The following is a 72,089-nucleotide window of genomic DNA, read 5'->3' on the forward strand; positions in this document are numbered from 1 at the left end:
CTCAGGTAATATACTCTAGGTTGTACATAGCACATCCTGAGTATTGATATGGCGGAAACGTTCCAAAGGTGTATCTATCACTTTCGCATGTGCTACATCTGCGATGCCAATTCTACAGAATATACATTTAATTTCCTGATAATTATTAATAATTCTTGAAAATCACCTTTCAAGTAGTTATATGTTTTATGCTTTTCTATATTTAAACTTAATTCAGTTATATGAGATTGTGTGACATCTAGATTCGAACGTCAACGAAGTATTTAGCAGGGAAATCACACACAGCCTAATGTAAGCGATTGAGGTATCATTTCTGCACTGTGGTGAATACCATAACGGAGAACAAAACTCATTTTGGTACTGATGAAATCGAGAAATATTTGGTATTTTGGTTATTGTGCCTAATGTAAGCGTCAGCTGTAATGTACAGATTGTATAAATACACAACAATGGTGATTACACACTTCTTACACACGATCATGTTACGAATCTTCTTTCATCATTTTACTGCTGTAGCATATTTTTACATTTGTTCTTTTAAGTGCCAATTTGCCCTGAAATATGTTCTGGAAAAAATTGCTACCTTCATTGCTGGTGTTTTATGATGCCCAAATGCACCGATAGTAATTACTCAATTTTTTAATGTATATTTAAAGAGAAAAAGAAACAAGGTATGTTTGTTTTCCCTATCATCAGTGGATGTCTCCATGTAGACCTACGAAACATTGTGGAAAGTTGCATATGAATGACTCAATATCGATTATATTCTTAGCTAGACGTACATAAGTCCCTTGTAATTTACCAGTATATATATAGAAAAATTAATCCAGGAAGGCATTATGTATTTTCTCGATACAAAATAATAGTTAATTAGTTATTACCTCACATAATGCAGCTTCTATGAAAACAAACGTAACGGATAGATTGTATTATATAGACATACGTGTACTATACTTGAAATAAGCCGTCATGGTCATAAGAAGAGTACATTGAGAATTAAGTAAAATCGACCAGAGTTGACCAGAAGCAACTATTTAAAATATATGCAAAGCCCAAGAGATGATTTTGTGCCTGACTTTTCTACATTTGTTATAGATCGGATATACTGATATGTTTGAATAATATTTTATTGCATTACATTTAGCATGCCATTCTAGAAGTTATTCAACGTAATTATATGCATAATAGTTATCTGTTTGATTTGATTGAAAATCTAATTAGATTAGATCCTATATAAAGTTATTATAAGCATTAGAATTTCAAACGCACGAGTGTCCACAAATTGAGTAGAATATATGGGAATTGACATGCATCGTATTTCTTTCATGTTGCATTGTAAGTGAAGTGTCACTTATGAAATATATGAGAATACCAAACGGGAATATTTACACTCGTCTTCACGCTTCAGCTAATTCTCTATGATTGCATCTGTGATGTTTAATTACATATGATTTATACTTAAATTAGGAATAATTATATTTCGGAATATATTACAGAAATTCACAATCCTGGTTGCAGAGATAAAAGGAAAGCGAATATGCCGAATATAACACAAAGGCAATCAGAAAAGTTATATAAATCTACCTATTAAATGTTTGGTGTAATGTTTCCGTGCATAAACCATCAATGAGTTAACAACTGTTCATTTTAACCCCTTTTATGTTCATAAATAACAAAATTAAAACTATTAATTTTATAGTTCAATTTAATCCAAAATTACAATTTTGTGTGATATCAATCAATTTAGTTGGAACGTATGGTGGAACTTTTTATTTTTTAATGCCTGAATTTAATTTAGTACTATACACAGTTTTGAATTTCACAAATGAAATAGCAATTTCATTCCAGTTGTTGGGGAGGAACGCGTATTCATATCGTGTAATACTACTCGATGTGTCTTGAACTCAGAATATTGAGATTTGAAGCTTAACGTTTTAATGAATTATGGGCTGTACTGTTTCAAATAATTTAATATCGATAAATATATCAAATAATCATTTTTGATAAATACATCGGGTTGCAAGTTTTTACAAACGATAAATCAACTCTATCGTTTGAAGTTCATAAATGATATTTTATTTTCCGATCCTTGAAGGATGACAACAATTTTGAATTCCTCAAAATTTGAATACAAGACTTAATGAAGTATAGCTAAGTACCGCCTGACATTTTGTCTGAAACTAGCAATCCCTACAATCCACGAAGTTGAATTTTAAAATAACTATACACTAATATCAATCAGTGGATATCTAATTAGCATTAATTAGATGTTTATTGATATAAAAAAATTAATCTTGTTCATCATCATGTAGTGATTTATAGTTAACATATATTATATACATGTTTACAGTTAGTAATAATTTATTAAGCATACCATGGCATATCTTCCTCCAAACTCAAATTGGTTTTCACTTCATTGGAGGCATTACAAATATTCTTGCAAAGTTATCATTTATATTGATATTCAGGAACTGCAGCTGTAATAGCTCTTACAGAGAGTCTTTTGAGAAATACACATGAGATGATCAATCTGCACGGGGAATTATACAAGGAACCGACTAAAGTTAGCAGCTTATTAGAGTGCGTGGCGGTGTTTAATTTCCACAATATCCGAACGAGCATTTTCGCCTACCAGATGTATTATACCGACGTTCAATAATGAAATATTTATGCATCACTCTTCACTGTGTGAAATAGCAATTCAGTTGTTCACTGATTATATTTACAATGTTCAGAAGTTTCAAACTGGTTTATATAACAACTAATATAATTTCATTATGTTAATCTAACTATATAAACTCTGATCTTTTCTCATTTGATCATATAATAATTATACAAGCAATCATTGTTTCGTGACCTTTATGAAGAACGACGCGATTTCGGCATTGCGGCTCATCAAATTAATTTAGCGGTAAGCTAAGGTTATAACGTTTACTAGTTAAAGTATTCATTCAGTGATATTAGTTAATGTGCAATATGTCAAAATTACAGCTACAAATAATGAGAAGAGACAGATCACACTTCCACAGCTGTTTTCGGATTGTATGTTTAGCATTAAAGAACGCTCTTGAATATAAACTAATACACTGAAATTTAGAAGACACATACACGTACATTGACAGTTGATAGATAACTGTACAACGACACGGACTTTCATTCGTACAGAAATCACAGTACATATTTCTTATTTGAATATTATGAAAACATCCCTAAAGATAACTTAATTAGCTGTTTGTTAAGTTTATTAATACCATACTGAAATTATTTGACGTTCTTATATCAGTTCAGAAACAAATTGCAGGCACTGTGATTGAGTAAATAAATATATGTTTTGGACACGCAATACATTATAAACGTAGAAAATTTTCAGGAACAGACAATATTCGTATACATAAATTTGTGTGTGCGTGTGTGTAGTACAATAATTGATCAAAAGAACGAAGACTTTGAACAGCCAAAATTTTATGTTTAATTATAGTTGATTTCTTCGTAATAGTTGTCCGCTACGTGTCGGACAATTGTCTCTCTATATATAAAGATCTTTGTCTCCCCGTCTATCTGGGTGTCTGTTTCCTATGCATTCTCAAGCGGGTCGACCAAATCAATTCAAATTTTACATGGTAATAGCATTATACCCCACTCGTGTCAACACGTAATTTTTATTTTCATTTGGATTAAAACAACAGAACCTTCAAACTACGAAATCTTTCTATAGTCAACAATAATAAAGGATATTTTATACCTAGACGACGACGACATCACATTTTTTATATGTGCGTATATTTGTCTGTGAATGTGTGTGTGTGTGTGTGTGTGTGTGTGTGTGTGTGTGTGTGTGTGTGTGTGTGTGTGTGTTTGCGTGTTTGTTACGTACGACACACCAAAAACATTCTATATCACCACCACAACGACACATTTTGTATATATGTGGGGGGGGGGGTCTGTGAGTACGAGTAATGGACAAATATGCAATTCTACCTGCTAGATGGCCCTTTCGTTTGTGAGAGATTGTAAAATTCAATTCGTCGATCTCGTTGCCGTGGCGTGCAGGTTTGTTCCAAGGATTATCATATGTGTAATTTTGAGGAAGTGGGTAATTGTGATTACCCCGAGGAAAACCGATGCTGCATTTTACTTGTGTACACCAGCAATACACTTTTTAACATACTAATGCCCTTAAAGATTTTATAATCCAATGCCAATTATATAAAAATGCAGGAGAAAAATTAACGGAAAATTTGCTCACATCGATAAAAGCAATATTGATTACCTTAAACAAATTTCAAAAAGAAGCATGACATTTCCTATAATTAATAATGAAGAAATATAAGGCAAAACATTGGAACGGATAAAAAGGGAAAATTGAATAACGATAACTTTCTATGCTTTCTTCAATAAAAGGGTATAGCAACGGAAATGTGCATCTGGTTAAGCTTTTCGTATTTAGATAGGTAAAAATATAGCTTTATACATTTTAGGTGAAAATATATATAGAAACAATTCTGTGCATTTTAGCCTTTTAACTACTCCTGCTGACAGAATAATGCATACATACAAGAAAATTCACCTATACACAGATATAGAAACGCACGCTTTAAAATATATACATATATACTTTCATGTGCATCGTTATAGAGACAGTTGGATGAACATATAATCTATATACTATCGTATACGTTTATACTCCGAAATGCCCCTGCAATATATATATATATATATATATATATATATATATATATATATATATATATATATACATATATATATATATATATATATATATATATATATATATATATATATATATATATATATATATGTGTGTGTGTGTGTGTGTGTGTATGTATGTGTGTGTGTGTGTGTGTATAAAACATGTATATACATTGTACCATATATTTTAGTAAAGATATATATACGCCTACATATTCATACATATATACATATATACATATATTGATATATATGCTTACATATGTATAGCGTGTATACACGAAGGTTTATGTATGTGAACATTCATATATATATATATATATATATACATATACATATATATGTGTGTGTATATATATATTACTGTGTATGTGTATTTTTGTATATAATGTAGTAAAAGCAACAGAAGTAACTGTAGAGTAAACAGTTATATAACTATTTGTGGCAACTAAATATGTCTTTCCATAAAATGTGAATACATATTTATTTAAGACATTTTCCTTTGCACGATTTTTATTTACTTGTTATTTCGAAATTTAAAATGTCTTAAAAGCACGCACAGAATACAAAATAAAGAAAATAGAAGAAGTGTAACATATAAGAAAAGAAGAAATCAAAGAATAATCTGTCATTTCACAGACATTAAGTTACGACCATTCTCTCTGGTGCCGTTTTGACGTAATTCTAGAAATCTTGTCGGAGTTCTTCACTTCAAGCCTAAGAAATTTGTCTCCGTTTCTAAGACAAATGCATCTTGCTTTAATAATTCTAAGTGATAAGGAAAAGGGAAAACATAATAAACATCTAAGTATAGCATAGATCAATGATTCTTTCTCTCATGTGAAGGATTTTTTTTTATTCTTAATGTACTGTATTTATAAACTTTTGATTTTTGATTGATTATGTATTTTCAATATTTTTAGATATACTCATAGGTGGTGAGTAACAAAAATTATTTTGTGACATTCAGTTTACTTTATTTTAGATCTTGAGTTCCAATTTCTCTTGAGCTTCAGTTTTCTTTTTGTATCAATCTAAAGTTGATATATGTAGTCACAGTAATATACTAGTGTCGATTTCATGGAGTGTACATCTGCAATTGCCTGGACTTCGTGTATGTCAAATAATTATATCAAATATGATTTTGTTTTGTTTTAATTCCTGTCTCACCGTTGAACAAAATTCAATATGGAATCCTGTTAGCAAGACGGCTTAGTACGCGCCTGCACTTACTTTTAAAACACAATACCGAAATGAATATGTCATCACATCTCAAGGTGGTATTATTTCATTTGAATGAGATTTCACTGCACTACCTAACTAGTGTATGCTGTCAAGTAAAAGCATCTTATTCCATTTTAATAATAATGTGTGACACTACCTTACATGTATACGAATTTACTCAGTAAGCTACTATAGAAATGTGCGTTATTCACGTTTGACGGATATGCCCTCATCTTGTTTGTTCTTAACACAACATTTCGGCTGATATACCCTCCAGCCTTCATCATTGTCTGATCAATAAGTATACAGACCGTCGGCATATTAACGAAGCTAATGCACGCAGAGTGAGGCCGCTTGGCACGGATTGATCTTGAACTCTGGTGTGCATGCGCACTAAGTGTTTCAACATTCTAGCTCAGTTACTTTGTTTACAGCAGTGCTTGGAATGAAGGTGAGTAACGTGTGATTGTCGCATTGACTATGACAGAGAAGGCTGAGCAGATAAACTGCATTAAATTTTGCCAAAAGCCTGGTGATACTTGCTCAGCAGCCTACGAAAGTTTTCAAAACGTTTTCATCGTTCCCGACACAATTGAGGAGGTCTTGGACAACTGAAACACAAGTGCTTTTTGGTCAACTGAATGCAGTTTTGGCACAAACTTGGTAGACACGCGTCTTATACCTATACCCAAATCGTCAGTGATAATGGACTGAACCGTAACTAATCTGTACCCTCTCATAACTCACAGATGGGAATTCTACGATTTCCCCTCACAGATGCACGCACATCTACGATGTTTTTCTCTCAGTTCTGTTCGTTGCATATCTCCCAGAACGTTCGTCAATATCGACATTTTGTCGACCATCTTAGAAACGTCTGAACCATTCGTACATTTGTGTACGACTCATACACCCATTTCCATACACTTCCTCAAGTAGGCGTAAGTTTCTGAAAAGATAACGTCAAGATAGCTTTCTCTGTCATGGTCAATGCGACAACCACATGCTACACATCTTCCTTCACAGCACTGTTGTAAACAGCAAAAACGAGCTAGAAAGTTAAATCTTATTGAGCATATACATCACAGTTCATGGTCAATCAATGCCTAGCGGCTTTACTGTGCGTGTTTTGGTTCGTTACTATGGCAACTTTCCGGATACTTATTGAACAGACATCGTATATACATATAAAACATGACGTTGATCAATATATTCAATTGAGTCGTTGCCCTAATGCGTTTCTGAGTTTATCACCAACACCAGGCTCTTCTTTGGTGTTAACACTATCCAACTTGTTAATATCATTCGGTATGCAGTTGTTTAATGAATAGTTCGTCGCATTCGTCAGCTGAAAATTTAATTAAATGCAAAAACGCACGTGTGTAAGTATGAATTATTAATATCTTTCAAATATAATATATAAATTTATGGCAAGCTCAACAAAGTATATACATTGCTATTATTGATTTAAACAAGTCATTCCTCTAACCAAATCACGATTACTTCAATATATTAGACACTGAAAGGTTCATTGTCCAATCTTTATCAATGTATTAAATGCTTTTCATTTTAAAACCGGAGCGAGTAGGAAGTGACTACAATTCTTCATGTGTATCACATTTTCAGTTTGTCCTTCACTTTAAAATATCATTACGTATGCAATTAATCTACATTATGTTTTTAATTTGTCTTCATTTAGCAAAAGATTGCTGTTATTTCAGTGAGATTTAATTTTAAATTGATTTGCGTTATTCCATAAATTCAGGTGATTGATTTTCCTAATGAAGTACTTTCGATAACTATAAATATTCATAAATATCCATTCATTTTGCTTCCTCATTCAGTCAGAATATTTTTAGAAATAAATCACAGTTGGTGATAACCAATTGATTCTATAAAATCGCGAAACTAATTATATTCATAATTAGGTAACGGCCGTTGTCATCTTGATGATACAATCCTAACAGACATGCAGAATTGTGTAGAAAGCTGTTTGTATTCGATGTAACGTCAAAAACGAAACAAAAATGGTTCTATTCACTACTTATTAAGTATTTCTGAGCAAGAAATTTGATGCATTATATAAAACGTAATAAAATTCAAGAATGCATAGGGATTTGGAGTTTAGTTAACATAAGATATGCGAAACTATTGCAGAAGAACCGAAAATGAATATTTCACGAAGATGCTATAACCCTAAATTTATACATTTTTTTTATCGTTCCGGGGAATGAAAAAATGCAAACTTGACATCAGCGGGATTTGAAGCGCAAAGAACTTGGTACAAATAACGTATGTTGTTATATTTGACTGGCAAACTATGCTGACAATTCCCCCTCTGTGACCCCATAAGACACATACCAATATGAGTGTATGATTCAGTAAGAGTTTTACAGTTCAATATTAGAGTGTTTTACGCTAAAGGCCAAGATCTATTCAAATTTGATAAATGTTAATCAAACTAACTATGAATAAATAGGAAAATATATAATATCATGAATGAGCAATGGAAATAACAGTATACAATATCCATTATGGCAATTAGAATATGCCATAACATGTATACTCCGGACACATGAAATACTTGTAATTAAGATTCAATCTTGTTACAGAGATTTCAAACTTCATACTATAGGAAGTCATTTTTTTTTTGTTTGTTTGTTTATTTACCAGCAAATGTTATCTCATACCAGCGCCGCCGAACATTTATAATTTAACTTTCACTCAATGTAGGCCAACTGTCATATATTTAAGAATTAATGGACAGTGCAAATGAAAGCCATTGCACCCACTTCTTTAAACTACACTCACACATACACAGACACACATGCACGCACACTCATACGCCCACACATATACACACACACATATTATTAACTACATATATTTAATGTTTATGTTTGTCCATGAGTCCGAGGTGCTTTAACATTCGGCGCTCTGAGAGTGTATATACTCCACCATGCTAGCGGAAAATACACGCAGTATATATATTAACTATATATAATGGGCCGTCCATTTGCCTTTAGCACACGATGTAATATACAAAAGGTGAATGACATATGTTGCTGCTACATATTGGAACTTTACAAGTATCTTTGGTGCTCTATGAGAATTCTATTTCGGAATGAAAAATGATTTTTTTTTCTTTAATTCTGTCTATTCTGACTTGTTACATTATGCCTTGAGACACATAAAAATAAATATCTAAACCAACCTTCCAACAGATAAGCAAGTAGACGTTTATGTCTAATTCACCCTTGCCAAAAATATTCTGATATAAAGCATCTCCAGGTTCTCTCTTCTACTACGATTGATGTTTCTTATTTCTGAAACTTGAAATCATTTTAATTCCATTCGAATTTAAACTCATAAATGCGAATTTGTTTAAGGATCTTGCTTTTTAATCACATGGTTTGGGGTTCATTTCCACAGAGTTGCAACCTAACCAAGTGTCTTCTGCCATAGCGCCAAATAATTTTATGTCTAAACGATTAGGCATCGGTGGAGGTGTTGAAAAGTAGCTTATCAGATTGCCAGGACGTCTGAATATTTTCCTTACACCAAAGACTCAACATATAAAATGGTTGTCACATTAAACATTAACGAAATGTACTCAGCCTAACGACGTGATCATATTCCGTCAATCCAATTGTATGCTGAATAGATACTAATGTGAGCCATATTCTCTACATGAAATCAAGTGAATTTTCGAACACCAAGCAGAAGCAAAACAGTTGCTGAATAGCACCCACGTCTTTCTATTCCACGAAACGCTTGAAAATTCCCCATTGCATTTTCACCTTCTATTCTCTATGTTTCTATCCGTATAGAATAACATAAATTTACTTCCTATTTAAGTGCGTGTATATATATATAGAGAGAGAGAGAGAGAGAGAACATCATTAATCATACATCATATATTATAATTAGAAAATGCTCCACAGAGATCAATCACAAGACAAATAGATGATATGAGATGTTTTATCCATTGGGATGAACTCACAAAGCTCACGGTTTACTCCCCTGAACGCCACCGTAAGCGCTATATCATCTGTAGGATGTAGAAAATATTCCATCAACATCGCCAAATGATATAGGCATCATCTTTAAAATTCACCCGAGGCTTCTGTCCATTACAGAAATGATGTTCGTGTTGTACGACAACACTACGATGGAACTATTTCACCTCAACTGGCCCTGCTCTCTTCAACATTATGCATGACTATATAACGGAGGAAATTGATTTCACAGCATTCAAACGGTCCCTAGATGTTTACCCCCAACAAATACCAGACAAACCACTCACTACCGGATATGTCTCTGAAAGCAATAATTCTTTGCTCGAATGGGCTATGGTGCCCAACAGCTCACTGTGTATCCCTTCCAGGTGGTGCTATTAAATTAGACATGGCGTGGGACAACTTCGACCGAAACTTAACTAAGTAATGTAAGTAATCTCAATATATTCTGATTTCCTTTAAATCAGACTTGTAATGCATAATACTTTGTATGATGTCACACTCAACTTGTGTAGGATTTGTTTGCAGGTATCTTAGCGTCATTTACTTCTTTTGACAGGATGATTAGCCACTACCACAGCATTGCATATGATATATTTTATAAGAAATTATTTATTCTTGTTTAGAGGATACATCAGCTACGTTGGACAGTTGTCTACAAATATTAACTCAATAATTTAGTGTGCCAATGTGAGTTTGTATATGCGTTTATTATTGCTCATTTTTGTGAATTCTGGTCTTGATTGTGCTTATATTCACAATGTGAAGAAAATTATGATAGGAAATATATTCCAAACGTTTCACTTCTTAATGAACTGATAATAATGTTAATGTGATTATCTTACTGATTAACTCGGCTCATGTTCGTTATGTTCCAAAGGATTTCAAATTATGTTTTATAGCATGTTAAATTGCGTACAAGGTCCATCTCATAAAATACAACCAATTTGTCTGTTGGATAGCCAAAATGTCGGACAGACTAAAATATAGCAAAATATTGGTTGGAAATGTTGTTAAAGTTAACTGTCCATGCAAGTAATACGATAATTTCTGCAGACCACAATATTTAGAATGGCATATTGATTTATTTTTCACATACTTGATTTGAGTTATATTTCTGTTGTCCATGTGACAAATAACATCGTCTAGATTTGGAATTACTTTCAAGTCAGTAGGAAATTTATCCTCCCGCGGGACACCTTTAGCATTTTTATAAAGAAATTATAGTCTTTCCATATTTGTAGTGAGCTGCATTTAAATGAGAGAGACCATATCTCGTAAATACCTTCATTGTATTAAGTCAACGATATATAACATGTTTGAACAGCCGTATAATCATCCTTGAGAGGTAAAGCGTAGTAAAATTTATTGTACATAAGGTTAGAGAATATAACAGAGTTATCATTGCAAATTCTTTCTCATTAATAAATCTTACAGAATTGTTTATCCTATCCAATCATAAATCGTTATAAAAATTAAGGTGTATGGATTGAATACATCGCTCCACTGTAAACTTGCAGATATAGAATAACGTTCTGCGTATTCGAGATACCATGAACCAATGATAGCATACATTCAAATAAAAATAATAATAATAATGTATAATTAATGTAACAAATACACGCAATACGCCACCTTCAAATGTCGAATAATGCGCAATATACTTTATATACCTACATACATGAATATATGTGTGTGTGTGTCGATAGCCACCTGGAAAAGATGTTTTCCTAGGGCTACAAGAATGGTAACATCGTCTTTTATAGGACGTAAACGCATGGAAATTATTATTGTCAAGATGAGCTGCGCAGCTTTCGACATATATAATTTAGTAAGAAGCTTTCGAAACACCTCGAAACCTAACTATTCCAACAGCTCGTTTGTTTCACATATGTTTAAATAATATCACTTTCTATAATCTATAGAGATGCAACGTACTAAACAATATCCAAGCATTATAAGATTTGTCAAAGAAATCTTTGGTGATAGTAAGTTATTGCCAGGTGTATCATCATAATTTCTTTTTGCAGAATCTTTTTTAAATGGTCAGTTATGAATTTCTCACACGACCTGGTATGAAAAAGACCTTGCCAAGTACATGTGGCATACGCAGTGAGGAGACTCTTTCTGAATAATCATGCCTAACTTCATTTCATTTAAATGATGTAACAAAAACTATGGTATTTCGCACTGTGCTGCTCATCACTCACTGAATACGTATATTTGATTCTGGTTAGTCATGTACGAGCATCTATTCAGAGTAGGGGAATAGCTGATATTCACAGTATGTCTAATAAGTTATCTTTGTGATAACAGTGTAACGAGAACAGGGAAAATCACACGGAGATGATAATTTTCTCCAAATGAAAATATCGACCCAAACAAATACAGTATTTCAAAACGAATAGAATTGTCAATATATTGGTAACATGACTTAATCGACTTAATCAATAGGATATTCTTAATGAAATAACACTTAGCGGAGGTGATTGTGAAATGTCAAGGTTGCTAGCTTTATATAAATTTAAACTTGTGTCAGAATGCACTGAATGCGATCATAAAGGTTGGTATTTAACAGAATAAGAAACAGAAGTTTTAAAGAAATATCCTAAAAATAATGATAAAGTCTGTATAACATTTTAAGGACGCAGAGTCTAACCTGTGGGGTTAGTCAAATGAGACATAGGAACAATAGGAAAACAGTGAAACTCAATTAAATGCTCAATTATGATTTTATCATATTTTATGTTTGATTCTCTTATTATAAAAAGAGATGTTGCTGCAAAATGTATCGATGCCACAGCAAAAGTTATGGTTATGTCATGAACTTTATCAGCTTACTACTGTTTCTGGGGTTGAGGTACTCAACTGTGATTTCACTGCATTTTACAACAGAAACAATTGTAAGGTAATGAAATTTATAAGATATCCATCGTTTTTCTTGTGTCAGCTCTTTTTCATATTACCCCTCTATACTCGTTTAACACTTTGTTCTGAAACGTATATTGTGTTCTACACCAGTTTATTAGTATCACAATGCGTAAGTGAAATCTAACACACACACACACACACACACACACACACACACACACACACACACACACACACACACATGCATGTATGTCTTGTTGAGAATATACTTGTGTATTATGGCAACAGTATACAGCATTTCACAAGTAAATTTTCAGAGATATTCACTTATAATGAAAAAAATATGCATGTAATCTGTTTCACACCGTATAGAAAAAGTAAATATATCGAAAGGTAACTCAATATGAAAGCAATGAATTTTACATAAACGTAATATAGAAATCTAAAATTCAAGTGAAATTTAATTTCTACTTTTATATTGAACAAAAAGAGAAACACATACAAACATTCACACAAAACAACTTTCCAATTTGTAATTTGTTTTTATCCTAAAATATATTTTAGCAACGTAATATATTTAATATTTTTCTAGCAACAATTGTATAAAGCCTATTTTTGCATGTATCTCCTGTATGTAACACGTTCTTATATTAACATAGAAAAATATTTCTTCCCTGATCGAAAGATATCTTCAGACTTTATTTCTATAAAGCCTCACATGAATTATATTATCGCGTACACGTTGAAATATAAATTGTAATGAAAACATAGAAATGAGTATATTGAAAAAGCATTATCTCATAAGAAATTGAAAAGGGCTAAATGTAGGATCAATAAAGGATATTATGATTCGAGCAAACACCGATAATAGCGTTCTTTAATTCGTCAAGCGTCCTCAATACATGCCTTTTTATGTTTATGTTATATGAAGAGTGGAATATCTAACGATTCAGAGAGGGTATTTCTTCGGAATAATGTTGAAAGGAAAAAAAAACATAAGAGTTTTATATCCCTTACAACTGCAAAGCTGTCTAATGAGAAACTCAGACTAAATCAGCTGAAGACGTAGTCAGGCAGGAGTTGCGGAGCGAAACATGGTAATAAATATAACTATAACTTCAAGGGTAGAAATATTGACTGAAAATTGTGCAGGTTATTCCTAAACTGGTTTATATAAGCGAATCTGCCTAAACTGTAAAAAGGTGCAGCAAAACGTTAAGCTACTGAAAGTACTTCATGAGCAACAGAAATGTTGATATTTTCGTCCATTCAGCAATTACATTTATAATCCTTTCGATGATATTACGAATAAAGAATTCTGTACGTGACTAAGTATTATTAGATATATAACCAATACTTTAACTGTTATGGAGAAACTATTATAGACTAACTCTTTCTTGATTTGTAATTATTTAATTGAGTCCGTGAAGTTGTAAAAGAAAAAGAAAATTGCTGAATAGAAATTGAAATTTGAAGAAAAAAAATGCATGTGAAGAGAGATAAATAAATGTACTACAAATACTGGAAGGAAACAGCTTCTTCCACAGTTAATCTAATAAACAACATAACATGATTTGTTCATGTAATTTTACACGTAGTGTTCAAACAAAAACCATTAGATATATTTTGAATATATTCGGTAATATTGACTCTACATAGCGTTTAAATGTATCTGTTGCAGTTACAGAGGAATAGCTTTAAGCAAATATTTCAGTATATTCGTGATAAAGATATTGAATTATGTACAAACAGCAGATACATATTAACTTGTTTAATTGCTGATCATTCACAATGATATACATAAACTTGGTATGTTTCCAAGCAATTGTAGTATAACATATATAAATATATATGATGTAATAGGGAATATAGTATTTATTTGGTAGCGTTCCCATTTTACGATTGAAATATGGAATCTTTGGGATTAAACATGACAGGTGCATTGTCGCATGATAACAGTTCAAACAAGTGTAATTAATTAATTTTCATAATTATTCAAGCCATATCATTACCCATGGGAGATACGAGGCAGCATATGTAATTATTATTTTCAAGTACATATACAAAGCGTAGATAACGCACACGCCCCAATACAAATGCAACAATGTCATAAACACTTATGTCTGCGTATATTTGCATTTATTCCTCCACAAATATTGAAACATTTTGACTCACAAAAAATTATGGAAAAAGTGTTTTGTTTGGAGTTACTTATGATGAAGATGAACGTGATAACCACGTGGATGTTACGATGATGATGATATGTTTGCTTCGATGAGGATATGTATTAGGTTGTCAAGAAAGTTCTCGCACATATCTCGGCTCAAACAAAACTTTATTAATCGAAATAAACACCATCAGAATCAACACACTTTTGCTAACGCGAAACAAGTTTATTTATGCCACTAGCGTAAAAATCCTACGTTTGGTGGCGATGAAATCGTTAAAGGCGTGTTTAGCATCGTCTTAGTTTTTGAAGCATTTCTAACGCAAAATGTTGTCGAGATGCTTCAAAAAGTGGTAGTCGGTAGGCGAGAGGTCTGGTGAGTATGGCAAATGAGGTAGAATTTCGTAGCCCAATTTGTTCAACTTCTGCAGTCTCAATTGTGCAACGTGCGGCCGAGCGTTGCCGTGGAGAAGAATTAGTCCTTTTCAATTGACGAATGCTGGCTTTTGTTGTCGGAGTTTCTTATGCATTTCATCCATTTGCTAACAGTACTTCTCCGCTGTAATGGTTTCACCTCGATCCAAAAAGCTGTGATGGATGAGACCGGCCACAGACCACCAAACAGTCACCATGACCTTTTGGTGCAACTTTGGTTTCGGGAAGTGCCGTGGAGCTTCGTCGGCCTCCAACCACTGAGCTGAGTGTGGCCTGTTATCGTAAAGAATCCATTTTTCATCGCAAGTCACAGAGCTAAAAAATCTGTTTTATGGATTTTCGATCCGGCTTTCGCTGCCTTGCTGCGTTTGCCTACAATGAGGAGTTTTTGATGCAACACCGATACTGATGAAATTCCTTCACTCGATATAACTTTTTATGGCACCTAGTATATCTATTGATTCATTTGGTTCATGGTCCTGAATGAGCTGGGACTCTGTTGTGCCTTTTTAAGTCGTGGAAATGCAGGGCTGCTTCGTCTTGAGGTCGTATCTGTAGACACGACTCTCGTCACCGTTGATCATCCTCGACTTAAAGAAGAGATCATCAGCTGCAGGCTGACGGAAATCTAGACAGGCTTCGACTGGATATTTATTCTGTCTAGTTGCCAAAAATGGAGGACGATCTTTTCAGAGAGACGCCACATAATCAATTCAAATTATCTATACGAACTTATACGACAGACCAACGACATCAGAAATGTCCATTGATGTCCACCAACGATCATCATGCACACGCTGATGAATTTTCTCCACATTTCCAAGCATGATGTTCGTGGTAGGTTTTCCAGATCGCTCATTGTCATCTAGGGGAGTTCTTCCACATTTCAAGGGACTGTGCTGCTCGAAACATTGCGTACGAGCCATTGCCGCATTGTTGTAAGCTTACCGAAACACGCTAAATGTATGTGTAGACTTCCCAAGTGTAAAGCAAAAGTTCACGTAAGATCTTTGGTCCACCTTCTTGTCGGTGACCATATCGCAAACTACAAAATATGTGCGATCACAATATACACAAATTTCACAACTTGCTAATTAAACACAGCAATGCCACTTGGTACATTGCTGCATAAATGTCACCGCTAGGTCTCACTGTGCATGCAACTGTGTGCTGCCATCTGTTGGCGCACTACAGAACAACTCCGGAAAACTTCCGGAAATAAAAGAAAACTGCAAACTCCTAACACGAAATGAATTGTGCAATACATTTACATTTTGTCTGCTTAATCTTGAATCTTGTGGTGTGGAAAAGACAACGGAAAGCTTTAAATGTTCATTGCAGCACTACAAACGTTTTCTTTTTTATTTAAGATAAAAGGAGTGAATTAAATTTGGAGATTGGACCACTGAATTACAGGAAATGATATCTCTCTACGTTCTTAAATTATTTTGTCTACCTCTGCAATATTTTATTGCGTTGGTACGTAATTATTGCGGCTTTTTTTTAACAAATTTTATGCAACAAAAACATGTAACAAAAACATCTTTAAATGATTATTACATAGCATATTCACCATCTACTTCCATTACTACTTCCCTGTTGCTTGGTAGACGGTCAGACCGTAATTTACGGAAGTTTTTGTTAAATAATGTTATTGTCTTTGTTGAATAAAATTTGTTGAACGAAAAGCCGCAATAATTATGCACCAACCCAATACTATTGATGTTCATAAGGAAATGTGATTCAATAAACAGAGACATAATCAATTGAATCATCTTTATTTAGACATTTGTTTCATTTGTGATAGAGAGGACGTTTCAGGCAACATTATCAGAGGGCGTAAAGTAATATTGTTAGCATCAAATGGGTCCTATTGAGTATGTAACGTGATAAGATTAATTATTGTGCTATTAATTTAGAGAAATATATTAAATATTAAAACAATGAAGAACAGAAAGAAAAAGAAGCATTAGTTATAGAACAAACATTAAATTTGGGTCAACGACTTTACACACAACACCACTGAGGGGTGGTGCTGTGCGTAAAGTCGTTGACCCAAATTTAAATATAGATATATCTGTGTGCAATTGTGTGTATGTGTGTGCGTCCATGTGTGTGTGTGCGTCTTTCAACGTCTTGCTAGCCTGGACGAGGCTCACGTTGTTACGAAATACAATAATATGTATTTTAGTACACGATTTCAAATCAGGAATGTGGTAAGCAAATGCATAAAAGGAAATATGTATTTTTGAATTACATTCAGTGTGTTTTCTGAGAAAACACACTGGGAAAACACACTGGGAAAACACACTGGGAAATCACGTTTGTTTTTGAGAAACTTTATCACTTTTAAATCGAAAATAAAATAAAACAGTGGTTTTCCATTTCATTTTTCGAAAATATAACAGAAAAGTTAAAATAGCAAAAAAATGGGTAATGTTTCTTCGACCGCATCTTCATTCGATAAAATGTACCTGTGGGGAGAAGAAAATTGGCAATTATAAATGTACGTCGAAGTGACAAAGAAATTAAGAAAGAATCAGTTGGTCATGGGATGCCCTAGAAATAACAGCTCCTTTAAGTCACACACATTTTCGTTTGAAAATAATTTTGAAATTATTAACGGAAACAATATTCGCACTATCTATTTAAATTGTATGATTTACAAAAAAAAAAAAAAAATTGGAAGACCAATTTTAGGATTTATTGTTTTTAAATTACACTTCCTTTTCCTTTCTTTTTTAATAAACTAGAGGTTGTAATGATGTTCTCCAATTTCCATTTTTCTTTTAATCTTGTGGGCTTCTTTCTTTGTTTAGTTTGATATGTTGACGAAATGCAAGGCCTATTTAATTTTCGCACTTAGCCTTCCTTCGAAAGATGACTTTCTTAGAAATCACTTTATATTTTTCATTACAATGAGAAACACTTGTGAATTCTCAAATATTCTTATTGAGCAAAGAGAAATCTGTGAAGTTTCTAATTCAATATGCAATGATTTTCAATATTTCTCTCTTTCTATAATTCTTCTGGATGGTGTGCATGTTCTTTAATTTCAGAATATCAAACATCAAATTTACGTGATAATTCCAAGTTTTTTTGTTTTTTTTTTCGGAAACAAAAACAGAGAGGGAATAGAAAAAGAGAAAAGTATAAAGTATTACAAAAAGTGCTGTATCTCAACGATTTTAATGTAACTTTCTGACTGAACTGTGTAGTCAAACTCTTCAATAATAGAAGGAAATTTTAAATCACATTGAGATCGGAAACATGTATTCAACCTGGATATTCTAAGACTTTGTTTCATATTTTAGACATTCATAATTGTATTATTTTAATAAAATATACGTACTAGTTAAGTAACAGAGTGCAGATGGCAATTGCCATGAATGCCAGCATCGGAGACTTTTTTGGTATCGCACCTGAAAATACAGCGGAACAGTAACATTTTAAGTAAATAATTATAGAAATGCATTATATTTCAAACTGAAAATGAGTATTGTTTACTTATCTATAACATAATATTTCATATAAAATTGTTGAAGGGTAAGTAATTGAAAATGGAATTATCTTCATTGAAATAATAATATTTATACAATTCAATGACAACTCCTGCGTTTAATGCTGTGACCAAGCACAATGGTTGGATTTGTGTTTATATCCTGTGTAATACAACGTATAGTAACGAGGCATTTAACAATGTGTATTTCAATTTATTGTACGTATATTATGAAGAAAGATTTCATTTCATAACTCTCTATGTCGATAATATTGGATAACACAATGTACACATATTATAACATAATTTATTTGAACAAATTTATTGATTGTTACATTTATCATTGTTTGCACAGGTCGAGGAATTTGTTAAACAAGTTCGTATTTAAAGTGTTAACAAAATGTCAAGAGGTATTTTGTGAGAGTTCCAGCCAAAATTTAAAATCACGAAAACCTTGCACTTTTGGAATATGACATAGAGCCATATGACAGAATAGATAAGTAAATAAGAATGTATATTCTGTCGCCTTTTACAAGTTTAATATATAAAGATTTTAATTTAGGAATCAAAAATATGTTTCCGTTGTGCCTGCAGTCGAAGTAATTACGAATTTGCTTAGCAAAAACATGATTTTACCGGGGTACCAAATAACAATTAAATGTACGCTTATAAAATAAAATTGAACAACATAATATAGTTCGCCTCCATTTTATGAATTGGGTTATTTTCTATCCACATGAAAAAAAATGCAAAAATGAAAATGTAATCAAAATTGCCGTGCCTCACAAATACATGATTTTTTGCGATATCACTTATAAAAATTACCAACTTATATACGCTCGGAAAAAATGGTTTCACACAAATGCAACTAACCATCATTGGGTTTTTTTTCAAGATCATCCTCGTCGAAACTCTGAGATTTTATGTTACAGAACCTGAAAAAGAAAAATCATGAACATATATATATATATGTGTGTCTGTGTGTGTGTGTGTCTGTCTCTGGTTATTCCAAATAAAAACACAGAGATTTAAACTGTTCTTTCATAATTGTTTACGTTTGTTTCTTTACCAACACCAGTTCACGCAAAAGTTCTACGTGGGAATGTATATAATATTTGAACAAGACATTTTATTTCACGTTGTTCCATTTCATTCAGCTGTAGAAATGAGTTGCGGCGTCACTGGGGCCAAGCTTCATCGGCCTTTGTGTTTCCCTTGGATCTCATCGGTGGCGTGGAGAGGGGGTGCTGATACGTATGGGCGACTGCTGGTCTTCCATAAACAACCTTGCCCGGACTTGTGCCTCGGAGGGTAACTTTCTATGAGCAATACCATGGTCATTCGTGGTCTCCACATACATGTATATATATATATATATATATATATATATATATATATATATATATGCATGAGGGTACAGGACATCACCAACATTAAGTATACAGTAGGTAATACGAAAACCAATGTACAAAATACGCAAATAACGAGACAGAAAAAGGGACATCGATATGTGTGTGTGTTTGTGTGCGTGTGCGTGTGTGCACATACATCAGTTCCTCCATAGAATTTGATGAACATGGAAGCATCTCTTTAGCAAATACTATAAATATGTAAATCCATTTACATATTAGTGTATTAATGTTACACTAATAAGGAACAATTATTTTGCATTTTGATAATTCAAATATGAAATAAATAGTTAAACTCACTTGTGCTCGTCAGCGGTCATTTTCTTATCTTTGTCCAAACATTTCAGCACATGTTGCTGGAAATCTTCAATCACAATCTTGAAAGATCTCAAACTTGCATAAGAAACAAGAACCGAAGGAAACAATATTTCATATAATCACGAGAGAAAAAATGTTAGGATTTATGTTTCAAAACTTTAGATAAACATTTTATAAGCACAAAAATAAGGCACAGATGGGGCAACAACATTTATTGTAATGTAACGTTTTAAAAATATTTAATGCGGTTTCATTCTTTTCGATATATTCTATGTTTTATTTCATTTTTCTTTTCGCACAGATTTTAAAGTATAATTTCTGTGTCTATTGAACATAATATAACCTTACTTCTGAATTTGAAGATTACTTTTCACTTCTGCTCTCTGGAAGGTTCTGCCGAGCCGCTCAACGTTTTATAATCTGCATGCTAATGTAAGGCTGTGATCTTGCAGAAATGTAACCATGTCGGGCGAAATGCTTAGCAGTATTTCGTCTGTCTTTACGTTCTGAGTTCAAATTCCTCCGAGGTCGAACTTACCTTTTATAATTTGCAGTGTCCAATGTGAATTTGCGTGTTCACAGAAATGCAATTATTATATAATCACTTTATTTACATACGATAGATCAAATCTGTTGAAATTCACACATGAGTACAGAATATTAAATGATATAGAAGTGTTTAGCGAAAATACTTTGTCAACAAGGAAGCGACACGTTATGAGAGTGTCAGTTACGTAACGACAGCTCTGTTTTTGAAGCATCAAAATTTAGTAGACACTGGGAAGTCGTTATACGGAAATACATAGTTATGAATACTGGCAATCTATATATGGAGGGAACGAGAATGTAGGCAAAGGTACTACATGTTAAAATACCGGATAAGCAAAGTTCAATGTGATAGTTGACATGGTTTGAATTTGGAGAGCAATCTGTTCCTTGATTGTCATGCTCAGTTTATGGATTTGATTAATTCGAAGAAACATTTGCATCAGTAGAATTCATTAGATGTAATGTTTATAGACATATGGTTTAAGAGTAAATTTGATTATCAAAAGACAAGACAAATTTGAACGTGTTTTGTTTTTCTGTATATAGCAAGAAGAGGAAATGAGGAACACTTTAAAGTATAAAGATTCCAAACGCTGAATTATCGTTACTATTTGTAGCTTATTTAGTATTGTTCAACTGTAATAGATACTACGGGATGTGACGGATATTTATTAGTTATATTAAGATATAGATGTATACTTACAAACGCTGGTCTCTTACGAGTACAACAGTAACCTTATCGTTTGTGATCTTCATACTAAAATGGAAAGTTTGGAAATAATACTGCTATTCATTTTTATAGGTACAAAATACAATTAACATCATTATATAATTTTTATTTACTGCGCCTTAGAAGGCAGTGTATACGTGATCTCTTATTAAAGTTAAAATTATAATAGTAGATTTAATTGAAAATTTCTATATATAATAGCATATGTGAGTGTGTATGTGTATGAGAAGGAGACAGCGGAAAGACACACAGATAGGTATACAGACGCCCGCACACACAGTCAATTTTGCTGCATCTGTATAATAATCATATGGAACAGAAAATGTGTAGTACAGAAAAGTTTCGCTAAAAACAGCTCTCCCAAAATAAACAAGAATGTTTGCTTTTTATCTTACCGCGTTTAAATATAAACTAATGGGGAAATGACACAAGCAACACATGATTATGTAAATGACATGATATTATGCGATGTGATACGATATATGTATTTATGTATTTATATATAAATATATATATACAGTTACACAAAGCAGACATACATAATTGCATATATACATATATACACATATATATATATATAGTTATATATATACACACACACTTCTCACCAACACTACACACTCACACAGACACGCATACAATCATACACACATGGGCATAAACAACACACGCATATACAATAGCAAACGCACGCACACACACGTACACAGCAACGCACATACACACAACATACACATACACACAAACACACACGCACGCACAGAAGACATACACACACACACACGCGCACATACAAAATACACACACACACGTACACGTACCTAACACCGACAACCCCACACAAACACGAACACACACACACCCAAATAACCACCTGTTGACCTTCCACCTACACTGTCTACAGCGTCCACTAACCAGTCCTGCTACTAATTTCTTCCACTACGTCATACACACACACACACACAAACACACTAACAGATAAACCACCAAACCATGCAAACACACACACACACACACACATACATACGCACACACACGTTCTGTTATCACACACACACTCGCAGACTTTCGCAAACGCACAGATTCATCTCCCATTTTCACTCTCCTAACTTAGAAAGAACTTTTCCCCCACCACCTCCTCTTCCGGTCTTTTCATCATGTAACCTCGTGGGCATCGGTACCATTTTCCTCTTTCTCTGTTCTTCCATTCTCCGAACATTCCATCTTTCCGACGAAGGGCTACGCCCGAAACGTCATACACTCTCTCTTTCCTTTCCTGAGCGTCCAATAATACTATCCATATCACGTCCTCACTTTGTTGTTTTTTTGTTTTTTTGTTATTGTTTTTTTTAACTATATATATATATACATATACATTTGTACAAATGTTTGTTTCTTGCCAGTTTCGCCTTCAATTTAGCATTGAACTAAATGATACATTCTGTTGTGTCTGGGAAAAGTCATTCTCTTTTATTGCTTTTGCACTCATTTATCTATTTTTATAAAACTTTTGTTGTGCCTTGCAAACTTTTCAATAGTTGTTGATTCTGTCCGTCATTCAAGTTTTCATACATACATACATACATACATACATACATACATACATACATACATACATACATACATATATACATACGTACATACATGTGTATGCTCACACTCACTGACCCACTCACATGCGCGCTCAAAGAAACAAAAAGAACGCAGCTTGAAAAACGGCCGTCGCACTTCATTTTCTTTGTTTAATCCCTCATCCGACCAGAAACGGTTACGCTTAGAGCCCGTCGTGTTTTATGCTTTGGTCCTATTCCAAGCAAGTTTCTTGCCGGTGTCACCAGAATGGAATCAAACATATCGATAATCGCTGAAATTGCGCCAACTGGTGAAGAGTTGGTGACCTTGTGTGTCCTCTGCCGCCGCTGTATGTAGTATATGTTTGTTTATTTTTTTTCTCAACGTTTTTTAATTATATATATATATATATGCGTGTGTGTGTGTGTGTGTGTGTGTGTGTGTGTGTGTGTGTTTGTGTGTGTGCGTGTGCGTGTGTACGTGTGTGTGTGTGTATAGATAGATTGTTATCGGTATGTCAACTTTTCGTTTGTTGTAATTATATTTAATTTTCAATATACACACACACGTACACACGCACACGCACACACATAGATACACACACACACACACACAGACAGATATATATATATATATATATATATATATATATATATATATATATATATATATATATATATATATATATATATATATATATTTATGTATAAATATATATGTTTATGTATAAATTTAAGCGTGTGTGACATTTTGTCTGTGTTTATCCACCATTACGACAACCGCCATCGCTTGACAACCGATGTTGGTGTGATTGCATCACCGTAACCTAGCGGTTCGGCATAAGTGATCGATCAAATAAGTACTAGGGTCTTGAAGAGTAAATCCTAGGTTCGATTTATTCGACTATAAATCCTTGAAGTTGGTGTTCCAGTATGACCGCAGGCGAATGACCAACAAATCAAAGAATAAAAGAATATACGCGTGTGCTTGTGTTTTCGAACAAGGATAAATACATGTGTCTGCGGACTAGTAATTGTGATCTGCTAGCCACAAGATAAAACGTGATGCATGGAGTTAGCAAATGAATTAATAAGAATTATCAAAAGAAAAAAACTTACTCTTTCCATTTATTGATATCTTGCACTCTAGAAATGAAAAGAAATACCCATGTTATTTTCTCTGATACAAACTTTGCAAATATTCTAAATGTTATAAACATTTCTTAGGGGGAAAACTGTTTGGATTATGCGGAATATAAATAACTACCAATAAAATCAGATATTTGTGGCATGAGACATACATATTAATTACGACCATACATGATAACAGTTTTAAAGAACAGAAAAAGGTATTTGTTGAGTATTCAGGCATTATGCATAATGCAGATACATCGACAGGAGAATAAAAACATGTATGTTAAAATAAGGAGAACAGTCAAAAGGAATAGGTGAGGAAAGAAGAAATAAAGAAAGGGGAAGAGAAAATGAAAAGGTGTGTTAGATGGTAGTCAAAATACCATGAGAGGGATGGGAGAGGAGTAGCTGAGGGATAGGAAGAGATAAGAATGTAAGGAATGTATGAGGAGTGGAAGGTGGCGTAATACGTTTGAAAGGCACTAAGGGGGAGGGTTGAATATTTTTATTTTAGTCTTCTTTTCTCTCTTTCATCCTTTCATTTTCTCTTCCTGTCTTCATTTTGACACATCTCATCATTCTGATCATACACATCTACCCACCCGTCTATCCACAAATACTACTAATACATTCTCAAATGTTCATATACATCAAAAAATTCCTTCGAATGAGCAACACAGAATCCAAGGCTCCATACGTTGAAATTACTAAACATGAACTACTATTGGAACTTACTATGTACAGGAAACTTTTTACCACTTCTTTACAACACTTTACTCGGATAATAGAACTACAATTACAATATTTTATACTTTATTTCTTATCACATTCTCTTATGTCCCTCTATATTCCCTATCTCCTCACTTTTCCATAATAATTTCTATATCGAAAACAGATATTTACCTCTAGTTAACCATCTCACATCATGGCTGATGAAGGGATATCCATAATATCCCAGAAACAGCTGTAAGACTCTCGCTATATCTCTTTCTTTATATATGTCCTGAACACCCCTCACAAAATTGGCTTGTCTAATATATATATATATATATTATGTAAGGTATGTTAGACGTATTGAAACCATCTAAGGGATAGAGGCATTCCTGGTAATTAGCTCAGTATGTATGGTCCTCGTTATAAGGTATACAGCAGTAGGCAATTCAAAAGGTAAACCATAGTTTAATGTATATATAGACGATAAGAAAATGGAGAAATAAATAACAATTAGAAGTGGATCTTTGCCGCTATAAAGCGATTATTAAATTAGTGAAGAAAGAACTCATTAAATAATGACTTTATAGGACCAACGATTCACTTCACATTGTTATGTAGAACAACTTTACCAAGAAGGAGACGAAAGCTGTAGCACTAAATTTTAAAATTATATTGAAAAGACATGGAAGTGATATCTTGACGACTGCTTCGTAATCTGGACAGAATCTCTAAATACTCTGGAAGAGTTCAATATCCTTCTGAACAACCTACTCTCATCTCTCCAATTTAGAAAGGAGATGAGCTGTACCAAATTACCATTCATAGATATAATGGTAATTAAAAAGGATCATCCATTACCACAGATATATAACGGACACACATCAATATCTGAATTTTCAAGTCATACCATCCACCATATACAAAACTTTGTTGGAATTCCTTTGATAAATATCTATATTTATATATATATATATATATATGTATATATATATATATATATATATGTGTGTGTGTGTGTGTGTGTGTGTGTGTGTGTGTGTGTGTGTGTGTGTGCGTGTGTGTGTGTGTGTGTGTGTTAATCAAAGGAATTCTAAATTTGACTGATTTTTCACGTTATATTTAAAATCGTATAATTATATAATATATTCAAATGATAGAATAGTAACTGTTCGTTCTGATTGAACTAGTACTTTCATGCATACATACATGCACGCATACATACATGCATACATACATACATACATACATACATACATACATACGTATAAATCGAATAAACTGCAAATTTGGTCTTAAAATTACATTAAGTAAACAATCGTTACGCGTATTTCACTGGCGAATTTTGATGCACTCGTTACCTAATCGGAAGCAGAATGGTCATTTAATATCGCACCATCGAAATAAAACCGTAATATACATCATTGTTATTCACTAGCGTTAGTTGATAGGCAGAGAAAAACTGTTAACTGTGAGTAATATACTTTAGAATGTTCTTTCTATAGCGGAAAAGAAAAGTTCTATTTCCAAGTTAAAACAATTAATATTAGAGCTAAAATTTATTAATTTGCATATTTTGCTATGTCAGAATCTGTAGCAGGATACGTCTTAGTATACGTCAATCATACATTTCGTTTGCTACTAGTTCTCTATTGTAGGAAAGATTAGTAATATTATGAATTTGGAGAAGCATACAATTTTCCAAATATAAATACTAGCTTCCAGGTACAAAAGCGTATTGTCGTTCGTGTTTGATTCTTCTACTCATGGTAGTTTTTACCCGAACAATTACGCCCTACTTTGATATAACTTAGTGTTATTCTAAAACAAGCTAACATAATAACTATTTCAAATTAATAATATATTTTTTATAAGAGAAACAATTTTTATCATTGACATTAAATGTTACTAGAAATATCAATGTTCACCAGATTAACCTTGGTATTAAACGTCCTCTTAGTGCAGAGGTAGGGCACATACACTTAAAAGAGATTGATATTGTATACTTACTGAGATGCGCTGCTATCTGTATCACTGCTGAATGTAAAGGAAAATGAGACGGTAAATTTATTAACAAAAATGGTACATTGTCATGATATTCATGAAGTAAGATGTCATTTTAATGTTAAGGGTGACTCTAGGGAAACGAAACTTCTGTCTATAATTAAGGAAATAACAGGTGTTTCTGTTATGCATATTTTTCCCTGGGTGACCAAAAGTCTCGTCAGCGGATTATAATATTACAGTGATTAATGTGTATGTTTATGAAAATGTGTGTTTGTGTGTACGTGTGTGTATGTAGAAACCTGCTTGATTAGCGTAAGCTAATATGCCATGCATCATAACACGATTTATTTCATTTTTATTGATGTTTAGTTCATTTTTATTTATGTCCGTGTGTGTATATTGAAACCAGTTTGATTAACGTAAACTAGTGTGCCGTGCATCATAATACTATACGCCACATCATCATCGGATTTAGTTCCTTTTTACTGATGTTAGTTGAGAGGCACAGACAAACGATGAACCACAAGCATATTCATCAGAATGCTGTGTATATAGGTGCAACAGAAATGTATTTGGCTTCTTTTTATTTATAAAATGTAAACATAATTCATATAGGAAGTAAACATACATGAATTACATAATTTGCAACGTTCAAAACTGTTGCAGGATACTTTTCTGTTTACACAAATTATAAATCTTAACTGCGAGTATGAAGACTCTCTAAAACAGAACTCTTGTTGTTAATTCATAGAATAATCCATGTTTCAAAAGCCCTTATCTTCGATATCTTAATAGAAGCTTTCTCACACAATTCTTTGCTTCTTCGACTTAGGGTTATTTCTTCAATAACATTTGGAACTTAATATTATATACACCCGTTATGCAGATATATAAAACCGAACTTATATAGTATGTTGATATTTTATGTAATGCATATATTTCCTAAGGGAAGCTCATCAAATTAAAGTTGATTAGACACTATTCGAAATATTGTGAACTCTACCGGCTAAAGTTATAATCCATATACACATGGAGCCGGTCCATTGACGTGACAGTCATAAATTGGATATGGTTTGTTTCATTTTAAAACCTGTGCAACTGTGATATTAAGGAGGTTGATGATTATCATGTATACTTTTAAAGGGATGCTGTTGTTAAAACATGGATCGTTTGGACATTTTGCATGTTGAATTTCTATTACCCATGTCCTGCAGGGCAGAGCGTAGTTGAGGTTATTTCGTTACGCTAGCAGTTGACGAGGGATATGCACGAAAGTTCACTAGGATATAATATCATTCATTATAAATATAGATTCTGTAGAATATCTGAGGTTTAAATTGTGAGTTAGATATGTATATAGCATATTACGTACAAGATTATTTAAGTAGTATATGCTTTGCTTGTGTATGTAATTTCTGCATTCGATATCTCGGTACTAAGGAGGGGTTCGGAATCTGGTGTATAAGATGAATAAGGATGAATCCCACAAAGACGTTTAATGAAAGGCTGCATTTTCTCATAGGAGATTTAACTGGATTTAACTCCGTGCCTAATAATATAGAGTTCCCTAAATTTCTATCTCGCTGGAACACAAATCTTGATAAACTGTTTGCCTAAGTGATAGAATATTACATCAATCGAGTATTTAGGACAATTTGTGTTTCAATACTTACTCTCCGATTCCCAGGAAGCTTGAGAGAGCGTCAGTTCTGAAAAAAATATTGACATATAAACAATTATATATATATATATATGTATATAGCCAACAGGTGAGAACAAGAAATCTTCAGTTTAGTAATGCTCGAATGATTCAAACTAAGACTTTCATGTTCTTACATGTAGCCAATTCCGCTGGGTAACAAATGACTATAAGAGGAATCATTACATATAACACCTTGCTGTTGATATACAAAATATGTATATATGTATGCGTGCAAAACAAGAGAAATCAAAGGCGGAAAACCTTCTATATTTAAGTATAAATATTTATATTAATGCATCAAACTTAGAATACAAGCAACAAAGAGAATTGAAAAAGAGGAAGTAAAGCGTTATATAACCCCAGAGTCGAAGCTTAACCTTTGTCCTAACAAGGAATAGAATTCCATCAATAATACTTTATTTGCAAGGAACAGTCTGCAAGGGAAATCTCCACACCTGTACCAGAGGTCACGAGAAAAGACGTTCTAAGCTATACTCTTCAAATATATTGTTTAATTTATCATAAGCGTTGTATACGACGTCCATATGCATAGGTATTCAAGACAAACTATCATTGAAAAGTGCTTATTATTGCAAATATGCATCTCCCTCATTTTGGGCTATTATCACATTAAAGTTTGCAAGTATTTCGTGTGCTTTTCGTTTCCGATGTTCAACTATGCGCTGTTCAGAACGTTGTAGACTCACAAACAAAACCCAATTTATATATGTATGTGTGTAAATGTATGGATAAATATATGTTTCAATGCAATTACCAATTCATCAAAAATGAGAAACGTTCAAATACATCGTAAAATTAACATTCGATTTATATATGCTGGATTGTATAAGACTTGTTTAATCTGGATATTCAGTTTTATTCACGGTATATGAAAGCAGCGTGATGTAGTAGCAAAACAAGTGTCTTGTTCTGAGATCACGTGCTAAAACAAAAACTATTGCAGCGTGGAAGATGTCTGTAAGCCATTTAAGAACACACAAAAACCGTTAATTTGACTTGTATATTCAAATTTAATTTCTATCAAAATATTTTCATCGCATTGAAACCTCGACCTGTTCACTGACAAAATTTCGTGAGTGAAATTATATGAAATTGTTTTTAAATATACTTACGCAATATCTCCTAAAAATTCAGAAAATAGGCGGCTTACACTGAAATGAAAGAATAAATTTACTATAAGAGATATATGATATAAATGAGAAAAAATTAATTAATAACTTCTTAGGGTATGATAAGAATTTTTTTTAATCCCTCTTGCTTAACTTTAAATGTAACTTTAAGTAACATTTGAATATATATTTTTGAAAGAATGCGCACTTTATCCAATTCGCCATTCGTGAAATAGCGACCAAATAATTCCTCTTATGACTTTTGAATGAATGTTATATACATATATACACACACACACGCACACACACACACACATATATATATATATGTATATATATATATATATATATATAGAGAGAGAGAGAGAGAAAAATATATATACATACACACACACACACACACACACATATATATATATATATATATATATATATATATATATATATATATATATATATATATATATATATATATATATATCTTGTTCGGACCCTGTGATGTGTACGCAAGATCGCAAGGATACAATGTTATTAATTATAAATATAGATTCTGTAGAATATTTGAGGTTTAAATCGTGAGTTGAATATTTATGTAGCGTACAAGAGTTAAACTACTATATGCTTTAATAGTTTTGTTACAGTGAGTAATCTAAAATATAAGAGGTTTCCATGTGTCCATCTTATCAAATATCTAAAATTAGTTTATTGGAAGTCAAAGAGAAATAAATTGCAGGTTAATAGTTTGTAACCATGTTTTAGTGCATAGTGAAATTTGACCGCAGCGTAACTCCTAGTATATGTTTTGTCTATACAGGTTTGAGGTTGTGTTCAAGTGTTCAAGTTTTAGGAATTCTATTAAAAAGAAGTCTTTCGAATTGAATAGGTGAGTTCTGTCATAATATGGCGAGTGGGCGGGGGTGTTTGTGCTTGGGTACGTGGTTTGGGAATATACTGTAAAAAGAATTATCTATGCTTCTTTCTTTGCCTTTTTTCCGTTGAGAGAATATGGAGAGTGTTTATGGATGGCATTTCGAAGGATTTAGAAGGAATTATTTTACATTTGCTCTGTGTGATTGTGTTGTTTTGTCTTTGTAATTGTGTGAGTATGTGTGAAAGTGTGTGTGTTTCTGTGTGCGTATGTGTGCTTGTCTGTGTCTATGTATGCGTGTTGGATTTGTTCTTTGGAACTAGCTTTCTACATGTGTCTATTTTTTTGTAATTTGGAGGAATTTGTGCATGTGAGTTATTATGGTGCTCATGTGTGTAGTTGTCACATAAGGTGGGTCAGGGTGAATTGGTGTACATTTGACTGATTTGCAAGTGTCGATAATGTTGGTCCATATGCGTATTAGTAGCTCACCTATAGATTAATAAGGCAAGGCGTGTGGTGAGTATGTAGAATACGAAAAATAAATGTAAGTATAGATGAGATGGCCAGAATGGTCTTTGAATATATATATATATATATATATATATATATATATATATATATATATATATATATATATATATATATATATATATATATATTGTGTTGTTTTGCCTTACTCCAAACACAGATATCCTTGCATCTGCATGCATCCCCTCAATTAAAGCCATGATTTTGAGGAACCAATTGAGATGGTGTGGCCATATTGTTCGAATGGCAGATGAACGCATGCCGAAACAGCTGTTTTATGGTGAGCTTGCAGAGGGGAAACGTTATCGGCATAAACCTAAAAAAAGGTTTAAGGATGGCATAAGGACTGCTATGAAGTCAATTGGAATGGCTCCAAAAGATATAGAAGTCCTCGCTTCAGATCGAGTTGGATGGCGAACAAGGGTGTGGAATGGAGTGAAAGCATTTGAAGAGGCCAGGATGATGCAAGCAGGGCTCAAGAGACATTTAATAAGAGGAATGACCACTAAAGTGGATTCATAATATGCTAAAGATAGAACGTCAAATCGCCTTAACACGAAAAATCTCAGCCAACGCCAGAATGTAAAAATAAACAAATAGGAGTTACAGATATTTGCATTTTGCATTACGCAAGTGTCAATAACGAACTCGTGATATGAAGGTAATCGTTTTAGTTTGCATATTTTCATCTGTCTTGTTTATTTTTACATTCTGGCGTTTGTTGAGATTTTCCTTCGTAGTAAGGCGATTTGATGTCTATATTTAGCATACTAGGAACCCACTTTAGTGGTCATTCCTCTTATTAATTGTAATATAATTGATTAAAATCAATTTATACCCTAATTATCATATGTAAATATATATATAGATATATATATATATATATATATATATATATATATATATATATATATATATACCTACTCAGAGACCTACTCAAAGTGGCAGAACCGCTCACAAATGTACGAATGTTTCAGACGTTCCCAAAATTGCCAAAAAGATTTCGGTATGAGACTCGTGTATGTCACGTTTGTGCCAAAACTGCTTTCAGATGTCGAAGGAGACACTCCAGTTTCAGTTGCGCAAGATTTCCTTCATTGTGTAAATAAATATGAAACTCTTTTGAAATATTTGCCTATGCCTCTGAGTAGGTATCACCAAGCTTTTGGTAAAATTTGATACATATTCTCTGCTCTACTTTTTCAATGATCAATGCGACTATCACACGCTACGCACCTTCATTTCAGGCACTGCTGTAAACGGTGGAAGGGAGCTAGAACATTATAACTTAGTATACACGCACACCAGAGTTGCATGTCAGTCTGCGCCAAGCGGCTTTACTCAGATTGTTTTAGGTTCGTTACTATAGGAACACTTCGGAGACTTATTGATCAGACAACATACATACATATGCCTACTATATGTAGGTGTATATATATATATATATATATATATATATATATATATATATATATATATATATATATATATATATATATATATATATATATATATATATATATATATATATATATAAGACATATGTATATATGTATGTGTGTGTGTATGTATGTATATTTTTGTACGCATGTATGTATGTGGATGTTTAGGAAATGCTACTTTTTATAGTTTTCTCTACTTTCAGTTCCAAAGGTTAAAGAATAGGCATTTTGTATATACACCTATAAATGATATGTTATAGGAAACAACTTTCACATTAATATACTGCAAAATTCAATAACTTACACCTTTAGTGCTGCTTTGCCAAGAGCAGGTCTGTTGAGGAAAAAAAATATATTATTAATAAAATATAGTGGAATTCATGTGTAGACACACACACAAATACATATACATCGTTCTTAAAGATATATATTTTGATTCAATGAACCTTCAAATAGTACACTCTTTAGACTCTTTCTTTCACCGTTTCTCCTTAAATTATTAGGTTGGAAAGAAAACCTCGTATTTTGACAATAAATTTGAGATAATCAGTCTGAAGTAAATTATTATTTACCATCAGATAAGCAGTTATTCATTAATTATTTTTTTTACATTCTAAATTTTTTACCTTCTTAACAGATTATATCAAAGAATAGTATTTTTAATATTCGTAAAGATTTTATTCCGTTAAAACGACTTTAGAACTGACTTATCTCATATGTGCGTGTGTGAGAGGATGTGTGCGCATGTGAGAGAATATGTATATGTGTAATTGTAAAGGTGTACAGTGCACTTTTAACATTAATGTTCTTTTCTACTCTAGGCACAAGACTCGAAATTTCGCGGGAGGGGACAATCGATTAGACTGACCATAGTACGCAACTGGTAATTAATTTGTCGCCCCTGTAAGAATTAAAGACAAAGCCGATTTCAGTTGAATTTCAACTCAGAATGTAAAGACAGACGAAATACCGCTATGCATTTCACCCGGCGTACCAACGTTTCTGAAAGCTCCACGCCTTCATTTAAGATTAATATTACTTAAGAAAGTATAACTCACAGGGCACGTTTCCTCCTGAATAATTGTTCTGATCTGTAATAAAAGAAACTTTTCTCATTAATACATCAAATATAATGGAAGTCGTGTGTGTGTGCGTGTGTGTGTGTGAGCGCGCGCGCGTGTAATAAGAGGAGGGTTATGATATCCAGGCTGATACTGAATTTCTCGTTGTAAAATGTCAAGGCTGGTTTCTTCACATGGTGCGTTTTATGGTAAATTTCTTATTAACTTCCATCCAATGTAACAATTTTTCACTGGCTACTTAGGGTGTAAAGTACAATACTTATAATAAGGAGAATGAAAAGTTTGAACATTCAGATTTTATGTTTATTTGCAATTGTTTTATTCATAATAATTGTCCGAAACGTGTTTGGATCGTATTAATTGTATATGGCTGCATATTTAAATGTTGCGATTTATGCATTATTATTATTACGATCTCTTCAGGGTGTATAACTATGACATTTTTCAAACAGATTTTCTTTCGTTATTAGTATGAAATCGGCTTGGTAGCAGTGGTAATAAACCATGACGCTTTTCGCTCTGCTGTTTTCCGCAACTGACTGTTTGGGTAAAATGCAGCAGTGTTTGTTGAAGCTGGCAAATTTTCTTCTTCCGTTTGGGAGTGTTTATCTATAGAATACTTTTCTTTTGAATGATTCTACATTCTTTATAGTCACATGGTTTTTTAATGGATTTCAGTGTTGGTTGTATTATTTGAATTTTTGTGAAGGTTGTTTATAGTAGTAGTTACTACTATTTTTTTTTTATTCCCAAAGGAAACCCTCTCCAGTTGGTTAACGACGTAACCTGTGTCCAATATATTGCCAACAGGAGAGCGAACTCCTGCCAGCTAGCGAAATGACAGGACCAGAAGACTAGACTGGTAACCATAATATGTATTGTAACTGTTATATATTTATATATGTTGTCTTCGGAATGAGCCTGTATGTTACTGAAGCATGTCAGCTGAAAGTATGGATGTATTTAGGCACATGTATACACACTAGTGGTATGCAGGCATATATGAGTGCGCGACTCTAAGTGTATTTACAAATACTGTTGTACGGCTTTATATGTGTGTGTGTGTGTGTGTCCGCTAACATCCCTCGCCCAGTGAATGGTCATCCGTAAATGACTGCGGATCCTACCTCGCAGTGGGGTGTAAGAAAAAAGAGAAAAGTCTGTCACTCGTTCTACATCCAGATATCCAACAGATACCAATAATCGCATACCGGTGACACACACGTGTGTGTGGGTGGGTGTGTGTGTGCATATTTGTATCTATGCCCTTAACACATGTCTCTTAACCTTAATGTAATACTTTTTGACAGTGTTGCTCTCTTTCTTCTATGATCTGCGGCTTTAATTTACGATGTGTGTGTGTGTATGTGTATGTGTGTGGGTGCGTGTCTGTCTGTATACCTGTGTGAGTGTGTGTTCATGAACGGGATTGCACACCGCTCCCCGTTAACCTAATCTAAACGTGCTTTCCTCAATAACTGAATTGAAAAATAGCCGCTAGTCCCAAAATTATATATATATATATATATATATATATATAGAGAGAGAGAGAGAGAGAGAGAGAGAGAGAGAGAGAGAAAGAAAGAGAGAGGGAGAGAATTTAAGTAGTAGTCGTTTTCCATTTTCCAAAATCTCAACGACTTTTTCACACGCAAAAAGTAATTTTCTGCCATACAATCAAACCTATATTGATAGACATGTGTATGCGCATTATATATATATATATATATATATATATATATATATATATATATATATATACATATGTGTGTGCGAGTAATTGGAAAAACGAATGAAGAGCATTGAACCAATTTTGGGGGAGTTACATGTAAGAATCAAAACAGTTTGTTTCAAAATCGTTAGTACACTTGAGTTTCAATCATGACGCTAGTCATCAGCCATTTTCCACTTACTCACATACAAACACAGACACACACACACACACACACACACATGTGTATGTATATAATGCGCATACACATGTTTATCAATATAGGTTTGATTGTATGACAGACAAGTACGTTTTGTGTGTGGAAAATTTGTTGAGATTTGGGAAAACGGAAAACGACTACTACTTAACTTCTAAACTGTCTCTGAACTGAGGATGACACTAAGAGATATAATTTCAGAACAGAGATGGTTCGAAACACGTTGAAGACTCATGAGTAAACAATACATAACATTTTTCCGAATTAATATATAATCTGTAGCTTGATGCTTACAAAAGTGTGCAGATAACTCTTGGTCAGCTGGACAAAGATGTAGCAATCTAAAAACTGCAAAGCTTCGAAGTAAAATGGTAGATGTGAACTTCAATTAAATTTGTAAATCTAATTTGATCCCAAACAATATAACTAATTATATACAGGCGGAGGCTGAAAAGTCGGTGGTTTTAAGGAAATCGTGAAAGTTCTGGCTGCAATAATAAGTGTGTGAGTCCTGGAGGAGGGCTTTGTTGAATCCAATCATGAATATCTGATCCTTCTGCATTTTCTTTTCCGCAAAGCCAAGAAAATTTCAGTACACTCTTATATTATGAACTCTACAAAAAGACAAGGTAATTCCACTGGTTGTGGAATTATACACCACTAAATAGTATTTGGTTGTAGTCAAATTTGTAGAAATTGATTTATCCTAATAATATTTATGCGATCAATAGCATGTACTACGTAGAAAAAAAATTAGTGTAATAATTAGTGTAAAATAATATTTCCAAATAAATATAATAAAATTGCAATTCAAAATAGATTTAACGATACTGCACAAGCATAATCAGATTATTTCACTGAGGAAATATTGATGACTTACCGTTTAAATCCTTTGCCCTTGGGAATGGCAAAAGGATTGTCAAAAACCTTCAGAAAACAAGCTGTAGCTTTTCTTAATTTTTTTTTTTCAGACTGTTTGAAGTGGAAAATCGGAAACAGTAGTAGGCGATGTATATATCTGTGAATAAGTCATATATTTTCAATTAGAACAATACGATAAACAATACACAAAAACACTAAAGAACTGCCATACATGTATAGAGTGTATATATATATATATATATATATATATATATATATATATATATATATATATATATATATATATATATATATATATATATAGATAGATAGATATGTATATACAGGGGTTGGACAAAATCATGGAAACACCTTAAAATTTCAAACAAATCCGGTTTTATGCAGCTCCCTGCGTACAGTCTTTGTGGAAACTGGGTCCTCGAGGTGGTCATTAAAATCTGCTGTAATTTTGGGAGCAGTACTTCTGTGATCTTTTCTAACAATTCACGTAAGAGTCCGACAGTCCCTATATGAAAATTTTCGTTTTCTTCCGGAGATATGTTTCGCCGAGGAGGTTTTTCCGTCTTTCTCAAAGGCTGTCATTACTTTCGAGACACTACTTGATACACCAAACAATTCGGCCGTTTTCTTTACGCTAGAACCATGACACATGAACTCCAGCAGGTTGATTTCTTTCAAAGTCCGATATATGTGTCATTTTAATAAATTTTAAGTATCTTCATTTGATCCTATCTGAAAAGTAAGTCAAATTTAAGCAAAAAATACTAAGCAACACTAATAATGAATCAAGAGACATAAAAATAAAGAAGATTTTGGCGGTTTTATAGATACTTCAAAATTATGAGGCTATGATGAAGGTGTTACCATTATTTTGTCCAACCCGTGCATGAATAAATATCCATATATATATATGAATTCTGCTTCGATTTTATCCCTTTTCTACTTTATATATATGGCCACAGCTCATGAGCTGAAACTAGATAAAATGAAAATGAAAATGAAAATGAAATATATATATATATATTTATATATACTCAGAAATCTGGATGGTTGTACATTTTCAGATTTTCATTAATATGTCACATTTTTTTATAAATCATATATATTTGCGCTTTCATCTACTCTAATAGATGATTATTCAGATTTTAATTTTTTGAAGGGATTCCTCTCTTTTTATGGTATTATTGTGTGTGTAGGGGTGGAGGGCGCGTGGGGAAAAGTAATGTGTGGTGTATAGGATATTCAATGAGGGTAAGGAATGGGGAGAAAGGGAGAGAGAGAGAGTGTGTTTGTTTTTGTGTGTGTGTGTGTGTGTTTGGCTGTGTATCTGAAAGGAGTGTCGATGAGATGTTTAAGTATCTGTTGTCAAAAACGTAAACATTTTGATGCATACGTGTGAATATATAATAAGAGTTAAATCTACTTACCCTTCATCCCAAACTTTATCCATAGCGTCCATCATTACCGAATGAGAATAGGCCAGTTTTTTCCCGAAGTCTCCATCGTCCGAGCATGCTCCTCCGCTAAAATATAAGAATAATATAATGAATTGCTAGGTGTGACGCTTAATAATTTCTTATACGTTAATATTATAAGTATGTGTTTCAAAAGAGAAACTGGTAAGGAACCGTTATGCTCCGGTTCTTCAAACTTTATAAGGCACCAAAAAGCATAGTACAATTGTGTTCAGAGTAACACTGATTCATCTCTAGAAAATGTTGAATTTCCATAATTGAAGAGGAACAACTAATCTTTAACAATTGCACTAAAATGGGATGCCCCTAGTAAGGAGTTTTTCACATTACCGATGTACAATTAAGAATATTTAATGTAATTTAACGTCAAATATTTTGTCTGTGTTAATAATAATATAATTCTGTCTATTGGTTAATGAGAAACTTTCGGAAAAATTTGAAACAAATATCACATGTTTTCCATATCATTTATCATAAACAATTTTTGCACAGATAATCGTAGAGTTAAATCATTCAACAGCATGGAAGTTGAGAAACATCTCCCATTCAAAAAATTTTTGATTGAGAAAATATTATTATCATCAGTTATTATTATCATCATAAGTCCTGTGACATGCGGAGCTTCCTATAAAGTGTACTGTGGGGAACTTCGAATATTGTCTGCTAATCTGAAAAGGACATTTTTAATAAGATGTCTGGATGGCAGAAAGTTTTCACTCTAAAAATCATTTCGCTTATTCTTCCGTCAAATTGAAGTTAGGTTCCATTTTGCAGTGATAACCATTCCTGGTTTTGCATGTTATCACATGAAACTGGACCATTTATAAAAATGTCTCTGTCTTGTTATTTACTCTAATCTCGTACGTAAACCAATCTACCAAAGGTTTATAGTATATTCTGAGATGCCTGAAGTGCTTCATGATGAAAATATACTGACCTTAAGAAAATATAGATTTTAATCTAAATGTTCGTAAGGATCACGTATATCTGAAAAAACCATAAAACTACCAACCTCATGTCTGAAACACAGCACCATGTGATGCATTTCCCTGAACAAAACAGAATGTTTGGCACTGCTAGAGCTATATTTTTATACATGCAATGTGTCCACTAATGTTTGTTTCTTTTTGCTATTGAAAGTACAGTTACATATTATATAAAATGTCGTAATATATAGAAAAATAGAATTACCTATGATATTTTAAACTATCTTCTGTCATTTATGTTGAACAAATACCACTGTAAAGATCTCTCCGAAGTTTATAATTCAGTTTTAAACATTATATGCAGTAGGATCAGAAATGTTTCTGAGCAAATCTAATCTACTGAAAATAAGAATAATTCTAATATTTTCAAACATTTTATTTCTAAATTTGCTCAAAGTTGCAGGGGAAGCATCATTATAATTTCTTTCAGTACTCAATTTCAGTCAGTAAACAATAAATTTAGCAATATAAATCAAGTCATCATAAGATAATCGTATTAATCAAATATACGAATGTCTATTATTTTTATTTTCTACAATATCACTACATTAAATTTTCAATATGTTTTAACCCTGAAGGGGCGGTGAGCTGGCAGAAACGTTAGCACGTTGGGTGAACTTCTTAGCGGTATTTCGTCTGTCTTTATGTTCTGAGTTCAAATTCCGCCGAGGTCGACTTTGCCCTTCATCTTTTCGGGTTCGATAAATTAAGTACCAGTTGCGTACTGGGGTTGATCTAATCGACTGGCCTCACTTACCCAAGATTTCCGGCCCTGTGCCTAGAGAAGAAAAGAATATTATTTCTACGGAAGGCGGTGAGCTGGCAGAGTCGTTAACACTCCAGGCCAAATACTTAGCGGCATTTCATCTGCCGTTACGTTCTGAGTTCAAGTTCCGCTGAGGTCGACTTTGCTTTTGTAGGCCTTGTGCCTAGAATAGAAAAGAATATATATTAACCGTCCAATAATAAGATTGTCAAATTCCATTGCACAGACAACCAATGAATGATTCATTTCTGAATATATTAGGTGTTTCCAAATATGATAAAACTTATCAAGACGGGTTTCATATACACATGTATGTGTAAGTGTGTTTGTTTGAAGGTGATATTTTCCTACTCCTTAAGTAAACAAAAACATACCTCATAAAGAAGTTTTCCCACGCATGCGCTCTTGTCTTGTATTTCATGAGAAGTAATTCATTATCATTTTTCTTAGCAGAAGACCTAGAATGAAAATAGCGAGAATAGAAATTCAAATATTGTGGCAGAATGATTTGAGTGTCCAAAAGGTTACTTTAAGTTTAGATGAATTAAAATACTCTTAAGAAATGAATATATTCCATGGCAACGTCTGGTGGGGGGGGAAGCAATCTATTTGAGTAAGATTTAAGATTTCTATATGAAGCTGAAGGTCAGAAATAGAAGGGGAGATAACCAGTCGATTGTATAAATGAAAGAATTTGACTGGGATTTTATTTTATTGATCTCCGAAAAATGCATAATGATCTTGTCTTCGGTAAGATTTCAAATCACAGTCTAACGAACCTAATATTTTCCAGGACTTTGTGTCCGACAGTCTAACAGCTCCGTTTTGAGGATGATTAGGGTGCAACATATTTAGCACAAATATCAATTTCAACTCCTTTTTTGAATTTTATTACCAATGTTTTTGTATTTTGAAATTTAAACATGTTCTAGTATATTTTTTGTTTCTTTTTTGAATTTTTGCTGTTTGCTCAAATGTGTAGCGAGCTAGATTGTCTGTTGGGGGTTTACGTTTCAGTTCATCGTTATATTTGAGCCATGTTCGACCGACATTCCTGTCCCCAGTTTCAAGGTGGCAGTACATGAAGACTTTGGTTATTCTTTCATCACTCATGTCCACAGTATGACAAACCCAGCGCAATTGCGACTGTATAAGATCTTCATTCTTCTTGTCTTACACTTGTTAAACATGTCGATATCAGGCACCCTGTCATTTAGTGAATAGATCCAGACTGCCCTGATACATCCTCTGTGGAAGAAGTCTAGATGGGCCGATGTGCAACCTATAAGGTGTCCACGATTCTTTGCCATACAGGAGTGTAGAAAGATTGCAGCGATGGACACATCTACTTTGTTGTCGCGTTTAATGTCACTTTCATTCCACAGGTGAAGAAAAGTTTGGCAAATGTGTTGGCTGCTCTCGCAAGACGGTTCACACACGCACGTACATAAACACACTCACACATATATACGCACGTACGTACACGTTTTTGTATATGTGTGTGTGTATTTGTAACGTATGATATGGGTGACACTATTAACAATTTAACAACCTAAAGGCAAATTAATAGAAGCCACTAACATGACAGAAGGTTCTAATTATTACATGTATTTCTGGAAATAAGAGCCAAAACAAATATCCACAAGGTACAGTTTTAATGACTGTCAAAGGGTCCCTAGTGGATAAAGCCAAATCGACGTTTCGGATGTTGACATAGAGCATTCTAATCCTCATCAGTGTCTCTTTCCACGCCTAGGATTAAACTCAACAATCTTTGAAACACATGCACTGATTTTAAAACAGTAAAATGAAAACAGCAAATAATATAGGTGGCTAATTGGAAATTTAAAGAACCTAAAGGCAAATTGATAGAAATCACTAAAGTTGAGTTTAGTCCTAGCTGCGGTAAGAGTCACTGATGATGATAAAATGCTTTGCATCAAATTCCGAAATCGTTAGCAGCATACCTCCTCTTAACAGTCGTTGAGATAGTGCTTTGTGGCTATTTAAGTTGTTTTTACTTTTATTACTAGCAATAGCTGTACTAATTAATACCCTCTACCACTTTAGTGACCTCTCTCTCTCTCTCTTCCTCTATCTCTCTCTCTCTCTCTCTCTCTCTCTCTCCCTCTCCCTCTCTCCCATTGGTAGCTAAATATTTTTCATTTTGCTTCAACAAGGGAACCAGCTGTGTTCATATGCAGTGCTCTCCAAGAATTCGTGAAGTAAACTACATGGGACTGTTGATGCTCGTCTTCATTCGGAATGAGAAATTCACAGGTTTATGCGAGGTAGTACGAGATTTCAAAATAGATACACATAAAGGAGAATGTATCTTATGAGGATGTCTTAATTCTTAACTCTCACAATAACAAATTTTGCAAAGTTCATGCACATAGTTATTATCTGCGAGAACGTTGAAGTAACCATATTTTTAAACATATATCTGTGTGTGTATGTGTGTATATGTCTGTGCGTGCGCGGGATGCGTGTATGGGTGTGCGGGTTTGTGTACTTTCATTAATATACATCATGAGTTTTGTTGACCCTGTGTATATTAACAATTATGGCAGTTAAAAGAATTTCCACAACGAACATGGTCCAAGGATGTGCATGCTCAATTTCTAGAGAAAGAACTGGTGTATATATCCAGCTTCACGGATTACAAGGAGACAATAAAAAGCTTACATGTCAATAATGAGTAAAACGTTGAAAGCTAGGCATGCGCTGAACTTAGACTTCGTTCAGAGTCAAGGACAATTTGGAGCATTATATCTAGGTCAGTAAATATTAGAGGGTGGCACGAAATTACACCAGCTTTCGGTACTCTGCAATCACAGCGATCATTCCGTTCCGTTCTCGAATTATACCTACAGTTATCACATTCGGTAAAAATGTCTTACGGTTAAGTTGGTACCTATGAATTTCCCTGAGGGGAGATTACATATTTATCAACATCACCTATTCCTTTGGGAGGAATCATTTGTAATCTTCGAAACATATGTTGGAAATAAAAGAATTCATTTAACTTATGCGTATTACTGCATTTATTAAATTTTTATATTTACTCAATTGACCAAAATAACAGAGAGTTTCTACCTCATAAACAGGAGTTACACCACAGTCATTTTGTGATCGTTGCTATCCTGGTATCTATTAACCAATTTATTTTGTCGGAGTTAACTATTAACTCAAAGAAAATAAATACATATAATTAAATATATATATATATATATATATATATATATATATATATATATATATATATATATATATATATATATATATATATATATATATATATATATATATATATATATACACTTCTACATATTTCAGCATATATGTATTTCTTTTGCATTTTTACTTGATTACAGAAAGACAACCAATAAAAATAAATTATAATATATGAAATATACCGACATAAAGAAATATTAATTGCTTACGTGTAAGGAACGCAGAGGATAATCAAGCCAAATATGTATATATATGCCATTTTCTGAAATCGCAATACGACTGTGAATATAATCTGCAAAATAATGTATATATATATATATATGTATATATATTTATATATAGATTTCAGCATGAGTAGCTTTTGTTAAAAAATAATCTTTACAAATGGTATAGGATTGGCTGTGTGGTAAGAAATAGCTACCAAACCTAATGGCTCCGGATTCAATCTCACTGCGTAGCACCCTGCTCAAGTATATGTGTCTGTGTGTGTGTATGTGTTCATGTACTTTTCGAAGAAACATTTTCTCTATTGTAATTTATACATTTACTAACCAGATCCTAGAAAAATGTATACACCCAAAATTCTGCCTAATAGCAGTTTTCTGGGAATCGATTTTGATACATTTTGCACACTACGGCAACAAAATTGTTGTGTTTTCATTATTCTGTGTAACCTCCTTTCGTTTTTATTTCAGATTCTTCAGTTTTTGCGTGAAACACGCTGATAGCTTTGTTCCGTAGCTTAGCAGTTCGGCAAAAGAGCCCGATAGAATAAGTACTAGGCTTACAAAGAATAAGTCTTGGGGTCGATTTTCTCGACTAAAGGCGGTGCTCCAGCATGGCCACAGTCAAATAACTGAAACAAGTAAAAAAGTAAAAGGGTTTATATATGTATATATATATATATATATATATATATATATATATATATATATATATATATATATAGATATATATATATATATATATATATATGTATATATATATATAGATAGATAGATAGAGAGAGAGAGAGAGAGAGAGAGAGAGAGAGAGAGAGAGAGAGATAGATAGAAAGACAGACAGACACTCAGACAGACACACAGACACACAGACACACAAACACACAGATAGATAGATAGTACAAGTATTATGATCTTTTCTTTTAGTGGCTAACCCATTTGTATATTTAGGAACGCTCGGTATATGATTGTGCAATTGTTTGAGTTGTAGTGAATATCATACGTTGGTATATCTTTTCATGCGGATATTATTTCTGGGTGTGTTCGTACGATCGAAATCTCATGACTCACCCAGAAATAAATAACAAATATGTTAGACTTGTCTATAGTTAATATATATTTATTTTTTTCTTCTTCTAGATATTTAACACTAAAGACAATCGTAGCAATACCTCATCACACAACAAAAAGCGGGCAAATGAATACAATATTTCATGTTAGATTCTTTTAGTCTATGGTATGGGGTCTTGAAATGTTACTGCTTGTTTCCCCGATTTGTCTTTGTGTACAAGTGAAAACTGTGGTTTCTGAGTCTTCTTATCTATTATTTTTAGCATGCTGGTGCTTGTCTTTATGGTTCTTTACATATATATATATATATATATATATATATATATATTTATTTATTTATTCATAAATATATATATATATATATATATATATATATATATATATATGTATATATATATACATATGTATATATAGACATGTATATATGTATATATATATACAATGTACGTCCATATGTATACATGAATATATACATATTCCTATTCTCTTTAACCCGGGCAACGCCGGGTATTTCTGCTATTATATATATATATATATATACATATATATATATATATATATATATATATATATATATATAGAGAGAGAGAGAGAGAGAGAGAGAGAGTTATTAATATTTCTAAGTCTCTCTAAAGGAGACTACGGCAGCGGTACTGGAAATTAATAGTTATCGCCAAGCCAACATGGCAGTCAACATGGCAGTCCCAAGCTATGGCTTGGCTGCTCTGCATTGACAAGGGGCAACACCCTGAAACTAGTCTGCAGATGCCAAACCAGCAGGGGGACACTGCTGACCTCCCCTGTTCGAAGGTTATAAAGGACACAGGTTTCGTGTGTCACATAGCTAGCTAGAGGCGATGGCTTCTTGGAGCTAATTCACGGCAGCTTTCGTCCTAATTTTGGGACTGCCATGTTGGCTTGGCGATAACTATTAATATATATATATATATATATATATATATATATATATATATATATATATATATATATATATATATATATATATATATACATATATATACATATATATAAATATATATATAATAACAGAAATACCCGGCGTTGCCCGGGTTAAAGAGAATAATGAAATCTAAAAACGCCGTCTAGACTACGCATCATCTTTATATATAGAGATGTATATACACACACGCACCCAAACACACGTGTATATATGTATATCAATATAAATATATGAAAGTCAATGAAGTTTCGTAAAAGAAGGTGATCATGTACATACTTTCTTGCTGTTGTGATTATAACACCTCGTTGTAAACTATGTTATTTGTTTTCCCTTGTGGAGCATATACAAATAGGCTTTTTTGCTGCCCACTCTTGAGCAGCCAACATACAGGTGTCCATGTGAGAAGCAGGGCTCTTCCAAGAGAAGACCAGCTACAGACAGTGTTTGACCCTGAGATTTGTTTATGGACATGGCAAAAGTCACACGAAGGGGGAATTGTAGTCTTCTGAATGTAAAAGGAATGTCTGCTCCTGATGGAGGAATTCTTGGAATAAAGACGTCATCCCCTTTTGCACATCCAGAAAGAATGGTAGCCTCGATAACGTGTGACATCATTTTCTAAATAATTCTCATCTGTTATGTTCGGGTTAAAATTTCATCAACATAAAAAATATATGAATTTTCATGGGAGTTATGGCCGTTATGCAAAGAATATAATTTCAAACTTTCATAAAGATCCATTCAGTACTTTTGACCTAGTTTTGGATAAGAAAACAAATGACTAATGTGTGTGTCTGTGTGCATGTGTATGTGTGTGTGATGGGTGTATATATGTATAGATATCTGTATGCATGTATATATGTATATATGTGTACATATTACATGTACATCTATATATATATACATCTACACATATGTATACATATACATGTATGTATAGATCTATATACATATATATATATATATATATATATATATATATATATATATATATATTTATATATATACATATACGTGTACATGTATATGTATACATATACATCTCTCTCTCTCTCTCTCTCTCTCTTTCTGCCTCTCTCTTTCTCTCTCTCTCTTTCTCTCTCTTCTCTCTCTCTCTCTTTCTCTCTTCTCTCTCTCTCTCTCTTCTCTCTTTCTCTCTCTCTCTTTCTCTCTTTCTCTCTCTGTGAAAGTATCTGTCACTACAGTATCGAAATGTGATTGTTTCAGTTAGTGGAATAGTTTCATTTAATTTTTTTTTACTAAAACACAACTGGAACCCTAAGTAAGGCATGTGTAAAATTTGAATGAAATTGGTTGCGTAGTTCTCGAGTTTTAGGGATTCACACAGACAGACAGACAGACAGACAGACAGACAGACACACATTCTCATTTATATATATATATATATATATATATATATATATATATATATATATATATATATATATATATTCAATAATAGGACGAATTCTTTTACAAGAATTTATCAAGTAGCTAGCGTGAAAAAAAACTCATAAGGGGAAAAAGTCCATCATTTATTCCCGAAATATATATTTATATTTGTATAAGGGCATTACTATACAATAACGCCTCACGCCATGAGGGACTCTAAGGTCAGACTACTATAAAAAAAAAGCACATTTTTACCGAATGCGAGGAAATGCAACACTCAAAGCCAACCTCTTAGTCCGTTTTTAAGAGATTGGCTTTGAGAGTTGCATTTCCTCGCATTCGGTAAAAATGTGCTTTTTATAGTAGTCTGACCTTAGAGTCCCCCATGGCGTGAGGCGTTATTGTATAGTAATGCCCTTATATAAATATATATATGTATATATATATATATATACATGTCCGTATATATGTATATATACACACATACACACACACACACACACACACACACACACACACACACACACACACACACACACACACACATATATATATATATATATATATATATATATATATATATATATATATATATATGTGCGTGTGTGTGTGTGTGCACATGCACAAACGCACACATATACATATAAGAGATTATTTAGATTCAGTTGAATTCGATGTTTAAGGTGAAGCACAAAGTCAATCCGGTATTATCCGCACCGCTCGAACTAAGGTGAATAAAATCAAAAAAGCAAGAGGATATCAAGAAGTAATGCAGTACGACTGTTCTAGTAATCTGTCGAGCTGATTAAAATTCTATTTATTTGTGCAGCTGATGATAGCACTCTATTTAAATTGATATAATGATTAAATTGCTCAATCAAATGGAGTCCTTTGAAACGGTCGTACGGTATCATTTCTTGATATCTTGTTACAGCAAGAAATATCACAAAAACTTTTACTCAGAGTTTCACGGTCCCATTCGTTGGATAGTTTTATGTACACACATATATATATATGTCGATCTGCTTGCATGTATGTATGTATGTATATATACATACACACATATACATACATACATACATGTATATATATATATATATATATATATATATATATATATATATATATATATATATATATATATATATATATATATATATATATATATATATATATATATATATATATATATATATATATATACATACATAGTGGAAATAGCAGTCGATACAAATAAGATACTATTGTAAAGCTTTACTGCGTATATACTCGCAAAGACGTGTGAGTGCAACAAACATGAAAAATATATACACGCAGTGAAGCTCTACAATAGCGTCGTATGTGTATCGGTTGCTATTTCCCGTAAATATTGATGCCTTGTACAACTAATCTGTATCTATATTTATACTTCTACCCTTATGGGGTTTATTTTACTAGAAAGTAATACATTTGTATTGCCTATATTTTGTCATTGAAATATATATATATATGCATGTATATGTGTGTGTGTAGTGAGAGGATAAGGGGCGAATAGTTGGGCAAGTTTTTCATGTAATAACAGTAAGACTATTTGATAAATGTAACCGCATGCGACACAAACAAATAATTAAATAACAGGAAAAGCTGTGCCCAATGAATTGTAAGCCGAATACAAGAAGAAGAAATATAACAGACTTACGTTTCAAGGGAAAGTTTTACCAGTGCAATGTGGAAAAAAACTGAAGTAAGAAACAGAATCCCGGAAGGATATCATACTTACTCAAAGTGCTTCTTTGAAATGTAAAATCAGTAAACAGTTTAGATCACGCGTGATGTATAACCATACGTGAAGTTAGAGCGAGAAGTATAAAGTGAAAGAAAGATTTCAATGGAAAAGATGTCAAAGTGCAAGTGAAGCATTTGAATAATGAAAGTGTACATGTTTAAGAAAGACATATATGTGTATATTTGTGATATATGGAGTAGGGGGAAATAAATATTCGTACATGTCAAAATTCTTTATTTATTTAATTTCTAATGAACATAAATGGGATATACCAATACTACATTTGCATACACATACATGAACATGAGCATTTCTTGATTTGTTATATATATATATATATATATATATATATATATATATATATATATATATATATATATATATATATATATATATATATATATATATGTATGTATATATATATATATATATATATATAGATAGATAGAGAGAGAGAGAGAGAGAGAGAGATAGAAAGACAGACAGACACTCAGACAGACACACAGACACACAGACACACAAACACACAGATAGATAGATAGTACAAGTATTATGATCTTTTCTTTTAGTGGCTAACCCATTTGTATATTTAGGAATGCTCGGTGTATGATTGTGCAATTGTTTGAGTTGTATTGAATATCATACGTTGGTATATCTTTTCATGCGGATATTATTTCTGGGTATGTATATAATTAGTCTTTGCAAATACTTATATAAAGCTTCCCAATGTGTTAGCCTTATTTATATTTCGATTAGTCCTCCTTCTACAAATTTGTCGTGAATTTTCTAAATAAGTGTAATGGTTACCCCACTATCACGTTAATTATCCAATATAAGCTCGGGCCGACCAAAACCTCATGAGTGCATTTCGTAGACTGAAACTGAGAAAGCCGTCGTAAATATATTTGTGTGGGTGTGTGTGTGTGTGTGTGTATCTCTCTCTCTCTCTCTCTCTCTCTCTCTCTATATATATATATATATATATATATATGTATGCATTTGTGTACCAGTGTTTGTCCCCACCCCATCGCTTGACAAATGGTATTGGTGTGTCTACGTCCCCTAACCTAGACCTTTTTTAAAACTGTGACAGAGAAAAGAAATGAAAGGACGTCACAATTTTAGGATTTACTAGATTATCCGGGACCCGTTGGGTCACCTGGAAAGTCTGAGTTTCCCAACTGGTACATATTTTAACGACCCTGAAAGGATGAAAAAAAAGGGAGCTATCGAGCGAAATCTTAAAATGCTGCAAAGTTGTTGTCCGCAATGCTAACGCATTTAAGACGGTGAGTTTGCAGAAACATTAGCAGACATTCAGTAGTCAAATTCCCCCCGAGGCCGACTTTGAATTCCATCCCCTTTCGAGGTCAATAAAGTAAACACAATTTGATTACTGGGATCGACGTAATCTAGTTATACATTCCTCGAAGTTGCTTCCTAATGAAAGAATCTTGGAACCAATATTAATATGAAATATAAAAGATTTTCAGCGCTTTAACTTGCTATACCCATTACTAGCAATCTTGTGCTAGCACAGTTTCGCTGTAGTGTAACAGTGTTTCCATTCGTCATACATATTTCAGAGAAACGCGATAAACAATTTTCTAAATGAACTGGGATTGTTCATTGTAAATCCATATCTAAATCACTTTATTTGAAAATATCTATATGATAGAAGATAAATTCACACATTGAAGACTACGGAATAATTTTAAGATTTTCTGCGATGTTTTCCGTTAGTATATATTGTGAAATGAAGTCTTCATGTCAGTTCATATACCTCCTGCATACGATATAAACAGGAATACATATATGCACCAAAGCATTATATGAGATATTCCCTCATGGTTAACCACCACAGTTTTTCTGTATTCCAACACAGTATCCAGTTGTAGCTGGTTATAAATATTACCATTTTCGTATTAATATTGCTTCTGGCACTATTAATCTTCAGATAGATAGATATATGCACATATTTCTACATCTATCTATATCTATATCTATCAAACTCTCTTTATATATGATGAGTATACCTACATGAATATAGAAATAGAGGTCATGTGTATTTGCTGTTTGATCATCGGTAGGATCAAAAGTCAAAGTACTCCTAACAGTGACGTATATATTTCATTTACGACATACAGGGTTTAAAACTAACCTAGTGTAATTTTTATACCCAGGTAATACTACTGTCAAGCAAATATAGCACGCAATTATTGCTCGTCTCCGTTGTTGATTTGCTCACTCGTATGTATAATATGTTGAAAAATGACATAGAAGTACTAACAAACTGAAGAAGTGAAGAACACACACGTAGGAAATCGGTAAATCCCCATGAGTCACCGTCCAAAGGATCTTAACACTTTCACGGTCCTTTATATTGTGCATGTGTATGTGTGTGTGTGTGTGTGTGTGCGTGTGTGTGTGTAGCGCAACAATAAGTACTAAGTTAAGTGAGTGAAACAAGTAAAAGAACATATATATATATATATATATATATATATATATATATATATATATATATATATATATATATATATGAAGCTATGTCAGGTTTTTTTGCACACCACGTGCTGAGTTCAAATAACCCCTAGTTAACCAAAATCCCGTCAATTTATGTAAATAAAATAAGTACCACTTACTTGATGGGGTCGATTTGAACGACTGAAATACTCCTGAATATGAGTATAAATGTTGTACCCGTTTCCAAGGCATGTCACGCGAGTGTGGCGGAATAGTGATACAACTGCTGGCATAACACAGCGGTGCTGAATGCTTTGTTTTATTAATATTTCCGTATTGAAAAGGCGGCGAGCTAGACGCAAACTTAGCACCCGGGCGAAACGCTTAGTGGTATTCCGTCTGCCTTTACGTTTTGATTTCTAATTCCCTCGACTTTGCCTTTCATCCTTTCGGATTCGATAAATTAAGTACCAGTTGCGTACTGAGGTCGATCTAATCGACTGGCCCTCTTCCCCCAAAATTCCGGCCTAGTGCCTAGGGTAGAAAAGAATATCTCCGTATTGAAACATTATACTTTTGCAGCTACGATATACACTATCTACATGATTCCAGTCTGGGAACATTTCATATTATGGAATGTAGGGATATGTGAAGTGAGATGCTTGAATCTTTAGATCGTCAAATTAATGCCGTGCGATATTTGTTCCAGCGGCTCTTTACATTCTGATTTCAAGTTCCACCGATTTCGTCTTTACTTTTCATCTTTTCGAGGTCGTTAAAATGAATATCAGTGAAATTCTGTGTTTTATGGTATAGACTAAACACATCCCATTGATAATGCTGGTGTTCAACCTAAATCCGAAGTTTTTATTGTAGATATATAACCATTAAAGTTTTCATCTCTGAGGGTAACATAATTCGGAGGTGTTATTTTCCTATTCTAAATAATCTAATTCTTAAAGGAAAATGTTCAACAACGATTCTGCCACATCGATCAGGATTTTTGCAAACGCTTATCCCTTTCACAAACTTTAACACGATTTGCATTTTACCTGCATCTCAATGATATTAATTTTTTCATTATTAGGTGGTGAGTGGAGAGCTCTTCGAATTCAATACAAGAATTTCTAGAACGCTTTCGTTTTCAGTTTTCGTCCCATATTTCCTTATGATGAGAGCTTAGAATTATTTACCAAGTGTATACTATATTCCTTTTCACTCTTTTTTCTTTCAGTTTGCCAACTACTATTGCGTACATTCCCCCCCCCCCAAAAAAAAAGCGATCTTCTATCTACAGGACATCCTATCTGGAGTATTATCGTTTTCGTCGACTTTTTGTTACGTTAGAGAGGTTGATTTAATATTTAAAATCTTAGTTTTTATATATTCATTTTTAAATTAGTAATATTACATATTAGAATAGTTCTTTCTTATTGTAAATCTTTTGACAAAATATTATGAATATCCTGACTTCAAATGTTTTTTTGCTATTCTCGTATCTTTCAGTGAAGACACATTTGGCTCTTAAATTTAAAGCAGTTTACAAAACATGATGTCACAGGATTGACGCTGACATAATTGCATACGCTGTCGTAAATATAGTAACAAATGACACAATTTGAAAACCTGTAAGTATACTTTCAGTTGGAAAGTTCTTTTATTGCTTGATGTGATAACAAAAATGACGGAAGCAACATGTAAAAATTATACTTTAATGAAGCGTAAGAATTAAAACTTATGTTTAAATTATGTACATAATTTACATTATTTACATTATTTAACTTTCCTGTGTAGATGTAGAGACTCACACCTGATGAAGGCTGGAGGGTATATCAGCTGAAATGGTGTGTTAACAACAAACAAGATGAGGACAAGTATCCGTCAAATGTAAATAATGTAAATAATGTAAGGGTGATGTTAGCTTAAAATTACCTAATTTATATATGAAATCAAAGGTTTATATTTAATTTGATATATAGAGATTTCAGATATAGAGAAAAGAGAAATTTTATTTCAAAAATTACATAAATCAAATTCGGATTAGAATTTCGTAATTTCATTATTTTAGTAAAATGTACATACAAGAAAGAAAGTGTAACTAACAACTACTGTAAATGAGAACGTGGGGGATATTTTCACTATCGCACCTGAAAAATACAGCGGAAGAGTAAAATTGAATGTAAACAATTATAGAAATGCGTATTTCAAAATAAAATTGAGCATCGCTTACTCATTTATCACATAATAATTCATGCAAAATTGTTGAAGGGAAAGTAACTGAAACTGAAATTATCTTTACTGACATAATAATATTTATACAATTAAATGACAACTCCCGAGTTTAATGGTGTGACCAAATACACAGGTTGGATTTGTGTCCATATCCTGAGTAATACATGTAGTAACGAGATATTTAACAATGTGTACTTCAATTTGTTGTACGTATATTATGAGGAAAGATTTCATTTCTTAACTCTCTTGGAAGCGAATATTGGACAACATAATGTAAACACATTATAACATAATTCATTTAAATAAATTTTTGATTTTTACATTTATCATTGCTTGAATAGGATGAGAAATTTGCTGAACATATTTGTATTTAACGTGTTAGCAAAATGTGGAGAGGCATTTTATGAAAGTTTCAGCAAAAATTTAAAATCGACAATATCTTACACTTTTGGAATATGACATAGAGATAGATGACAGAATGGAGAAGTAAATAAGAATAAAAAACGCCAGTCCTGACGAAATTTAAAAGATTTTATCAAAAATATCTGTTGTTGTCTTCTGTAAGTTTGATATCTCAGGATTTTAATTTTGGAATCAGAAAACATACTTTCGTGGTGTTTGCAGTCAAATAAAGTATGATTTGTTTTAGCGATAACATGATTCTACTGGTGTACTAAATAACAATTAAATGTGCATTTATGAAATAAAATTGAACAATATGTTATAGTTCGCTTCCATTTTGTGAGTTAGATGATTTTGTCTGCTTGTGTATAAAATGCAATAATGAAAATGTAATCAAAACTGCTATGCCTCACAAATATATATTTTTTTACGACATTTTCTATAAAAACATCAACCGATTGATGCACGTAAAGGAATGGTTTCAAACAAATGCAACTAACCAGTTTTTCCAGAGTCAAGATTTTGTTCGTTTAAGCTCTGGGATTTGATGTTACAGAACCTGAAATAGGAAAATGATGAATATATGTATATCAATATATATGCGTGTGAGTTTGTGTGTGTGAGTGTGTGTGTGTGTGTTTGTGTGTGTGTGTGTGTGTGTGTGTGTGTGTGTTCCATCGAAATAAGAAAGCAACGAGAAATTTTAACACGTCTTTTTTGATTGGTTACAATTGTTTCTGTACCAACTCTGCTTTCAACGCAAATTTCCGCAAAAGGTCTACGTAAGAATGTAGGTAATATATGCTGTTTTAAACATTACAGTGGCACTTCTTCAGACGTGCATCAGACTTGCACTCTTATAATGTGCGCCTGTTACATTTTGTATTTTGCTCCATATGCAGTTTTATGTATTATTTATTCAACATTGCATACGTTTTATTTGCTAATAGGAATTACTAAACAATTTCTCGGATAAACGTGTGAGAAATTTCTTCTCAGAAATTTTTCAGACGAAGAGTCACGTAAAACAAAATTTACTGTTGGATAAAGCGTATGTTTATAGATAATTTGCAAACAGGAACTGTATAGTTAGTGGGTAGAGCGAATAGGGAGAAACCTTGTTGCAATGAAAGGAAAGAGAGGGTGCGATTTCGGAAATAGAGTCCTTAATATACATTTACGCACATGTATAAATGTAGATACAAACACATCCTCATACATATGCACATATGCACAGATATGGACACACTGTCACACCATCACACATATCATATATATATATATATATATATATATATATATACAGAGAAAGAGAGAGAGAGAGAGAGAGAGTGTGTGTGTGTGTGTGTGTGTGTGTGTGTGTGTGTGTGTGTGTGTGTGTGTGTGTGTGTGAGATAGAAAGAGAGAGACGAAAATATTTATTTTGGCAAATTAAATTTAAATGATGAATTGATTCTAACTGCTTTTGTGTGTCTTTAAATGGCTTATAAACACCTTCCACGCTGCAATTGTTTTTCTTTCGACACACGATCTCAGATCAGGTCACTTGCTATGCAGGTACATCTCCGTATTATATATATATATTATTTTACGTATATAATTATGTCAAATACCTACATGTCAAACACATACAAACACACATATATTCTTGACGCTGTGTCTTAACTTTCTGAGTGCCTTTCATCATCTCGGAGTCGAAAAAAGGAGATGTTATCAACTTATCCCTTTCCAGACGTTACAACCAATAGCTCAAAGTACATGTAAACTTCTGAATTTTCATGAGAGTGAATGGCAAAGAAGAAATAATAATTCATTTTGTATAAGATGACCGGTTCTCATATCTTACTTTTGCAGTATTAATGGGTTGTCAAAAGGATTTTAAATTTCATTGATATTGCAAAACACATTTCTTTATATTTAGAGTAGTTATTCTCATTATTATTTGGAATCTTAGTCTATATTATTAGTAACGAAACGAAAATGTTAGACTTGTTTAATATATAGCTTGCTTCCGATATTGGTGCTTGGTAAAAGGTTTCTTTCAGTGAAATCCAGCATCGTATAATGCTTTATTAGTGGGATAATTATGTACTTATGCAAACTATATGTCGTAATTTGCGTGTATTTTAAATATATGATACCAGCATTCAAAAGTTGCCGAAAACCAAAATATGGCTAATAACTATAAGAAATTGGACGTGTACGTTGGTATCCAAGTACAGGAAAGAAAATGTAGACAAAGGATAGAGTACGTACACTATTATATAATCCGCTCAAATTGCGCTTTTATATAAATGTATTCACTAAAAATAGGCCCACGTACGACTATACGTATATGTATGTGCGCGTGTGCGTACATACATTAGTTCCTCCACAGAATTTGATGAACATGAAAAGTATCGAAATCCATCTATATATCTGTGTATTTATGTTACACTTATATGGAACTATTATTTATCATTATGATTAAAATGTGAAATAAATAGTTAAACTCACTTGTGCTCGTCAGCGGTCATTTTCTTATTGTTGGCCAAACATTTCAGCTTATATTGCTGGAAGTCTTCAATCACAAACTTGAAAGATCTCAAACTTGAAACAAGAAACGAAGGAAATGTAATATTTTAGCTAATCACGGGAGAAAAAGATGTCTGGATTTATGTTTGAAAACTTTGGATAAACAACATTTTATAAGCACCAAAATAAAGCATAAGATGTGGCAACATTTATTGAAATGTAACATTTAAAAAATATTTTCTGCGGTTTCATTCTTTTCCATATGTTCTATGTTTTATTTATTTTTTCGAACGAGTACAGGTCTTAAAGTATAGTTTCTGTATCTATTGAATACAATATAACATTATTTATAGCTTATAATTTTTTCATCATTCTATTCTCTTTCTCATCTTAACTTTCACTTCTACTCTCCCTATTTCAAATAAGCTTGGAAGTTTCTGCAGTGTCAATCAACGTAATATATTTTTCAGGATAATGAATCACACCACATATATCTGGCTCAAAAACACATGTATAGGTTGTATGGCGTGCTTCCAAATTTTCTAAAGCATAAGAAAAAATGTGCAGATGGAATATTGAGGTTTGAGATGATTTTAGAAGATATACAAAAAATTCGAAATGAAATGTTTCAAGAAATGGCCGTAAAACTTTCTCTTCATATTCTCCGCTTTCTAAATCATTTATGCAAGCACGTGATAATTCACATGGTGTGAATTTGGAGAGCAATCTGTTCCTTGATTTTCATGCTCAGTTTATGGATTTGATTAATTCGTTGAAACATTTGCATCAGTAGAATTCATTAGATGTAATATTTATAGACATATGGTTTCCTAGTAAATTTGATTATCAAAAGACAAGACAAATTTGAACGTGTTTTGTTCTTTTTCTCTATATAGGAAGAAGAGGAAATGCGGAACACTTTAAAGTATAAAATATTCATACAAGTTCCAAATGTTGAATTATCATTATTTTTATTAACTTCTTTAGTACCGTTAAACTGTAATAGATACTATGGGATGTGACTGATATCTATTCGTTACATTAAGATATAGATGTATACTTACAAACGCCGGTCTCCTAGGAGAACAACAGTGATCTTATCCTTTGTGACCTTCATACTAAAATGGAAAGTTTGGAAATAATACTGCTATTCATTTTTATTGGTACAAAATACAATTACCATCGAAGTCTAGTTTTTGATTAGTGCGCGACATAAGACAGTGTATACATAATCTCATATTCGAATTAAAATTATGAAAATAGAATTAAATGAAAATGTCTGTACATGTTTGCATGTGTGAGTGAATATGTATGACAAAGAGAGAGAGAGAGAGAGAGAGAGAGAAAGAGAGAGAGAAAGAGAGAGAGAAGGAGAGAGAAATACAGAGGTACACACAGAGGCATTTCTGCTGGTTCGCATGATATTCTTATGGAATAGAAAATGTGTAGCAAAGAAATTTTCCCTAATATCAGTTTGCCTGAATCAAATAAGACTTTTTCTCTTTTACTTTTTACTGCATTCAAATATAAACTAATAGGGGAAAAGACATACGTATATATATGTATGTATCTATGTATGATATATATGTTTATATGATATATATATATATATATATATATATATATATATATATATCATACGTATAGATATGTACGTATCCATGTATGATATATATGTTTATATGATATATATATATATATCATATAAACATATATATCATACATGGATACATACATATCTATACGTATGATATATATATATATATATATATATATATATATATATATATATATATATCATATAAACATATATATCATACATAGATACATACATATATATATATGTATGTCATTTCCCCTATTATGTATATATATAATCATAAATATACAGGGATTAGCATTGAGTTGCTTCTCCAACATACTGAAAATTTAGAAATAGCAGTCAAAGAACTACTGCTTCTAAACTACAAATTTTTCTCTAAACGGATGGCGATATTTATGGCACACATAGAACAAAAAACCGGAGGGAAAAGCATAAACAAAACAAGTCTTTAGTTAATTGGATACAAATCGTTTCATGGTTAAGCGAAAAGCTTCGTATCCAATTAACTAAAGACTTGTTTTGTTTATGCTTTTCCCTCCGGTTTTTTGTTCTATGTGTGCCATAAATATCGCCATCCGTTTAGAGAAAAATTTGTAGTTTAGAATCAGTAGTTCTTTGACTGCTATTTCTAAATTTTCAGTATGTTGGAGAAGCAACTCAATGCTAATCCCTGTATATTTATGATGATAAATGGTTTTACCGATAAAGGTTTTTTCATACTGAACTACTTGGCAAAATTGCTAATTATTAATTGACGATTCCCTGCCCTTATTCTTGGATATTATGTATATATACATGCATACATATATGTATATATATATATATATATATATACATGTACACACAAACATACGCACTCACACTAATACACACACACGCGCATATATATTTAATCTCGATTTATACATGTAGATCCGTGCCCAGTAAACAGAAACGTTCAGGAAACGGGCAGCTCGTTGTTACAATATTTGCTTGTATTAACACTTACAGAAGCACACTTACATAATGCCACACATACGCGTGTGTACATGTGTGTTGTAACAAGGATAAATACATGCGTATATGTACTAATAATTATAAACTACAAGCCACAAGATAACAGAAGATGAATATTGAAGTTAACAAATGAATTAATAAGGGATATCAAAAAAGAACTTACTCCTCCCAATCATTGACATTTGGTAATCTGAAAATCAAAGGAAATACATTTGTTACTTGCAAATGTTGTAAAATTTTATAACTTTTGGATGGGGCAAAAAAAAAGTGTTTGAATTTTGTAGAATATAAATAGCTACAAATTAAAAAGTGTTTGAATTTTGTAGAATATAAATAGCTACAAATTAAAAAGTGTTTGAATTTTGTAGAATATAAATAGCTACAAATAGAATCACACAAGACATACATAAAAATGACCATACGTGACATAATTATGAAGAACAGTAAAGTTATTTGTCGAGTATTCAAACATTGTTCATGATGCAAGGAAAAGCAATGTAAAAGTCGAGCTCAGAATACTGAGGGTATTTAACCTAAAATATATTGCAGTACCAAACATATAGATATAGCATATTGATGAAAACAAATAAAAGAAACTCAAAATGTTAAGGAAGTGTGATTTCGTGTCTCGTGGCTGGCCGCCTACACTTTTTTCTGCAAAATAGGGGTAGTTTATCCTTTTCGGGCTATATTATTAGCATTATCCTGCGTTTGAGAATTTAAAAATCACTTCTTTAACTACATAATTTAGTCTTATTTTAAAATAAGCTAATATGATAACCATTTCAAATTAATAATATTTTATGACGTATATTTTTCGTATGAGAAACAATTTGTATCAATAAAAATTAAATGTTACTGGAAATATCAATATCCACCCGGCTAGCCTGAGTATTAAACGTCCGTATTAAACGTAGGACACACAAATAGAGCAATAGTAGGACACACACATAGAGCGGGAGTAGGACACACACATAGTGCAGGAGTAGGACACACACACTTAACAGCAATTGATATTATATACTTACTCAGTTGTGCTGCTGCCGCCATCTTTATTACTGCTGAATGTAAAGGAAAACGTAACAGTTAAATTTATTAACATAATTAATTAAATTTAAATATAACCAATTAGGAATATATTAACCCCATTTATATCAATTTTAAGATTTACTTAACAGAATTTATATATATAGAGGCATGTTTGTATATGAACTTGAAGCTTGTACATTGTTATGATATCCAATGTGGTGTTGTGCTGAGTTGGATATCATTATCATATCAAGGGTGGTTCTAAGACAATGAAACACATGTCTATAATTATGGAAATGACAGGTGTTTCATTCTTAATCCGTAAACTATATTTAAATTTAATTATACTGTAAGATCAGATTTTTTTCCGTTGCGATATCATGTTACTGATTGGTGTATATTTGATATTTGTCATTGGGTAAGCAATAGACACATCAGTTGATTGCGGATTATAATATTACAGTAACTATTGTATACGAATATACATATTTATATGTATGCATATATAACCGCATCTTAATGGGAGATGTAGATATCAATCACTTGTCGCACACTGCCTATGAACATAGAATTCGCTAAGTTTCTATCACGCTGGAACATAAGTCTTGATCAGGTGTTTGCACAACGGAGAAAATATCACAGTCATCGATTATTTCGGATAATTCAGGTTTCAATACTTACTCTCCTACACCTAGGAATCCTGTCAGGCCGTCGGATCTGAAAAATATTAACGTATAAACAATTATTTCATTCTGAAAAATAAATATTATATATATATATATATATATATGAGTCTGCTGAGATAATTGGAATACACAACACCTAATAACCTGACGGTATAACTTTTCTACCCCGCTGATGAGATTTTTGCCTAATACAATCATTTAATTACTGTAATTTAATATTTAGTCTAAATTGCAACAGCTGTAAGAGAACATGTTGGATTTTTGCAGTTATTAAATTATACTAATGCTACATTTCCATTTTTGAAATTTTCTTTATATGTATATATATATATATATATATATATATATATATATATATATATATATATATATATATATATATATATATATATAAGAACACATTAAATCCTTCAATTTCACTTTAACATTTAAATTTAATTTGTATCAAAATATTTTCGACGCATTGAAACCGCGGCCTATTCACTGATAAAACTTCGTGCTGCATGAATTTGTGTCAATGAACAGGTCGCTGTGAAACTATATGAAAGTGTTTTCAAAATACTTACGCAATATTTCCTAAGAAACCTGCAAATACTTCTCGTAAACTGAAATGAAATAATAAATTTAGTACATCAGTTATATGATATAAATGAACATAAGTGAATGACATTTTAGGGTATAATAGCTATTCCATTTAATTACTCACGATTAACATTCAATGTCATTTTAAGTAATAGTTGATTATATATCTTTAAAAGGTTGCGAAGTTTCTCCAATTAGATAGTCACGAAATAGTGACCAAATAATTCTGCTTATGTATTTAGATTGAATGGACCACGAATGTACGTACGTGCCTGCATGTGTGTGCGAGTGTGTGTTTGTGTGTGTACGTGTATGCGTGTGTGAGAGAGAGAGTTTGTGTGTTTGTGTCTGTGTGTTTATGTGGTTGTGTTTGTGTATTAGTATGTGTCTGTAAGTTTTAAACTATTTTCGGTATCGAGACAACCTTTTCGGGAAGTTCCATAGATTTGAGGAGTATAAATACCTTTTCAACACAATTTCACTCAGGTCTTTATAGCTTTCTATTGTTAATTAGAATATTAAGGATTGTTTAACTATGCATTTGATACCTGGATCAGTGAACACTGGACGCCATCTGCAGCAACACATTTTGATATGCAGGGAGCAACTGAAGCAAGTAAGACACCCTCGTAAACCACTGGATTGGTAATAGTTATGGACAAGTGATTGAAGTCGACTGTTTGTAAGACAGTAGGAATCTTTAAGAATGACAGGATGTTTCTTGATTAAATGTAAACTTAATTCATCTATACGTTAAAGTAAATTATGTTAACAGTTACTCAAATTCATTCCCACTACTTTGTGCGAAAGTACATTTATATGCGTGCAGGCATCTCGAGAGTCTTTCAGAAATTCTATTAATGATCTTTTCATTGGTCCACATTATAGCCAGGGATTCCTTGGATTCCTAAGAGTCGGCATCTCTTGTAAATGATATTGTATATATTTTTTTTTGGGGGGGGGGGGCGTGTCTTACTATAGAGCAGGTTATGTTATACTGAATTTTATCTTACTTCAGTCGGCTCACATAATCGGCCAAACATGTTGAATGTCTCTAATTGATTCTCTTGAAGCTGGCGACATGGTTGCATAACGTTTCTTAAATATATATATAGCCTATATACATATAAGTAAATATGTATATATATATATATATATATATAAATATATATATATATATATATATATATATATATATATATATATATATATATATATATATATATACATATGTATGCATATGTATATATATATATATATATATATATATATATATATATATATATATATATATATATATATATATATATATATATATATATATATATATATATATATGTATAAAGAAAGAAAGGATAAAGAGAACAATGGCACAGTTAGAATTATATTTTATGTATAAAGTCTTACAGCTGTTTCAGGGAAAATCCAATATATCCCTTCATCGGAGACGGTAATAGTGGAAGAATGGATTATTACATCTATAAGAGATTTGTAGTAAGAAGTGAGAGGGTTTGGTTGACTCCAATACACTTCATAACCTTTATGTGTATATATATATATATATGTGTGTGCGTGTGTGTGTGTGTGTGTGTGTGTGTGTGTGTGTGTGAATATACATATATATGTGTGTGTGCGTGTGTATATATACATATATACATGTATATATTATGTATATGTATGTATATATGTGTGGATGTTTAGAAAATGTAATTCTTTATAGTTTTATCTACTTCCAGTCCCAACGTTTAAAGAATGCCTATTTTGTGTATACACCTGTAAATGATATTGTTATAGGAACAACTTCTATATTAATATAAGCTAAAATTTAATAACTCACCCCTTCAATGCCACTTTTCCAAGAGCAGGTCTGTAAGGGAAAAAAAATAAAATCTTTCATAAATTAAATATCGAGGAATTCATGTATAGGCACACACACCCCCACACACACACACACGCGCGCGGTCAAGGAATAGGGGCGATCCAATCCCGGCTAGAACATTACTCAAATGAACTCCTATATATATATATATATATATATATATATATATATATGTGGTGTAGGTAACAATTAGAGGAGTTTAAATCCTCTAAGGGTTAATTATATAAAACGGTCGATTGATATATTGATATTTTATATTAGATTGATAATATGGAATGTATAATATGAAGGTATACAGAACACATATTAAAATAATATTACATAAGAAAGTATAACTTACATGTTGCGTTTGCTCCTGTTACCTTTGTTTGTCCTGTAATGAAAGAAACATCAATAAAGTCAGAAATGAGATGGTTCGTAATTTGTTGAAGACACATGAGTAAAAATTACGTAATATGTTTTCTGTTTTAATATATAATTCGTAGTTTGATACTTACAAAACTATGCAGACAACTCAACTGGACAAATATGTGGCAATGTAAATACTGTAAACTTCAGGTAGATTTATAATTCTAATTTGAGCCTGAAAGTTACATCTAATGATAAACGAGGGGGCTGCTGAAAGTTCCTGGCTTTAGGAGTATCGCGAAATGTGCGGCTGGACGTCCAATCTTCCGTACTTAGAAAAACTGAAGGACCGCTGCAATAAGTGTGTGAATCTGAGAGGGAAATATGTTAACTAAAATCATAATTAACTGATTCTTATTCCCAAAGCCATGGACTTTTCAGCACACTCACATATCATAAACTCAACAAATAGAGAAGGGAATTCCGTAGGTTGTGGAATTATACACCACTAAATGCTGTTTGATTGTCGTCTGATTTGTAGAAATAAATTTTATCCCAATATTATCTATGTGATGAATACCATATGCTACATATATAATAATTAATATGAATTAATATTTCCAAATTAATATAATCATATTGCAATTCAAAAGAGATTTAAAGATGTTACACAGGCATAATCAGATTATTTCATAAATTAAATATTAATGACTTACCGATTAGATTTTTTCTCCTCCAGAATGTCCTCCGGAAAGGCAAATGGATCATCAAAAGTCACCAGAAAGCAAGCGATGGCATTTCTAAATGTTTTCATTTCATATTGTTTGAAGTGGTAAATCGGAAACAGTAGTAGGCGTTTTATATATCTGTGAATATGACATGGACTTTTAATTAGAAGAATAATATGAACAATACATAAATACATATTGATATATGCACTCATTAACTACCATATATATATTGGTGGAATTCAGCTTGCAGCAAGAACAGAGCCAACTATTGTTTCTATTACATCGACATATTTGGAAATATAGAAAATGTCCTTATTGATATCTCCGTAGATATTTAATCTCTTCTTTTCATTCTTATACACATACACACATACACACACACACACACACACACACACACACACACACACACACACACATATATATATATATATATATATATATATATAAGCGTAGGAGTGGCTGTGTGTAAGTAGCTTGCTTAACAACCACATGGTTCCGGGTTCATTGACGGAGACCCTTGGCATTATGTTGTGCTTGAGAAGAAGACCCATCAAGCCAAGTAAATTGGCAGTCGTGCCAGTCGCATGTAAAAGCACCCATTATACTCTCGGAGTGGTTGGCATTCGGAAGGGCATCTAGCTGTGGAAACTATGCAAAATCAGATTGGAGTCCGGTGCAGCCTTCCGGCTTCCCAGCCCTGGTCAAACCACCCAACACATGTCACCATGGACAACGGACATTAAATGATCATGATGATGATGATGAGGAGGAGGAGGTGGAGATTGTGGAGGAGAATATCCTTTTTGTATATATTCATTTTTGTTTTAATTGAATTTCAGCATCAATTTTCTATATTTTTATTATTGTTTCATAGCAAATAATATTACGATACTGTTTGATAGTCAAAAATATTTCCTGCCATCTGGTTAATTTTCAATAACGTTTTGGTGTATTTCTCAAATTTCTGTATGGTAACTTGAAGATTTTCTTAACGTAGGCTTTCGTATTACAATTTTCTCGAGTAAATATATCCATTTTATTCCTTCAATTAAAACATGAAATCAATGGGATTCTTAGGTGTTTATGTACTTATTGTCAAAAACGTAAACGCGACCATTTTGATGCTTACATGCGAATACACAATAGAAATTAAATCTGCTTACGGTCCATCCCAAACCTTTTCCATAGCGTCCAAAATTATCGTATGAGAATAGGCCAGTCGTTGCTCGAATTCTTCAATGTCCGAGCACGTTTCCCAGCTAAAATGTATGAATGATATAAGGAAATATTTAGTGAGAGGCTTAATAATTTATTATAAGTTAAAATCATAAGTATATGTATAAAGGAGAGAAAATGGTGAGGAACTGCTAGGTTTCGCTTCTTCAAAATTTATGAGGTACAAAAAGAACATGCTATAATTGTGTTCAGAGTTACACTGATTCATCTTTAGAAAATGTCGTTTAATTTATACAACAGGAGCAACTAATCTTTAACAGTTGCACTAAAATGTCTCGTCTGTTGCTAACCGAGCTTTGGGAGTTTTTCTCATTGCCGATGTACACTTAGAATTAATCAAATAATTGTCAAATATTTTCTCTCTCATAATAATGATTTCAAATTTTTGCAACAAGGGCAGCTCGAGGAAGGGGATTGAGTTGATTATATCGACCCCAGTGCGTAACCGGTATATATCTTATCCACCCCGAAGGAGTGAAAGGCAAAGTAGATCTCTCCGGGTTTTTAACTCAGAAAGTAGCGGCAGACAAAATACCGCTAAGCATTTCGCCCGTCGTGCTTGCGATTCTGCCAGCTCGCCGCCTTTTTATAATAATAATAATAATAATAATAATAATAATAATAATAATAATAATAATAATAATAATAATAATAATATTAATAATAATAATAATAATAATAATAATAATAATAATAATAATAATAATAACCTGGAAATAGAGATAACTCGAATGTGAAATCTAAAAACAGAAACAATTCCTATCATAGTAGGTGCCTTAGGTATAATAAAAAAAATATTCAGACAAATACATAACAAAAACACCAGGACTTACAAATATATATAACATACAGAAAATTGCACTACTGGGTACTGCACACATTCTACGCAAAACACTTTCAATACAGTAAACATAAGAGCACCACAGCAAACCACAGCACATACCCAAGGCACACAGAGCTGCGCTCGGTAGTGAAGTGAAAGCACGTTATAAAGATAACACTACTGAACAATAATAATAATAATAATAATAATAGCATTCCATCTATTTACGAAGAAGTGTTCAGAACAATTTGAAAGAATTATTATACATTTCCTATATAATTAATCATTAATAATTCTTGGTAAGTAGCTTGCTTACCAACCACATGGATCTGGGTTCAGTCCCACTGCGTGGCACCTCGGGCATCTTCTACTATAGACTCAGGCCGACTAAAGCCTTGTGAGTGGGTTTGGTAGACGGAAACTGAAAGAAATCCGTCATTTATATCGAACAACGTTATCACTAAAAAGATCTCTCTGAAAATTATAATTCAGTTTTAAACATCGCATGCAGTATGATCCCAAAATCTAGAATTCCATGCTGGTGGGCAAAATCTTGAATTCCATGCAGGTGAGGCAAAATCTAGATTTCCATGCAGGTGGGACAAAACTAATATACTGAAAACAAAAATAATACTATTATTTTCAAACATTTTATTTCTAAATTAGTTCAGAGTTGCAGGGGAAGCATCAGTATAATGTCAGTCCGTACTCAGCGTAAACGATAACTGTAGAAACATAAATCAAGTCATCATAAGACAATCGTAGTAATCTAATATACAAGTGTCTATTATGCTAAGATCGTTAAAAAAAAGTTTTTTCTACTATAACACTACATTAGATTTTTCAATATTTTTTAACCCTAAAGGGCCGGTGAGCTGGCAGAAGCGTTAGCACGCTGGGTGAACTGCTAAGTGATATTTCGTCTGTTTTTACGTTCTGAGTTCAAATTCCAACGAAGTCGACTTTACCTTTCATACTTTCGGGGTCGATAAATCAAGTACCAAATGCGTACTGGGGTCGCTCTAATCGACTGACCCCCTCCTCAGAAATTGCGGGCCTTGTGCCTAGAATAGAAAATAATATGTATTAACCGTCCAATAATAAGATTGTCAAATTCCATTGCACAGACAACCAATGAATGATTCATTTCTGAATATATTAGGTGTGTTTCCAAATATGATAAAACTTATCAAGACGGGTTTCATATACACATGTATGTGTAAGTGTGATTGTTTGAAGGTGATATTTTTCTACTACTTAAGTAAACATAAGCATACCTCATAAAGAAGTTTTCCCACGCATGCGCTCTTGTCTTGTATTTCATGAGACGTAATTCATTATCCTTTTCCTTAGCAGAAGACCTAGAAAGAAAATAGTGAGAATAGAAATTCATAATTTCAGTGTCCAAAGGTTACTTTAAGTTTAGATGAAATAAAGTACTAAGGATTGAAAAGTTTTCCTAATATTCATAATGTTTTCTCTTGATTTTGTGACATTAAATTTTCCTGTGATTCGTTGGTGTCATTTCGTACCATACTCTAATATTTACTGACCTAGCTATAATTCTCCAAATTGCATCGGAGTTCTTCACTCTTCTCTCTCTTTAAGGGTCCAAAAGAAAAAAAAGGAACAGGGAAAAAAAACTAAAGAAGGAAAAGAATAACCAAGACCATGTGTATGATTACTTTGTTGATATATTCGTATTTATATGAAACTATATCTCAGGAAACTTAGATACGTTTCTACCAAAGATTGATTCAGGCCATGTCTAACTTATTAGCACTACCTGATAGCATTAGCTAAATCCTTTTTAAGTCAAGTTTGTGGTATCATGGTCCATTCGAGTAAGGAGTTCTTGTTGAGGGAGTTGTATCGAGGTATATTTGAATTCTCTGGTATCCCTTGAAGCAAATTGTCCAGATTCTGTTTAAAGGTGATGGGATCCTTTTCCGCGTTGATCTGTTTCAGGAGAATTTTATATAGTTGAGTAAAAGAAATTGTGTTCCTGTGTATTTATGTGTTGTGAATTAGGTGTAGGACTATAGATGAATATTCTAACTTTGGATGAATTTTGAATCTAATGTTGAGGTCGTTTGGTCAAAGCTGGCGGTATATTCTCCACATTGTGCAAATAATGTATCGCTTATGGCGGTGCAGGTTAGAAGAGTTTAAATGCTGGTGTAATGCAAGGAGATACCCTCTTTCCAAACCTCTTTATGCCATGTCTTGAAATGATCATGAAGAGCATCGACTGGCCGGGTGGCGTGATCATCAACGGTGAACAAGAAACGCATTTCCGAATTGCAGCTGTTATGGTACACATCATTGAAACCGTAGACCAGGTGCAGATACTGCGAACAGAGTTGAACTCCCAGAAATTATAAGAATGTCTTACAATGAACTGCATAAAAACAAAATATTCTCAGCCGGAAGTCATAGCATAGGAAGTCATTGGATGCAAAGAATTCAAGGCGTTAAAAGTATAATTCTATAGTGAATAATGCAAGATATAGACGCTGAAATCACAAGCAGGATAAGGGCAGAATTCAAGGCATTTAACAGAGCTGGACAGATACATATGAGCCAAACACTTGAATAGCATCCTCCTACCATCACACTAATATGCAACTGGGACGAATTTCACTACGAAGAAGATAGAAAATCGAATAACTACGACACAATGGGGCTACTACCATTAAGGGAGTATATTGGAAACGAGATAATTCGAGAACGGAATGGAGAGATCGTTGTGATTGCAGAGTTCCTAAAGCACAAGGTTCGTTGAGCTAGACATGGTGCACAGGTAGATCCTTGCATTTGCCGATTGTTATCCAAAAGGATATTTTCAAGGCCTCCATAACAATGAGTAGCACTTTGATCATGCAATATGCAACATACAATATATATATATATATATATATATATATATATATATATATATATATATATATATACACACACACATATATATATATATATAAATATATATATATATATATATATATATATATATATATATATATATATATACATATATATATATATATATACATATATATATGTATATATATATATATATATATATATATATATATATATATATATACATATATATATATATATATATATACACACACACATATATATATATATATATATATATATATATATATATATATATATATATATATATATATATATATACATATATATATATATATATACATATATATATGTATATATATATATATATATATATATATATATATATATATATATATATATATATATATATATATATATATATATATATATATATATATACAACTACACTCTACATCTACATACTTCAGCGTATATGTGTTTCTCTTTTATTTACTTGATTAGAGAAAGACAATCAATAAAAATAAATTATAATATATAAAATATACCGACATAAAGAAATATTAATTGCTTACGTGTATGGAACGCAGAGGATAATCAGGCCAAATATTATGTATATATTTGGCATTTTCTTCTGTATAAACTGGAAGTTTACAATTGTATAACACGATTTTATGAAATCGCAATATGACTGTGAATATAATCTGCAAAATAAAGTATATATATATATATATATATATATATATATATATATATATGTATATATAGATTTTAGCATGAGTAGCTTTTGTTAAAAATAATCTTTACAAATCGTTTAAACGTGGCTTTGTGGTAAGAAATAGCTTCCCAACCAAATTGTTCCGGATTCAGTCCTACTGCGTAGCATCCTGCTCAAGTGTTTTATTCTACTGCAGCTCTACCCACCCAACCCACCAAATTCTTGTGAGTGGATTTGGTAGAGAGAGAAACAGAAAAAATGACCGCCGTATGTATGTATATGTGTCTGTGTGTGTTTGTGTTTGTATTTTTCGAAAAAACATTTTCTCTATTATAAATTATTTATTGTAAATAATAAATTTAAGTATACACCCAGAATAATGCCTAATAGCAGTTTTCTGTGAATCGATTTTGATAAAAACAATATTCCAAGGTGATTTGCACACTACGGCAACACAATTGTTGTTTTCATTATTCCGTGTAACGTCCTTTCGTTTTTATTTCAGATTCTTCAGTTTTTGCGTGAACTACGTTGATAGTTTTGAATAAAAATAGCTCATCTAATATGTTTCTTCAGAACATTAAGGGGAATGATATACATTTAGCATACATTGAATATATATTGAACATAACACCATGATAAAATTATAACATTTATTGACATAATGAAATATTTAGCCACATGAGCACCATTTCGTCAGATAACTTCAAAAACCCTGGACAAGTTGTCATATAGATAGTAAGACATACACAGTTTCTACTTGTGAAAGGATTTGAATTTGATATTGAAAATTTACATAAAAACTCAATTTAATACATCCACACGTACACATACACGTTTTTGCGTTTATATACGCACACGTATATGCACATAATATACCCGCCATCATACAGGTGCGCTTGCATCATCCCCGGTGTGTACACATCTAAATTTATGTGGTCATTTTACCTCGTTAGTTATTCATGCAGTAACATTTTGTTAATAATTTTCTAGTGACAACCGCTTATTCAAATGTGTATATTTCAAACTAATTGTATATATATATATCGAGAGAGAGAGAGAGAGAGAGAGAAAGAGAGACATAAATGCATATAAAGATAGATATCGAAAAGAGATTGTAACTCTCTGTGACTGTATGTGCAATATTGTCTTCCTCTTTTAAAACATATATCTACATGCATATGTGTGTATGTGTGCATGTGTGTATATATACATATGTGTGTATACACACACACACACACACACATATATATATATATATGTGTGTGTGTGTGTGTGTGTGTGTATGTATGTATGTACATGTATGTGTGTGCATGTGTGTGGGCATATCTGTGTGTGTGGTTGCGTGAGCATCTGTCTGTCTTTGTGTGTGTATTGTAATCAATAATAATCAAGATTAACACATTAATCATTAATTCAGGATTACATCATACAAAGGCCGACACAACCCGTCGCAAACAATTGTTTACGAGATGTGTCTCTCTCTACACATATATATATATATATATATATATATATATATATCGGCTAGTATACATAGGTAAAACAACATAAATATCAAGAGAGGATAATCGGCAAACAGCTGGACAAGCTGTGATGTAATAGCAGAACGATAAGAGCAGTGGATAAACGTAATGGCATGCGACAAAAACAAATAATAATTAACGTAAAAAGCAGTGCACAGGTAACTGTCCACCGACTAAAAGAACAAGAAATGTAAAATAGACTTACGTTTCAGTGGAAACTCTTAGCAATGTAACGAGTAAAACTGAAGCTAGAAACAAACACGCAAAGGAAACGAACTGAAGGCAATAAACGGAGTAGTTAGAGGGAGGCGTATAAGCCTGTGAAGTATTAAGAGTAATGTATATGATACATCAAAAATTTTTGTTAAAGATAATTGTAAACAGTGACGAAAATCACAAAGATCAACGCAAATTCACAAAAATATTCTGAAAATATCAAAAAATAATAAAAGTAATGACTAATTAAATGGAGGTCTCCATCAAAACTCCGCCAAATGTTGAAGTATGTTCCGGGACGGAATATCTGTCCCACCCTTCTTTTTTTTTATTGTATCCCACATTCTGAAGCACATTCAATTCGCATTAAGAAAAATCTCTCCATCTTACCCTTATATCGTACTTCTCACATAATTTTGTTCT

The 72,089-nt window shown here is 32.5% G+C and overlaps 2 protein-coding genes across 17 annotated transcripts in view; both read right to left on the reverse strand.

The window, feature by feature from the left end:
- Nucleotides 1-17,188: 17,188 nt before the first annotated feature.
- LOC106881480 (uncharacterized) lies at nucleotides 17,189-48,934 on the reverse strand. Of its 6 annotated transcripts, none has more exons than XM_089363889.1 (16): nucleotides 48,788-48,934; nucleotides 43,593-43,675; nucleotides 40,521-40,604; nucleotides 38,347-38,442; nucleotides 36,918-37,055; nucleotides 34,086-34,118; nucleotides 33,332-33,361; nucleotides 30,190-30,228; nucleotides 29,028-29,063; nucleotides 27,358-27,384; nucleotides 24,622-24,648; nucleotides 21,905-21,958; nucleotides 20,635-20,727; nucleotides 19,799-19,860; nucleotides 18,779-18,848; nucleotides 17,189-17,900 (listed from the first exon to the last, which is right to left on the reverse strand). In XM_089363889.1, coding segments are annotated over exons 2-16 (840 nt in total). In that variant the 5' UTR covers nucleotides 43,643-43,675; nucleotides 48,788-48,934; the 3' UTR covers nucleotides 17,189-17,899. The 6 variants fall into 6 exon arrangements, with proteins under 6 accessions (XP_089220015.1, XP_089220016.1, XP_089220017.1 ...); XM_089363890.1 differs by having other exon boundaries at nucleotides 48,707-48,828; XM_089363891.1 differs by lacking the exon at nucleotides 43,593-43,675 and having other exon boundaries at nucleotides 48,788-48,853.
- A 4,316-nt stretch (nucleotides 48,935-53,250) lies between these two features.
- LOC106881475 (uncharacterized) overlaps nucleotides 53,251-72,089 on the reverse strand; it is a 19,894-nt gene continuing 1,055 nt past the window's right edge. The window contains exons 1-15 of one of the 11 annotated variants that reach the window (XM_089363893.1): nucleotides 71,656-72,089; nucleotides 69,782-69,910; nucleotides 67,601-67,684; nucleotides 65,428-65,523; nucleotides 64,247-64,396; nucleotides 63,523-63,555; nucleotides 63,141-63,170; nucleotides 61,288-61,326; nucleotides 60,717-60,752; nucleotides 60,035-60,067; nucleotides 59,170-59,196; nucleotides 57,472-57,525; nucleotides 56,390-56,482; nucleotides 54,394-54,452; nucleotides 53,251-53,406 (exon numbers count right to left, since the gene is read on the reverse strand). The exon at nucleotides 71,656-72,089 is cut by the window's right edge and continues 215 nt beyond it. In XM_089363893.1, coding sequence (XP_089220019.1) covers nucleotides 53,324-53,406; nucleotides 54,394-54,452; nucleotides 56,390-56,482; nucleotides 57,472-57,525; nucleotides 59,170-59,196; nucleotides 60,035-60,067; nucleotides 60,717-60,752; nucleotides 61,288-61,326; nucleotides 63,141-63,170; nucleotides 63,523-63,555; nucleotides 64,247-64,396; nucleotides 65,428-65,523; nucleotides 67,601-67,684; nucleotides 69,782-69,834 — 870 coding nt within the window. In that variant the 5' untranslated portion in view covers nucleotides 69,835-69,910; nucleotides 71,656-72,089 and the 3' untranslated portion in view covers nucleotides 53,251-53,323. The remainder of the gene's footprint in view (nucleotides 53,407-54,393; nucleotides 54,453-56,389; nucleotides 56,483-57,471; nucleotides 57,526-59,169; nucleotides 59,197-60,034; nucleotides 60,068-60,716; nucleotides 60,753-61,287; nucleotides 61,327-63,140; nucleotides 63,171-63,522; nucleotides 63,556-64,246; nucleotides 64,397-65,427; nucleotides 65,524-67,600; nucleotides 67,685-69,781; nucleotides 69,911-71,655) is intronic. The other 10 variants (XM_089363895.1, XM_089363897.1, XM_089363898.1 and 7 more) reach the window with 10 other exon arrangements.

The sequence above is a fragment of the Octopus bimaculoides genome, chromosome 15 (genome assembly GCF_046866305.1).
Source record: "Octopus bimaculoides isolate indiv1 chromosome 15, ASM4686630v1, whole genome shotgun sequence".
In the NCBI taxonomy this organism is placed as follows: Eukaryota; Metazoa; Mollusca; class Cephalopoda; order Octopoda; family Octopodidae; genus Octopus; species Octopus bimaculoides.

What these genes read in the sequence shown, in the direction of transcription:
- LOC106881480 (XM_089363889.1), bottom strand. Translation starts at nt 43,642, where the DNA reads ATGGCATATATATACATATTTGGCTTGATTATCCTCTGCGTTCCTTAC. An exon ending in GGCAAAGCAGCACTAAAGGT is followed by an intron (nt 30,229 to 33,331) that starts GTAAGTTATTGA and finishes CTTTCATTTCAG; the next exon opens with TGTAAGCCGCCTATTTTCTG. An exon ending in AGCTTCCTGGGAATCGGAGA is followed by an intron (nt 27,385 to 29,027) that starts GTAAGTATTGAA and finishes CTTTACATTCAG; the next exon opens with CAGTGATACAGATAGCAGCG.